We start from the raw sequence: 72,089 nt of genomic DNA on the forward strand, positions 1-72,089 counted from the left end.
TAAAGCTACCTGGGTTATTCTCTTATGATTTTTGGATGATCACGTTTTTGAGACTTACAATAATAGTGTCAACAATGCTAAATTAAAATTACATAAACTAGATGTAGGCGCAACTAAAAATAGTCATTTAGGCATATATATTTTTGAAATGTTTAAGTTCATCACCGCTACAAAGATACACACATACACAAATGCGCTTACACATATACATATGTGTGCACATTTATATATGTGTGTGTACAAATACACAACCACAATCATACATATTAAATTTATTTTACTTGAAATGATATGCAAGTGCAGAAGTATAAGGTACTCTACAAGACAAAGAAGCCTGCGTATCTTGCAGCAGTTCCTGATCCATAGAACAGGTAATCCATCTGTTCATCTCCCCTACCCATGTTGACTTTCAATGAAGTTACATTGACTCTTAAAATATATGCTGGAAATTTAAATCCTCGACTAATTTAAACCACCATCTCACACATATTGTGTAAAAACACATCACACTCTATCAGGCAGTATAATATGGTGGCTTCAAGCAGATTCTAGAAAGAAGCCCCCTGAGTTTGAAATTCCTGGTTGTTGTTTACTGATTGTATGACATTGGACAAGCTACTCCAGTTCATCTATCTCAGGGTCCTCATATGTAGAAGAGAAACACAATATACTCCTCCTTTAAGTAATCTGGATGCTGTGCTCGTTACTTCCATCCACAACCTGTTAGCCAGAGTTCAATCACTTGGGCACAGCTTACCACAAGCCTTATCTAGGAAACATGTTTTTTATCCTGAGTCATGTGTGCCTATCTAAAAATCAGGAGTCACTGATATTAGGTGATCATCATCAGTCTATTCTCTATACTAGACTATGAAATGATTTTTTTAAACTATTAATCACATCTTTCAGAACATTGTAATAGTTCCCTTTCAGCTGAGGTAAAAGCCAGAACCCATCAGAAATCATTCTATTTGATATCAAGATTTAATATTTGAGCTGATAAAATTTTGAAAGTGGGTCTTTGGGGAAAAAGTTATGTGTATACATACATAGGTTATTATAAAGTTTTCTATTATAAGGGACACTTAAAACAATTTACAAATAATAATAAAATATGCAATGTTCTTTATGAAGAATTCTACACATAACTTCAAATCAAATTGTTTCTTTCTAAGTCTACTGTTTAATAATTTTATTACTAACAGTAGTGTCTCAAAATCATAAGTGTTTAATTACTATTTGACACAGCAGAGTAGCCACCAACATCATTGATAGGCAAGTATAATTCTGACATTAATGCTGGTTGATATTTTTGCTATGTTCAAAGTAAGATAAAAGTGAAACAATGAAGACATGTCCTTGTTGGAAATTCTCTCATTAGGCATTCGCAACAGTGACTTCTTTTGTACCTTAGGGGACAGTTTTTAAGTACTAGAAGAAAATGATCTCAGTTTTTCTTGTTATTCACAATGAAACAACTGCAGACAGCATCATTTTAAATTTTATCTTCATTACTATATTTTTCTATCATTTTTTAAAAAACAAAGGACAATAATCAATAAATTAATCACTGATTTATAGCATTTGACAATTTCTGTGTTGGAGACACTACCAACAATGGCCATTTCATGACTCCATATGACATCTCTGAATGTTTGAGAAGAGCTATGCAGTAACCCACCATTATACTGTTTTCACCACACTGATACAATAGATGTGAAAAACTCCAAGGGCATATATATTTAGAATGTAGCTAAATAATTAGGAAATGATGAGTTTTAAATATTTCATGTTCTTTTAATATAATTTATTAAGTATAAGAATATGTAATTGAAATTTTAAACTAGGAATGTAGAGGCAATCACAAATTTCTGAGTCATCCCACTCCCATTTTGCAGTTGAGGTTGGTTGTTCTTTATATAAAGAAAAGGGATGGAAATTCTTATTTTTAGAATCCATTACTGGAAAATATGCAAAATAAACTTTTAATTTCTAAAAAATGCCCCTCAAGAATGATATGGTATCCATGCTTTAGTCATCTCTGTAACATGTCCTTGCCAGGTGAAATTGCTTTTCAATATCCAACATCCATTAAATTTGATAAGTAGTTTAATGATCATTTTACACTTCCCAGCATCAAACAAATATAGTGTAGAGAAAGTAAGCAAACATGAGTGGCTGAAAGTTTAAGATCTATTTCTCAAAACAAGATCATTTTTAAAGATCAAACTCACAGATGAACTTGTATTCATTTTTAAAGGATGATCTTTCTCATGTTAGCTTTAATGGCCTATAAGTCTTTTAAGTTTGAATGAGGCTTTCTTCTTTTGTGTTTTAGCCTTAAGCAGAGTCTCAACGTTTTTCACTCTTCTGCTTCATAAACTCCAGCAGATTGGATTATAAATACTGACCTAGTGGGATCTTCTGGCAAATGCTGAAGTCTCTACCCACTTTTGGATTTCTGACTCTTTCTTTCCAAAAACTTCAAACCTACTCTTGCTCTTTCATGCCATAGGCTGCGGGCAAAGTATCCCAGCAGCCACTAACACTCATACTTTCTTTCTGTCCTTTCCCCAGTGGTGCAGATCAAATACAGGGGTTATGCAAATGTCATGATTAATCATAAAACACAGAGCCTTGATAGAAATGTAGATACTTCCATTGCAAGAATATTCTGAACTTAGAAAAGACCCAGTCACTGCAATTTTGCAGGATATTCTTTTGGTGATATAGAACTTATTTTATTTTAACAGGAGTTGTTGGAATTGATGGGAACTAGAACTTAGTGAATCAGTGAGATCAGAGCTAGTATGCTAGATTGAATGAAGAGTTTTGACATTTATTCTCTCTGACTGAGACAATTTTTGAGATCATAGAAAGTTATGAATACCTTCTACCTCAATTGTTTCATTCATTAAAAAAAATTGGAACTAGATGTTCTAGATAATTTCTTCCACTGTGTAATTTTACTGAAGTATATTTAGGTTAATATAAAAATAGGTAGGGGTACAAGTGGAAATAACTGGAAGTTTCCTGCCTTCCAAAGAGTGCACTACCTCAGTCCGGTCTTAATGTTAAATAAGTGAATCTAATGCAATTGTGCTATGGTGACATTTTTGTAACCAGAGAAATCCCTTAGAAAATTTTGAGCAAGCAAAATTTGTTTTTGTAATGTTCTTCATGTTCTTTTCAATGGTTTCCTTCCCAGATGACACTATACTTTTGTTGCATTTTAAAAGTCTTGCACTCAGCTAATAATTAGTCATTCTAATGTTGTAGCCAGAAACTGACTTCTCTGAATAACTTACATATATGTACCATATAAGTATTAATAAGGTAAGTGTTAGTAAATTTTTAAATATAGAATGATTACCATTTGCAGATAAGAAATCTCAATATCAGAAACATTAGGAGAATACACATGCTTATACAGCTTCTGAAGGTCAAAACTGGAATTGAACTCAAGGTTTTACGACTGCAGTTGGTATTTCTCTTTCTTCTATAGCCTGCTGACTCCAGATTCAAAGTGCCTTTGATGGCTTTGATCCAGAGCAGGATGGATCCACGAACAGTATTATGGATGCATGGTCTATACAATGCTAAGTGGGAAGTAAGCTCCAGTGAGTTTTATGATGATGTTTGAGAAAATACAACTGGTAATTACAACTGCTCTAAGAATTACTGGGGAAAAAAAGATAAAACAGACTGAAAGTATAGCATGTAAGTTGAGAAATACAAGCATCCATCCCCTTTTAATGGGGCTGACAAACTAGTGTCAACCACAAATAAAACATAAAAAAACCGTCTAGTTTACTGATATAACTTATATAGTTATATATAATATATATAATATATATAATTCCCCAGAAATCCTTGTCCCTTGAGTCATATAATAAAGGTTAGAAAGAAATAGAAAAAAATGACTATTGAAAATTCTAAATGTAAAAAAATGAATACATTTAGCCCTGATTTCAATGTACTCTAATAATGGGAAGGGAAACCATCATTATGTTAAACTTACTTTCAACTCTTTCTACACCTGATAATTTAGGGGGAAATTTGTGTGTGTGTGTGTGTGTGTGTGTGTGTGTGTGTGTGTAATGCAGGTATGTATCTTCCCATGCCACCATTTAAAATTAAATTAATCATTACTGGATGGGAAAGAATTCCAGAATAAAACAAATTATATATATTAAATTATTTTCCTATCAATGTATTTGTTTTTGTTCATCAAACATTCATCAGCTCTTTACTATGCCCCTGGGATGAGGCTATTTAGTCTATAGAGTAGAGAAATAGATAAGGTCAATGCTGTCATGAGGTTATTAGTCTTGTGAGTATACAGATATTAGGGAAATAACAAAATTTTATGAAAAACAGAAAGTGGCACGCATTAAAGAAAAATCAATTTAGAAAGCTTGTGCTACTTGCTTTTATGTAACTGCAATTCGTTGTTGAATTTCTTAATCAAGTAGTGATATATTATTACTATTCTTAAAAACACAAAATGTAGAAGAATAATGGAATTTTCTGCTTAATACAGACTATAAAACACAGAAGAAATATGCACCAGGCTGTACAATGATGCTAAGTAAACCATACCTCTACCAGAACTATATTACAATAAATGGAAGAATTCTGAAACTTAGCTTAAAATTTTTCAAAATGTTTTTGATTGTGACTTAGAATTTCTTTTCACTCTGGCCTGAAAATAATGTAGCAAATGAGACCCAAAGACATGTATCAACCCATGATCCAAAACAAAGATGTTACAATTATCTAGGAAAATAAATTGAGACATAGTGGTTAGGCTTTTTAATAACTGTTTTAGTCAGATCTTGAAATATCTTTAATAGCTTCACTTAGGCATGGCCAGAAACGGTCTTTGGATTAATGATGTTCCTGATGTTCCTTGATGTTTCTTACTCCTTGAATTAATGAGATGGAACAAAGTGCTGGAGTCAGCAACAGAAGTAAATATTGTACATCAATTTAAGAGGAAGCTCAACAAGTTTTCCTATAAGAAAGGAATACAAGAAAGTTATTGTAGCTTTTTTTTGTTTTGCTGTGTTATTATTTTTTCCATAGGCTTAGAAAATACAATAACCAAACATTAGCTTGTATATCAGCAATCAACAATATAATTTGTTTTATTCTTCTGTAATATTAGTATATTCTAATAGTTTTTGTTTTATAATTTCATTTTTCTTACAACCACATGCACAATTACTAAATACTAGAAAAATAGTGTTCAGAGAGACATTTATCATCCTAGTTGTATTAAATTAGATGGTAGAGATTCAGTGGCACTTTGTTTAATGAACTCCTTTGCTTTCTGTAGAATAACATTGGCGGAATCATACTTGATGAGGACATACATTTCATAATTTTAAGGATACAATGAATATTTTAAATAGAATAAATTTTCCTTGCTTTTATTATTTCTGTAATAAATTTTAATTAGCAGGGAAAAACATGAGCACTATGAAACAAACTTATTTTTATAACATCTTATTCATGATAGAAGTCTAAAGATGTATTTTCATTTGAGCCACATTTGATAAAAATGCTTTTGTTCTCCTAACTTATCTATATTTAAAAATAAATAAATGACCATAATTTCTTCAATATCAACTATAAAGATACTGTAGAAATAACAGTAATAGTTGTGAAAGGCACATATTATAATTCACAGGTATAAAGTGTACTTTGGTATAAAGGGGGATTAATTTAATTTAATTTCAACATGTTTTTACCTTATAATGTACACTCTGAGAAGAATATGATATTGCAACTCTAGTTCCGCTAGCATTGTTTAAGGGATATGTACTAGAAAACTGTGCACATGGCAAAAATTGACCATCTGGTCAGTAAATTGTTTCTGTTTTTATCCTGGGCATACAGATTACATTTTCTAGCCCCCTTTGTAGGTGGAACCATGTGATTAAGTGGTTGCCAATGAAATGTGATGTGTACCACATTTAAAATTATAGGAAGGGTGCCTGGATGCCTCAGTTGGTTAAGTGTTCCACTCTTGGTTTCGGCTCTCATGACCTCAGGGTTGTGAGACCAAGCATCATGTCTGGCTCTGTCTCTCCCTCTAAGAAAGAAAGAAAGAAAGAAAGAAAGAAAGAAAGAAAGAAAGAAAGAAAGAAAGAAAGAAAGAAAGAAAGAAAGAGAAAGAGAGAGAGAAAGAGAGAGAAAGAAAGGAAGGAAGGAAGGAAGAAAGAAAGAAAGAAAGAAAGAAAGAAAGAAAGAAAGAAAGAAGAAAGAAAGAAAGAAAGAAAGAAAGAAAGAAAGAAAGAAGAAAGAAAAAATAAGAAATGTTCATGTAATCCTCCAAACTTCTCTCTTTTTGTCTACAGTATATATACAGAAGATTCAGCAGAACTCCTGGGTTCTAGGGGAAGAGCCACTTGATAGAAATACATCCTAGGTTTCTGAATGACTGCATGGAGCAGAACTATCAACTATCTCACCTTTTGAATTTACGTTTGACTCTGAAGCAGACATGAAGTAAAGCCTTATTCAGATAAGCCATTGAGATTTTGTGATTACTACAGTTAAAGTTAGTTATGCTAAGAAACAGAGTGGGAAATACAAGTACATTCTGCTCTGGTCACATGTGATGGGAAAATTAAGATTTCAGGTTGTACTACAAAGCTGTGGTCATCAAGACAGTGTGGTACTGGCACAAAAACAGACACATAGTTCAGTGGAACAGAATAGAGAATCCAGAAGTGGACCCTGAACTTTATGGGCAACTAATATTCGATAAAGGAGGAAAGACTATCCATTGGAAGACAGTCTCTTCAATAAATGGTGCTGGGAAAATTGGACATCCACATGCAGAAGAATGAAACTAGACCACTCTCTTTCACCATACACAAAGATAAACTCAAAATGGATGAAAGATCTAAATGTGAGACAAGATTCCATCAAAATCCTAGAGAAGAACACAGGCAACACCCTTTTTGAACTCGGCCATAGTAACTTCTTGCAAGATACATCCACGAAGGCAAAAGAAACAAAAGCAAAAATGAACTATTGGGACTTCATCAAGATAAGAAGCTTTTGCACAGCAAAGGATACAGTCAACAAAACTCAAAGACAACCTACAGAATGGGAGAAGATATTTGCAAATGACATATCAGATAAAGGGCTAGTTTCCAAGATCTATAAAGAACTTATTAAACTCAACACCAAAGAAACAAACAATCCAATCATGAAATGGGCAAAATACATGAACAGAAATCTCACAGAGGAAGACATAGACATGGCCAACATGCACATGAGAAAATGCTCCGCAGCACTTGCCATCAGGGAAATACAAATCAAAACCACAATGAGATACCACCTCACACCAGTGAGGATGGGGAAAATTAACAAGGCAGGAAACAACAAATGTTGGAGAGGATGCGGAGAAAAGGGAACCCTCATACACTGTTGGTGTGAATGTGAACTGGTGCAGCCACTCTGGAAAACTGTGTGGAGGTTCCTCAAACAGTTAAAAATAGACCTGCCCTACGACCCAGCAATTGCACTGTTGGGGATTTACCCCAAAGATACAGATGCAATGAAACGCCAGGACACCTGCACCCCGATGTTTCTAGCAGCAATGTCCACAATAGCCAAACTGTGGAAGGAGCCTCGGTGTCCAACGAAAGATGAATGGATAAAGAAGATGTGGTTTATGTATACAATGGAATATTACTCAGTCATTAGAAATGACAAATACCCACCATTTGCTTCGATGTGGATGGAACTGGAGGGTATTATGCTGAGTGAAGTAAGTCAATCGGAGAAGGACAAACAGTGTATGTTCTCATTCATTTGGGGAATATAAATAATAGTGAAAGGGAATATAAGGGAAGGGGGAAGAAATGTGTGGGAAATATCAGAAAGGGAGACAGAACGTAAAGACTGCTAACTCTGGGAAACGAACTATGGGTGGTAGAAGTGGAGGAGGGCGGGGGGTGGGAGTGAATGGGTGACGGGCACTGGGGGTTATTCTGTATGTTAGTAAATTGAACACCAATAAAAAATAAATTAAAAAAAAACAAAAAAAAAAAAAAAGAAAATTAAGTCTATAGGGGTCAAGCTCACATTCTTCTTACCAACTGGTACTGTGTGTCAGTTGCAGCCAACTGAATTCCATATAAATTTTCCTTATTTTCCCTTAGTAATATACATTTCATATTAAATGTTGCCTAGCAAATGGTGCATAGTAAAATACTACAGTCCCAGCATTCCTTTTAGTTGGCTATGGTAATGAATCTAAGTGTTTGCCAATTGATTTTGAACAGAAAATACAAGTTTAAGTTTTAGCACTGCTTAAAAACCTTTCCTACAATATCCAGTGAAAGGTATACATTTTTCTCTAAGGATAGCTTTAGTTGTGTCTCAGTGATTTGATTTCATTATCATTCAGCTCAAAACATTTTCTAATTGCCACTGTGACTTTATTTTTGAGCTACATGTTATTTTAAATTAAATTTCTTCATTTGTAAATGTACAGGAGATTTGTTTCTAGGCAATGGCAATGAATTTAGAGGATATAGTCTATAAATTCAGTCTTTTAAATTTTGCTAAAATATACTAGCATATGGTCATTTCTGTACAAATCCCATATGTGCTTTAAAAGAATGTTCATCTTCCTGTTAGGATCAAAATTCTATATATGTAAATTAATGTATATTATAAAACAAACAAATTAATATACATGGACATAAAATAATGTATATAAATTGAGTAATTTATTAATTCTGCTCTTCAAAATTTATACATTACTTCAAATACATATATTTTTGTTCTATTAGTAGCCGAAATCTTCCATTGCATTTTGAAGTCTGTTTTTCCTTTCACATCTGCCAATTTTGCTTTATATATGTTGATACTACATTTTAAAAATGTATATAAATTTTGAATTGTGTTTATCTTTATGGATTTAATTATTAAGAGAAAGGGTTATGCTTTCATATGTGATGTACTTTTGTTCACTTTTTAAATTCCATTTTGATAATCATACAACTTCATCTGCTTTCTTTTGGTATACTATTTTCCACCCTTATTACATTTTTTTTAATCTTGTGGGTTTTTTTTACAAATAGGACATTGTTTGATTTTCAGTCTTTTATATAGTCTAACAATCTTTATCTTTTCACTGGAGCCTTCACCCATTTGTATTTAGCTTAACTATCATCATATTTTTTAATTAAAACTACCATCTGATTGATTGCTTATGCATAGCTCTTGGCTTTGTTATTTGAAGTGTACGTGTTGTGTGTGTGTGTGTGTGTGTTAAGCAAATTTGCAAAATTCTAGTTATAGACTGTATTTGTTCCACCAAAGTCCTTGAGTAAGACTAGAGTTTTTGTAAGAGGAGACCCCAGAGATACATGAGCAAAGCGAAAAAGCCATGTGAGTATATGGCATGAAAATGACAATCTGCAAGTCATGAAGACCTCAGGAGAACCAAACATACTGGAACTTTGATCTTAGACTTCTAGTCTCCAGAAGTGTGAAAAGTTTTTGGTTGTTTAATACCACCTAATCTGTGGTATTTCATTTTGGCAGTCAAAGCAGACTGTTCCATCCCTTATCTCTTCAGTTAATATGATTGCCACATTATCTTTCCCTCTCTTTCTCCTTTTTTTAGGTCTTCCAATTATAGATACAGTAGATTTTCTGATACTATTGCTTATGTCTATCTTATCATATGTTCTATATTTTCTATTTTTTCTATTCTCTTCAATCTTCATTCAGTATAGTTTCTATTGACATATTCTAGTTTACTCTTTTTATATTCAGCTGTTATATGCATTTATTTAGTTCCTGTTTTTCTTTACCTCTATAATCTTCACTTGATAATTTTTACTTCAGTATTTTGAAGAGTTTGATTAAATTATATCTTTTATCATTCAGTATAGTTTCTATTGACATATTCTAGTTTACTCTTTTTATATTCAGCTGTTATATGCATTTATTTAGTTCCTGTTTTTCTTTACCTCTATAATTTTCACTTGATAATTTTTACTTCAGTATTTTGAAGAGTTTGATTAAATTATATCTTTTATCTCCTTGAATATAGTAAGTTCTAATGTTAACATCTATGTCTGGCAAAGCTGAGATCTGTATTATCTTTGCACCCTTTCAATTATTATTTCTATTGTTTTTATATATTTTACCTTTTAGAGATGGCATTATTGTCTATATAGAAAATCCCAAAGAATCCACAACAACAAAAACTCCTGGAAGTAATAAGTACAGCAAAATTGCAGAATAGATGAATATACAAAAGTCAATAGATTTTCTATTTATTAGAAATAATGAATTAGAACATAAAATTTAAAATTAACACCATTTATAATAGCACTAAAGATGAAATACTTAGTTATAAATCTAACAAAATATGTACAGAATCTATTTGTGTAAGCTATAAAACTTTGTTGAAAAAAATCCGAGAAGATCCAAATAAATGAAGAGATATCCTCTGTTAATGGAGAGAGGACTTAATATTGTTAAGATGTCAATTCTTCCTGAATTGATCTATTAATTATTACAATTCCAATCAAAATCCCAGTATAATATTTTCTAGATATTGACAATACTATAATTTCTTATGATGTAATAAAAAGCTACAACAGTCTTGACAGCATGGTATGGGGAAGCTGATAAGACACATAGATCAAGGAAACAGGAAAGAGAGTATAGAAAAAGAAAAACAACATTTATTAAACTAATTTTTCATAAAGGAGAAAATTAATTGGAAAAGTGTAATTTTTTTTCAACAAATAGCACTGAAGAAAACAAGATGCCCATATATAAACAAAACAAAGCAAAACTAGACATTTAGATTTAATACAATTTTTAGATACAACAACAAAACTATAACCAGTGAAAGAAAAAATTATTAAGTTGGACTTTATTAAAATAAAAACTTCTCCATGAAAGACACTGTTAAGATAATTAGTATATTGGTCAGAGACTGACGAAAATAGTTACAAAACACATATATAGTAGAGGACTTATATCCAGTATTACAAAGAATTCTTCCAACTCAACATTAAGAAAAGTATCTCAATTTAAAAATGACTGAAAGATCTGAACAAACATCAAAAAAGATATGTAGATGGCAAGGGAGTGTATTAAAAGTGATGCCCTCATTATTTATAATTAGAGAACTTCAAACTAAAACAAAAATGATATATTACTGTATACTTATTAGAATGGTTAAAATTCAAAACCCTGACAATACCTGTTGCTGGTGAAGATGTAGAAAGATTAGAACACTCATTCATTGCTAGTGGGAATAAAAATGGTACAGACAATTCATAAGACAAACTAGCAGTTTCCTACAAAGCTAAATAGTTTACCATATGCTCCAACAATCACACTCTTAGGTATTTATCCAACTGATTTGAAAACATGTTCACATAGAAACCTGTTCATGAATATTTTAGCAACTTTCTTTATAATCACCAAAAACTAGAAGCAATGAAGATGTCCTTCAATAAGCAAATAGATTTTTTAGAAGTATGATACATCCATATAATTACACTGTATTCTATGATAAAAAGGAATGAGCTATGAGCCATGAAAATGATAGAAGCATTTTAAGTGCATATTCCAAAGTGAAAGAAGCTGGTCTTAAAATGTTATGGAAATGCATTCTGGAATATACAAAGCTATAGTGACTATAAAAAAGTAAGTTGTTGCCCTTTAGGAAAAGAGGATTGAGTAGATGAGGAACAGACAAATTTTTAGCATGGCGAAACCTTCATATGATATTGTAATATTAGTTACAAGACCTTACACATAGAACTTTTCATCACAGAAATGAATCTTACTGTCTGCCAATTAAAAAATTATTTAATAACTAAAGTTTCCCAAGGATGGAATGCAGAAGGTGCCAAAATAATCTAACTGTATTACAAATGTATGCAACAATCTCACTGAATGGGCAGGGGAAGAAGATGCTAACTTCCATAACTTTAGAAATGTAAAACTAAAGGGAAATAGAATCTGTGCCTAAGCACAGTTGTAGTTGATAAAGATATTTCCTATGAGGGTACAAGCTTAGAATTCTGCTACCTTTATCTATATATGTATACAGGAAGTAAGTGAAGAATAATGGGAATCAGATTTCTCACTCTCAGAGTAGGGGGTCACAAATAAGCAAGAGATGAGTCAAGAATGATCCATATGGCCACAGAGTAGGTAACAAATTAGATTTGAGGACATCAGTATGAGCTCATGTTTAGCTTAACAGAAGTATATATAGCTATATAGAGAGAAATATATTTTGAGGTATATATATTTAGACAAACATGTATATTAGCCTATATACACATATTCCCTTGCTCTACCAGCTGAAAGGACCTAGAAGTAATATCACTCCAACAGCAACTAACATACATAGTACCCTGACCTAGATTTCTAATACCATTCTCCAATAAAAGAAACCTGAGCTTCATGGGAGAAATGGCCAATTTTAAGACTAAGGCAAAAAATATTAAGGATGAGCTTTGAGCATTTTGTAAGTATCATAAAGAAAGGAAGCAATTAAAAAACAAAACAAAACTACATTGCTGGAGATATGTCAAAGGGACACAGAGACAACTGACAGAGCTCCCAATTGCCGAAGCTGGAATAATTTGGACAAAATTAACAAATTAATATTGAATTATAGCTTAATATAAAAAATAAAGATCTATAAGGACATACCAATATACACTGGTGATTTAATAAATAAATAATGAAAGAGAAGAGAAATATCTTCTATATAGAAGAATTTCAAATAATATGCTTCAAGAAAGAGGGCATAGCTCACGACTCCTTAATAAAGCCTGGATGTAATAACTTTCTTCCCAAGAACATAGTATGGAAACAGGGGGAAATGATCAATATAACAATGAATAAATATACCAAGTCCTACCTCATCCCAGTGATCAAGTTCAATGTAATAGTAATGTCAGGTTTATAATATGCATCCTTGATATGCTATGATGAGAATGAATGGTGCTTTATATCTGTCATCTTTCTCCTAAAAAAAACATATTCTCAGCCTAATCATGACAAAAACACCAGAAAAATCCTAACAGAACATTCTACACAATAGTTGAGTAGTACTTCTCAAAACTGTCAAGGTCACTAAAAACAAAGTATGAGAAACTGTCATAGCCAAGAGTAGCCTAAAGAAGCATGAAAACATAACATAATGGGTATCTTAGATGGGATCCTATACAGAAAAGGGGCAATATATAAAAATTAAGAAAATCTGAATAAATTATGAACTTTAGATAATAATAGTATATTAGTTATGAATAATTAATTGTAGCTAATATAGTAACATAAGATATTAACACTAAGGTCAACTGGGTACAGAGTCCTTAAGAACCCTTTATCCTATATTTTCCATTTTTCTGTATATTTAAAACGTTCTAAAAAATTTTTAAATGCTTACAATCTAGAAAGTAAAAATATTATTATTATATGAGTTGAATTTTTGACAGTGAAATGACTTGTCCACAATCATACAATTAGAAAGTGACAGAAATTATATTTGAACCGAAACCTTTCTGGCTCTGAAATCTTCTCTATGTAACCACTATACATTAATTCTCTGTCATAACCGTGTATCAGAACTATTTTGGGAATATTTCTTAAGAATACATTAATTTCCTGGGCATAAGCCAATTGAGTAGAAAGTTCCAGGGATTATGCCTTGACTCAGGATAGTTAAAACAAGCCACCTCCTACTCCAGAATAAAACAAAAGCTCCAAAGATTCTAATGTGCATCCATGGTTAAGCATTTGAGACCTCAAGTTAGAGGCAGGTAGCTGGAGCATGTATGAGTAGATAAGGGTTCAAATAAAGTGGATAGGATGTCTAAAAATGATAGCATGTCATTGAAAGAAGGAGCATAATATTTCAGGAAGCCAAAGGTAAGTTGGGGTACTTGAACACGGGTTACATTTGAAACCATGATGAAAAATTTACTTTTCAGCAAAAGTGAAATAGTATGTATGCTCTGGTGGATACGTTAGTATAGGCAAAAAGAATATTTGTGAAAGATTTCTAACAAAGTAGTCATATAACCCAAAACACTTTTCAGAAATAGCCTTGATAAGAGCTGTGAAGAAAAAACAGGGGAATGTCTCCTTGACAATTACTCCTTGGCAGTAATTTTTGGGACTGGACATCAAAATAACAAGCAACTAAAAGCAAAAGCCAACAATTGGGACTACATTAAACTGAAAATTTCTGTATGGCAAATGAACCATTCAATAAAATGAAACAAATATTCCCATCGGAATATTTGCAAACCATCTATTTGATAAGATATTAATATCCAAAATATATAAAGAAGTCCTACAACTTAATAGCAAAAAAGAAATAATCTTATTTAAAACTGAGCAAATAACCTAAATAGACATTTTTTCTGAACACGTACAAATGGCCAACGGACATATGAAATGGTGCCCAACTTCACTAAACATCAGGTGAATGCAAATCAAAACTGCAATGAGATATTACCTCACACCTGTTAGAGTGGCCTTTATCAAAATGTCAAGAGAGAAGTGTTGGAAAAGATGTGGTGAAAAAGGAACCCTTGTGCACTGTTGGTGAAAATGTAAATTGGTGCAGTCACTATGGAAAATGGTATGGAGTATTCTTGAGAAATTAAAAATAGAACTACCATATTATTATCCAGTATTCCTATGTCTTGGATATATCTGAAGGAAACAAAATCACCGTCTCAAAAAAGATATCTTCACCCCCATATTCATTGCAGCATTGTTTATAATATCTAAATCATGGGAAAAAAACTACGTGTCCATCAACAGATGAGTGGATAAAGAAAATATGGTGTGTTTGTGTGTGTATATATATATATGTATATATATGCATATATATGAATATTACTCAGCCATGTAAAAATAATCCTTCCATCTGTGGCAATGTGGATGGATCTTGAGGGTAGTATGCTAAGTGAAATAAGTCAGGGAGAGAAAGATAAATACTGTATGATCTCACACGTGGAATCTAAAAATCTGAACTCATAGAAACAGTAAATTGGTAGTTTGGAGGGTGGGTAAAGGAGTGAAGGAAGTCAGTAAAGTTGGTCAAAGAGAACAAACTTCCAATTTAAGATAAATAAGTTCTGGAGATACCGTGTACAGCATGGTAACTATAGTTAGCAGTACTGTATTATAAACTTGGAAGTTGCTAAGTATTCTCTTAACAGTATTTTTAACAGTATTCTATTAAAAGTCCTTACCAAACATACGCACACCCACACACAAATAACTATGAGGTGATGGATTGATGGATGTGTTAACTACCCTTATTGTGGTAATCATTCTGCAATATATATGTATATCAAATCATCACGCTGTACATCTTAAACTTACACAATGTTGTCAATTATATCTCAATCAAGCTGAAAAAAAGAGCTTTTAGTGATTGAGAGTGGTTAACAGGTGTTCATAGTAATCTTGTTAAGAATTGATGAAGCATGAACAATAGGAATAAATCGGCAGGTGTGAATCTGAGGAATGCGGAGAAGATTTAATATTACTTTATTCTTAAATGAGGGATTAATAAAAGGTAGTTTATTCTTGGATGATTCCCAAGGTTTAGACTGAGAATTCAGGCTTTAACTGAAGGAAGAGGTCCAAATGTGAGGGTAAAATTTGACTTTAAGATTCATACGCTGCTTTTCGAAATCCTTATGATTTTCCAAAAGTAGATACTTATCAGTTAAGTGGGCATTCAAGTTCATCAGGAAGTTCCCTGCTTAGTAATATAGATGTGGGAGTTAAACTACCCAGAGTTCAGTTTCAGACTATACAATCCAATCTTGCTGATTTTTGTAGAAAGAGATTTATTACACAGTATTTTAGATTGCATATATAACCAATAAATAGCCTAAGGGAGCAGACTTTGGGCTGAACTTCTGGGGACAAGTGGCTCATCTATAATCAGGAAACTACTGAATCAGGAAACCACTTTTATCAAAGATAATAAAAAAATGGCACTTTATATGTCAAGGTTAAAGAGCTGCTGTTATGATCACTGACTACAAAACCATGTTAGTATAATCATTACTTGTGGCAGCAAAACAAATGCTTATTATCCAGCTTGTCTCCTACTTACTCTGGCAAAAGGTTGACCTCCCGTACATGGCCACACCCTGATCCTTGACACCTGTGAATACGTCACTTATCCTGACGAAAGGGTCTTGTAGATCATGTTTAAGATCCATGCCTGGGGATCCCTGGGTGGCGCAGCGGTTTGGCGCCTGCCTTTGGCCCAGGGCGTGATCCCGGAGACCCGGGATCGAATCCCACGTCGGGCTCCCGGTGCATGGAGCCTGCTTCTCCCTCTGCCTGTGTCTCTGCCTCCCTCTCTCCCTCTCTCTCTCTCTGTAACTATCATAAATAAATTAAAAAAAAAATTAAAGAAAAAAAAAAAAAGATCCATGCCTGGGTGGCTCAGTGGTTGAGCATCTGCCTTTGGCTTTGGGTATGATTCTGCGGTCCTGGGATCCAGTCCCGCATCAGGCTCTCTGCATGGAGCCTACATCTATGTGTGTCTCTCATGAATAAATAAATAAGAATTAAAAAAAAATTGAGATGGGTAGATTCTCTTGGTTATCGAGGTTGGCTCAATTGTCGGAGAAGGTCGTTATGGGGACATGACCTGGGGGCTGAGTTTGGGCAATCAGAGGCTCCTTGTCCCTGCCCCCTGTCCTTGGAATTTACATTCTGCCCACTATTCCCACACTAGGCACTCTTTGAAGAATCTAGCCTTGAAAGAATAAAGTGTTATTGTAACCATGTGGACATTATACATGCTGAGACCAGCTAAAGCCTCTATATAAACTTCTAAGATTGTGGCAGATGGGTACAAAGATTTATTTGTCTTCTGGCTGCCTAAGACAAACCTCAGAGGTCAGTTCCCTTAAAACTGCAACTAGCAGCCTGGAGTAGCCTGCTTCTTTCTTCCATTTGTTTTTGCTCTTTGTTATGGGAACCAATTTGAGATTTTCGCACTGGGAACTCCCAAGGTTGTGAACCCAGACCAACATAAGCCCTTACAAGTGAAGGCATTTTTTTTTTTTCAGCTGCAGTCAAGGATTCAAATCACCTGTTGCTGGCTCTTAAGGATGGAGGAAAGCAGCCATAAACCAAGAAATGGGACAGTTTCAGGAAGCTGTTTCTAGAGGGAACAGTTTCTCTGGTGGAACCTTCAGAAGCCATAGTCCTGCTGACACCTTGATTTTGCCCAATGAGACCCGTGTTGGATTTCCTACCTACAGAATTCTAAGGTAAAAAAAAAAAAAAAAATGGGGATTTGTGTATTTGTGTGTATTTGAAAACAGTTTTGATTTTTTAAAAATTTAATTGTGGTGAAGTAAACATAACATAAACTTACCATCTTGATTAATTTAAAGGTCCTGATCATTAGTATTAAGTGTATTCACAGTATAGTGTTTTGCAACCAATCTGCAGACTTCATCTTGCAAACTGAAACTCTATACCCATTAAACAACACCCTCCCATTTTCTCTCTCCCACCAATCCTGACAATTATTCTACCTCTGTTTATGAATTTGGCTCCTTAGATTTCTCATGTAAGTGGAATCCTATAGTGTTTTTGTGACTAGCTTATTTCATTTAGCATATCGTGCTCAAGGTTTATTCCTGTTATAGCATATGTCAGAATTTTTCTTATTTAAGGCTAAATAATCATTGTATGCATATACTATATTTTGTTATATCCATCAATGAATATTTGCGTTGCTTCTATTTGTGTTTTTTTGTGAATAAGGGTGCTATGAAATGTGTGTGCAAATCAGCATTGGTTTACACTACTAAGTTTATTGAGTTTGGTTAGCAAATATTTTGTGGAAGATTTTTGCCTCTATGTTCTTTAAAGATATTGGCCTATAAATTTTTTACGGTGTCTTTGTCTGGTTTTTGGTATCAGGGTAATGCTGGTTGTGTAAAAGATATTTGGAAGTATTTCCCTCCTATTGGCGGGGGTGGTGGTGGAGGGGAAGAGTTTAAAAAGATTGGTGTTAATTTGTCTTTGACTAGGAGGATTCACCAGTGAAGCTATCTGGTCCTGGACTTATGTTTGTTGGGAGATTTATGATTACTGATCCAAAATTGGTCTGTTCACATTTTCAGCTTTTTCATGATTCAATTATAGTAGCTTGTAGCCTGTGTGTTTCTAAAGATGTATCCATTCTTTCTAGGTTTAAGCCATATTCATATATTTAACTACAAAGAAATCTGATAAATGTAGCTTTTAGTTTTTTAAATATCTATAGTCAAGAGGGCTTATTAAAATAGTTTAGATGCTAATGTGCCATTCCACAATAGGAAGACAAAAGTTGTTGCTGTAAATGTGATAGGTAACACTATGAGGGTGGCTTATGAATAAACAGGAATTTCATTTGTGGCTCTTCGTGAATCCAAGAGTGAAAGCAATATTGCAAGGTGAGTAGAGGACGGAGACTCAATTCATGTGACAAAAGACCATTGTCAGAATAATAAAAAAAAAAAGATAGGGTATAATATAATGTGCAAGTCAAAAGCATGAGTTTGAGAAAGGTTCAAATAGCCAAAAGTGTCAACTGGCAAAGAAGAACAAAGAAAGATAAGAGTTAGGAAGGTACAAGGATGCTGGTAATGTTGGTGAGAGCAGTTTCTGCAATTTGTATAAACAAATCACAGCGAGGTGAGAAGTAAATGAGGGATAGAGTTATTTCCTGTTTTTTTTTTTCATAAATAGTAACATAGATGGATAATTGGATAGTTTTTTCCTCGCCAACATTTCCCTGTACCTTGGGGAACTTCAAAACAAGTTCCTTTTAGGCAATCATAATAAGACCAGTAAAACCCAAGCAACACAGGAGAGATGTTAGTCTTAAAGTTTTCACAAGGGTGGTGTCTGGTGAAAGAAGATAAGCAATCAGCCCTACACACTGGTGGGAGAATCTTCAGGTAATCATCAACTTGAAAAAGTATGTTTTGTTTCCCTCTAAATTAAGGAAAGTCTTCAAAGCCACTCTGACCCCAGGTGTAGAAGGGATTTTTTCCGTTTGATTCTTTTCTAGGCAGTTTGCTGCAGGCATTCTGCAGAGCACAGAAGGACTTGAATTCATCTCTGCAGTATTGCAGCAGAGAATAGAATAAAATATCTAAAGTGAAATAAATATAATTGATAGCACTGTGTAGTCAAAGTCTACATATTTTAAGAATGATTTTTAAGCAGTATCAGACAATAAGCTGATGAATGTTTCAGTAATTGGTATTTCAGACTGCAAAGTACTCTTTGGGTAGTACAAGCAGGACTTTAATTTGTTAATCTTCGTGGATCCAAGAAAGAAAGCACTATAGTAAGGTGAGCAGAGGAAGAGGACCCAATTCATGTGACTAAAGAGAATTGTTGGAATTTAAAAACAATGAATCTTTTGTGTGTATACATCTGATAAATCCTATGTCCTCTTCATATGCACATGTAAGTTCAAGGGAATAACAATACATGGCAAGTACTCCCACGGCCCAAATGGAAGAGATGGACCATCTATCTATTCAGGATATCAAAAGAAGAGGTCTAAAATCTTTTTTGTGCCACTTGATCCGAAATGCCTGGGGTTAAAAGAGTTGTATCAGAGAATCGAATTTCAAACTCTTGTAATCATGGAGGAGAGGGGGAGATCTCTCATCTGTTACCTCTGGCCTAAGGAGAATGGCTCCAGTGCTAATACAATGGTTACCCTTCCTTACCCTTATAAGAATGGAAACAGGAAAAGCTGAGCGTGTCTTCCCCTTCACTTTCCCATTTAAATCTGGAACCAGACTTACATGAGAAGAGATGATCTTTGAATGATTACAAAAATTTTGTTGACTATACAGGACAGGGAATATTAACTACAGAACTGCAACTTGTTTTTAGTTAAAATAACTTGTGAGTGAGCAAATAAGCTTTGGGGCTAGGTAGAGATTTTATTCTGGGAGCAAGACAAAACCTCACAGTAGATTTCGATTGCAAGTATAGGGAAAATTAGATGAGTTTTATGATGACAACATTTAAGTTCTGGTCTTTCAACATATTTTATGTACACTAAGCTTTTCATTCCTTACACAGAACATGTGCATGTACAGAGTAAAAGCTCTTGACCTGTCCTATTCCCTCGGACTTTTCGCTTACTAACCTGTTAGTGTTATATTCTCCAGCTGCCTACTTTCTTGATAGACTTCTTACTGTGAACACCTTCTTTTTCTATGGCTCTGATCTTTGCTAATAGAGGTAGGTTCCTGTTTAACACAGTTTTTCAGCCTCAAATGTACATAATTGTAGGCCACATTCTTACTGAATCATTGTCTGACCTAACCATCTCTGCGAAGAGGCACCCCGTAGATCATTACCCCATATATCTAATCCCAAACACCAGTTTAGGTAAACTAAACTGATTAGCAAGAAAAACAACATATTGGGCCAATAAATGACTTAAACTTTCTCACTTAACATAGTTGTTTGCCTTCTGTACTGTAGAACGAAAAGGAAGGGCTGCCCTTGACAGTAGCTTAGTTTTGTTTGTTTTACTGGATTTTATTTTATTTTTTGACTTAGAAGAAAAAATAAAAGGACTGCTGATTGTGACATTAGAAGTCCTATGAAGAAGATATTTGCTCCAATAGAAGAAATTTGTTCTTTAAGCATTTTGTAATATAAAGTATTAAACTGTCAAGATTCCCTCACTTCATAGTATATTTTGTTCGGTTCGCCATTTACATCTGTATTGGGAATGTACTTTCAGCAGTATTGCCAAGTAGGGCTTACACACAAAAATGATGATGTCATTTTGGAAACCGAAGTGTCTATTAAATTTGCTGTGGAATTTTTTATATTATGTTCAGGAAGCCTTAATTACTGTCTTAGTCTTACATTTAAAATATTGAATCGGTATTTAGGCAGCTTCAGTGCACATTAATACAGTTTAAAGTGTTAAGGAAGGCACTATTTACTGTAAAATGCAAAGGTGGAAATTTGATTTCAGTTTGTGCTGGGCAATATTCACACATTCTCAAATCTGTGCAATGGAACTGGAACCCTTCTGACAGGAGTCTTTTATTCTCCGACCACATACATGGCAAGCCATCTCTAGAGAGTGCTCTGATAACTGCTGCGGAATAAAAGTTCAGAATGAGTTAAACCATCTATTACCTCCTCTCAAGAGTTTCTTCTCCTGGATTGTTATCTGCATTATTCTCTTCATTTTCACCAGTGCAGGGAGTCCACATTAAAACGGAAAAAGTGAAGGGACCACCTAGGGAGAAATGAAAGACTTGTTGACTGTCACTCCCATTTAAAGCCCAATGTTGTTAGGAAAAGTGAATCATACTGTTGTTGACTACGCTACTTCATTTTCTTAAATGTACATTTTACTCAGACACACTCCAAAGAATTTCCCTTTTAACATCTATCAGGCAAGTTACCTCACTAGCACTAATCAGGCAGTTTCTAATTGACTGGTTTAAAATTCCATGCCTGGGAGAGCCAAAACCGCATAAGTGAACCTTGATTTGGTGACATGGAACTTAGTGTAACCAACCCTGTTTCGGGGCTGTTGTCCTGTTTTTAACAGTAGGTAATTTGTATGTGAATGTGTTTTGTTAATTTTTGGAACAATGGGAGGTTTTAAAATACCTTAATTTTAGCAGCCAGAACTTTGAAAGTCAAGATTAATTTTAAAAAGTACAATCAAGCTTCAAAAGTACAAAAAGTACAAATCTGACTTAAATTTCCAGGGAATATATGAAATGTGTTAAAATATGCTTATACTCTCATATATATATATATGATATATATATATGATACATATAGGATATATAGGCTATATATATATATATATATATATATATATGGATAATCAGGTATATACATATATAAATGTCTCATGATATCCAGTGATTTGTACCAGGTATGCAGGTGATTCATTTTAATAATCTACTAGAAAACATGTGAAAATGTTGTGAAGCACACCCAAAAATAGAAATAGGACTAATATTTGCACTAAGATACAGCCATCCATACTTGTGTTCACTTACTTCTACCCTTTGCCTTCGTGCGACTCGATAGGAACTATGCATTATCCACATTGTCTGTTTCTCTTTCCCAGAATATCCAGCCTGTGATCAATGGTCAGCTTCCCTCCTCTCCCATGGCTTTCTTCTCAGAATGATCTTTCTTTTGCATGTTTCAAATTAACTTCTTCAGGCAGTTAGGAGGAAATAAAAGTGCTTTCTCATGAGCTTATCTTTGCTTTTCAAAACAGAATTGTATTGTGCTACTGTGTAGGCTCCATTGTTTCCAATTAGTCTCTTCCTAACTGCCCTGAAATGATGGCATATGATTCAGCAGCACTTCTTTTATTGTGTATATTTGAACATTTCCATAATAAAATGAGAATGTTCAATTTTAAAAAATAAAGTGAATAGTGTAATAAACTGCTAATATACTAAACACCATTTTTAGCATATTGTTGTTCACTTATCTTTCCCACATTTCTTTGCTTCAGTATTTTGAAGCAAATCTGGATATACAATTTCTCCCATAAATACTTCATAATGTGGTATGTCTTAAATACGTATTTCTTTAACCACAATACACAATCACATACCTAGTCTTTGTCCTGCTTGTCTCAAAATTATTCGGGTTTGATCAAATTAGGATCCACATCAAGTCCACATACTGCATTTGGTTGATAAATCCTTTACGTTTCTTTTAATCTATAATGTTCTAATCTCTTGTTATTTTTCATAGCATTTATTTGTTGAAGACTTTTTGTTTACCCTGCACCCTTGGCCACATTATTGATTTAGCCTATTGCTTCTACAAAACAGGTTTCTTTTGTCCCTGCAATACCTATAAATGGGTCTGTTGATCTGGAGTGATAAGATTTGGGGTTGAATTTTTCTTGGCAAAAATATATCCTAAGTAATGGTATATACTTGTTACTGTATCAAACAAGAGGTACATGATACTTGATTGTCTTAGACTTAGAAATGTTAAAATGAAAAAAATGTTAAAATGAGATAGTGGGTTCAGGCATTGTCTACGTTATCCACCACTATAATTCCCATGAATTGGATATGTATTTTTTCTCTGATTTTCTCTATATTTATTAACTTGATTTTTTTTTTTCTGACGAAGAATAACTTTCCCATACCAGCTGTGTTTGGTAACTCTAAAATACAGTGAATGAAAGAAAAAATAAGTACATATTTTTTTTTCCTTTCATGTATCTTTGTTATCCTTCATTTAATCTTGTACTTATTTGTTTTAATCCCTAATGGTGATACCAAGACTAATGTCACCAATATCATTGGATGCAGCAATGTTTCTTTGCTCATATTTTTTCCTAAGGAGTGTTTCCCATTCAATCATCAGAGCTCTGTATTTTTGAAAGCTGCAATGATTTTCTGCACAATTATGCTACAAGCAACAATATAGAATTTAGATTTTTTTTCATTTGTTTAGAATTTTTAGAGAACTTAAAAAATTCTATTAGAGCTTTGTATAACATTTAAATAATTTATCATGTCAAAATTATTAAAAAAACTAAATTCAAAGGAGTCTTATTTCCTGCCCCCATTTTTTTTTCTTCCCTCACCTATTCTTACTAGCTTTGGTTTATTCTTTATTTTTTAGAAATATAAACATATAAGTGTGTGTGTATTCATATTTCTCTACCTCTTTTTACACAGTGGTACTCAAGAGAGGCCTCCCTTCCATATTCCTTTAAAGGGTGAATATTACTCTATTGTGTGGCTATACCATAGGTGTCTGTTTTTTGTTCTTATGAATAATAGGAAAATGAATAGCTATGTGCATAAGACATTTCTTTCTTTCTTTCTTTCTTTCTTTCTTTCTTTCTTTCTTTCTCTCTCTTTCTTCTTTCTTTCTTTCTTTCTTTCTTTCTTTCTTTTAGATTTTATTTATTTATTCATGAGAGACACAGAGAGAGAGAGAGGCAGAGACACAGGCAGAGGAAGAAGCAAGCACCTTGCAGGGAGCCCGATACAGGACTCGGCCCTGGGTCTCCAGGATCACGCCCTGGGCTGAAGGTGGTGCTAAACCGCAGAGCCACACAGGCTGCCCACAACATTTCATTTTTATGCCATTTTATGTTTGAATAGATCTCTAGAAGTTGGATTCCTACATAATTTAGCCAGATGTTACAACTAGAATAGTTAATCGTATCATTTTGCATTTCTACGCACAGTGTGAGAGTTTCCATTTCTCTTTGTAATAGCCTTATAAACATAGTATTGCTATCAAACTTTGGAATGATCTGGGTTTGATAGATGAGAAATGGCATATCACTGCAGTGATTTGCATTTAAGTATGAGCTGGATTGAACATCTTTTCTACTCTGGGGGATACTTGGATTTCTTCTGTGAACTGTTTGTTTATACATTATGCCCATTTTTTTTTTATTGGATTGTTGGTCTTCCCAATATTAGAACATTTTGTGTCTTAGGACTATAAAATAGTTATAATGTAAGTTGCAAATACATCTTTTTATTTTTGTACAATTTCATTATTTTTAATGAATGCATTTATTTTTTATGTAGCTAAATCTATCAAGGCTTTTCTTTGTTGTTTCAGAACCTTAGGTCCTAGAAAAGTTTTCTGTATCCCTTGGCAAGAGACTAATATGTAGTGCATGTATAGTTTGGTTTTTTAATCTTAGATTTCATTTTTTTACGTTTATACTATTCACAGTACATATTTATTGGATAATTATACAATTTGTGCTTTTGGATGTATACACTATTGGGTGATAGGAATTAATATAGTTTTATATTTTTCCATCTAGGTATATAGTTGTTTCAGTATAGGTTATTAAAATTAACTTCTCCACCTTTATCATAAATCCCCTTATGCATTTCAGTCTATTTTTGAATTTTAACATACCATTTGTGTATGTACCAATTTTTAATTTACAAACACACTTTTTAATTTATAGGTTTATGGTATATTATACACTCTCCATCCTTCTTCCACTGACACTCTTCAGTGCTTCCAAAGCTATTCCTACATATTTATTCTTTCAAATGAATTTTGCAATCAACTTGTCTAGTTTTCAGAAAAAAGCAATTTTCATTGTGATTGAATTATTTAATATAATAATGGAACCATTGATATTCTGTGAAGTTTCAGTCCTCTACTCAAGAACTTTTATTTCTTGGAAATACCTTCCTTTTTTTCAATGACACTCTTGTTGCTTTCTGAAGCCTTGCATTGATTTTGTTATTGTTATTTGCTCTCCCTTCCCATATCTCCTGTTAGGTTTATGGTTAGTTGGTTTTTTCCCCCCTGTTTGCAGAATCTTCTGTTATATCCTCTAACAGCCTTCTCTACATATATAAATATCCTACATTTTAAAGAAGCCAAATTATCTCTAATCATAAACAATTCTTCTTTGATCATAAATTTTTGCAGTTACAGATAATCATAGCCCTTACATATAATTGCATTTCTTATTCCTTAACATGCATAATCTTTTTAAAATACCATATGACAGTTGTTTGGTTCTTCTTTTAATATGCTGGTATACCTATTATTGGATATGTTAGGGTAGGTTTTAAAGTTTATGAAAAGAGGCTGAACAAATTCTTTATTGACATCTTTAATAAAGTTCTAAAGTTGATGTAATATATTAAACTGGATTAGTAGATTGAATTTAATTTTTTGAAAACCTTTCCCTTTCTTTTTTAACAAAGTTGATAAAATATTCCATACTTTGACAATTTTCACCAACTAGGTAACAGCAGTATTTTCTAATAATAGAGATACTATCTAAACAACTTGGACCACAAATCAGGAAACAAGAACTAAAGAATTTAACAACAGATGTTTTATTGTGCTAATTGGTTCTCTAGGCCTGACAATCATTATAAAAAAGGGAGTAAATTTCTGGGTAAGGGCAAACACTGTTTTCATTTCATCTTGTTATATTATTTTTCTTATCTTCCAACACATGTAGAAATTACTTTGATACAGATAAGATCTATATAGACACCATATTTTTAAAATTACTCCTCAGTTTTACCTTGTGTTCTTTTTTGGCCCCATTCATTTAAAAATGCTGTCTAAATTTATATAGGTAGCTTCAAAGAGTCACATTTGTCCCAAAAGGGATATTAACCTGATGAAGTCAGCCTGATATCACATGACCTCTGTAAAGCAGTCACTATGCACTTTTGTTTATAATGCTAGCAGCCACAAGTTCTTTGTAGCTTGATTAGTGTACCAGTCTCTGGTCGTGGTCACCACTAAATTCCATGGCAAAAATAGAATTCTGTGCTGTATTAGGGACCTAAAATAAGTGTGAGAAGTAGGTACCTGTGTTGTAATTACAAGTGAATTAAGTGCCTGAATTCCTCCAGAAAGTCATTAATCTGTTCAACGAGGAAAAATTATACACAGACAACCTGTATTTTTTTGCATGTATTTTATGTTTAAAAAGATTATAAAAATATATTATTAAGCATATATATTTCTATAAATGAGGCTATATTAACATGAAATAAATCTTTACCTTTTGAGTATTCAAAAATTGTCTTATAGATTTAACAGATTTCAAATTGTGATTCTGACTATGAATGATGCCCAAATGTAGTACCTGATTTATCAATAAGATATGCTTTAATTGTAAATGAAAACTGGACATGAGCAGTTTATTCTTTTTAAGATTTTATTTTAGGGGTACCACTTAACTGATGGCTCTATCAGTTAAGTGTCAGACACTTGGTTTTAGCTCAGATCAGGATCTCAGTGTCCTGGGATTGAGCCCTGCATCAGGCTCGTGCTCAGTTCAGAGTCTGCTTGTCCCTATCCCTCCCTCTGCTCATGCTCTCATGCTCTCATACTCTCTCTGTAATAAATAAATAAAATCTTCTTTCAAAAAAAGACTTTTTTTAGAGAGTATGTGTGTGTGACCTGGGGGAGGGGCAGAAGGAGAGGAAGAGAATCTCAAGGAGACTCTGGGCTGAGCATGGAGCCCAATGTGAGGCTCTATCCCATGACCCTGAGACTATGACCTGAGCCAAAGACAAGAGTCAGGTTCCCCAACCAACTGAGTTACCTAGACACCTCAGACATATACAATTTAGAAAAGAAAGATAGAGATTTGTATGGAGATATAGTAGGAAATATTACTGTCTGCCCAGAGGCTCCTAGTCTCCCCTGGTGGTCCCCACTTTGCGGGCTGTACCTAACTCTAAGGCATGGAGTTCATTGGACTGTAGTAAATCATCCCATCCATATGCTATAAGTAGAAGAGAGTCAACAGTTGAGCTGAAGGGTGCCTCTGCTCATTTATTTCACAAGAGCCAGTGCTTGATAAATTAAGCTAATCCTCTACAGAAATCTTCCAATCACCTCTGTAATTACTTACTGTATGGAAACACAATTGATGTGGCCTTAATTACTCTGCTATAAGATATGGAGCCTGCAACACATTGTTATCTACATAAAATGGAAAGGCACAGTGTATTCATGAAATCTAAGATTATATTTAGTGTGAAATAGTTTTGAAGGTCATAAGCAAACTTGCAAATTAAAAGTCGTTGATAAAACATACTTTCATATTTGCCTTCCCATATAATGGCATAAACAGGTTAGATGGAAAAGTCATATTTTCATGGTTAGAATTTCAAATCTGTTGAATTTGACTGTGCTGAAATTCCTAGTCACATGAAAAATTTTAAATTAGTATATTATCATTAGCATTTCTCCCTTAAACAGTCTATGTGATTCAGTCTATCATAGAAAATGGAGAAGCTCTGAATTAAGGCCGGTAGATTAATAATTCTGACTTAGAGCAGAGGCAATTTTAGCCTGGCTAATTTTTCATATCTGCTCAATTAACCTCATAGTGCTTTAGAACAAAAGGCAGCATGACGAGTGTCATTTAAATTAAACAAATGCCATTTATCTGCCAAGGTACTGGCTTCTATCAGCTACTCCGAGCAAGAACCACAATATCAAATGTGGTGGACAAGCAGTGGGCCGCTGGGATTTAATTCTTCAGCATTTCAGAAATCCTGCATAGCGTAATATGTGAAGCTTGACATTTAATGATATCTTGGAGATCTAGAAAAGCAGAAGTAGATAATCTACCCGGTAGCATTTGTAAAAATACCTCGTTTATATGCTATTGTGACCCCTGTCACTGGGGAGAAGCACTTTCTCCTGGGAGTGATGTCAAAGACTTCCAATTAAGCATAATACTCCTCATTTTACATTCAAATCATTATTTTCAGAGATTGGAAAACTGATATCATTATACTGGCCTTCCAAATAACTTTCTACTTAGCAGATATAGTCTCCAATGATGCTTTTCCAATAAAGCATTCTGGTTCCAAACAGATAAAAATTTTGAAAAGAAATGAACTGAATATAATTACAATTTTGTAGAAAAGGGAATTACTATTGCTTGCATTTATACTCCTTAAATGCATAAACAGGAATGGACATTCTCAAATTGTTACCTGTGCTTCTTTAAATCTGGTCTGTGTTTCAATAATTTAAAGTCTACCAAATAAAATTCCAGATAAGCATTAGCTCAATAATCACTTCATAAAAGCCCAACTGTATTTTGAATTTTAGCATGAAATATCAAAAGATACTTTTGAGACTGAACCATTTTTGTCTGTATTCAGAAATACAAAATTTTCTTCAAACTCTATTAAATCTCTGAGATCATGTAGCCAGCCTGTATGATACCAGATTGAGAGATATGCTCAGGGAACATGTCTAATGAGCCAATGGAGACAGTAGTGCAGGGGTCTACATGAAGCAGGACTCAGCAGCTTCTTGAGTTTGATTTAAGCTAATGATGCAAGTGTTAGAAGAGGTTGATTATATGTGTCTCAACATTGCTCCCAAATAGGTCCAATAGAATCTCATCTCACCAAGTGATGGGATCCTATAAACTACAAGATCTCGCTTTCAAATTTCTTTCTGTGAATATTGTACACCAAGACACATTATAAGTTGAAGGTATCAGTTATTCTTCTACTGAGGAACACACTGTTAATGATGGAATTTCTGCTTGTTCTGACTTCAGTGTTTGGAGCCCTGGGTACTTGTAGCATCAGGACCACCAGCCATGATCTCCTAAGGTGAAAAAAGAAAATTAGAAACTTCAGAAGACTTAGAACAGAACTTCCACTTACAACAGAAGACAAAGTATCAAAATAAGAGGTCCTCATTTATCTAGTTGAGAGCATCACTTACAAATGACAATGATAAGAGAGAGCGGAGATTTATACAGGCAGCATATGTGATCTCCTTGGTATAGGTATTCTTCTACATAAAAATTTAAAACCGAAAAAAACAATTAAAACCTATCATGACTTCAATAGTTCTGTGTATCAATATTAGTATTACTTTGTATTATACAAGCCTAGTCTTTTTTTTTGTCTTAGACTTTTATTTTGACACTCCTGTTCCCAGAAATATAGAATTAAAGATTGTCTTGGGGGGAGTGGTGGCAGAGCCAGGTTTATGAAAAATCCTCTCCTTTGTGAATCAGAAATAGAATATGAATGCAAAGTGGTGAGGTATTAGAAACTAGACCTGTCAGCCTCTAGGTTGACTGGAAGCAGGTAGAGAGAGCAAGCCTGAATTGCTTCAGTGTATAAAAACTATTCTATGCAAAGCTTGGGTTTGATGTCAAGCTGATGCTTGAAACAAAGAGTAAGATAGGACTCTAGGATTCAGGAAAGAAGACTGAAGAAATCTACTGTAAACCTTTGCTCAAGGCTAGACTTCTATGAAGCGAGTGGCCATGAAGGTAAGAAAAAAGCAAAGTTTCCTGACAAGAAACCGCTCACTTAGATCAATGACCGAGTGAGGAAAATTTCCAATATCCTCATACTGGAAGAGCACTAATCTATCAATGGAAGATTGGGTTAGGAAATGGGACACAAAGAGAATGGGTGAGAAATGGATGGAGGTGGTCAAAATATACAAACTTCAAATTACAAAGTAAGTCCTGGGAATATAATGTATTGTATGATGACTATAGTTAATACAGCATTGCATACTAACATTAACTCAATTCAGATAAAGAAATAAAGAATTTTATAAAAGGTACCTACAAAGATAAATGTAAAGATCAAATTTAATGAATTTTTCATTTGCTATTCTTTTTTCCCTGTGTGATATAAAGGATAAAGGCATCAAACAAGACGTATAAAATTGGGCTGATGGGCATATCATGTATAAAGATGTAATTTATGGCAATAACAATATAAAAAGTAGTGAAAGAATATAGGAGCACAGTTTTTGTATCCTTTTAAAATTAAATTCGTGTTGATACTATTCTAAACTAGTTTGTTATAAATTAAGATGTTAATTGTGATGCCCAGGTCAACCTCTGAGGAGAAAACTAGGAAAACAAATACAAAAGGAATCAAAAGAGATACACTAGAAAATTTGTATCTAACACAAATGAAGTTAGTAAGGAGGAATTGAGCAAGAAAAACTAGAGCAAATGTCAGAAGTAGCTCCTTCCTTACCAGTAACTACTTAAAAACCAATGGATTAAACTCTACAATTTAAAGGCATTTCTCTTGTTAGTGGTATATATATATGATGCAAAAACTGACAGAATTGAAGGAAGAAATAGTTCACCAACTATTGGGGATTTGTACCCCACCTTCAAAGATGGAGGTAACAACACAGACAAAAGGTAAATAAGAGAATAAAGACTTGAGAACCTATAAAGCCAGTAGACCTAATAGACATGGATAGAATGTTCCAAACAACAGTAGCATAACAGACCTTTTTTTTTTTCCAAGTGCTTATGGAATATTCTCCAGAATAAAACATATTTTAGGACACAGAAGTCTTAATAATTAAATTTGTTTTCAGTGAAATCCTACAAAATATTTTTCATAATTACAAAAGAATGAAACTATAAAAGAAGAAAGTCTGGAAAATTTGCAAAAATGTGAAGCTTACACAACATTTCCTTAACCAATAGGATGTTGTAAAAGCAATACTCAAAGGGAAATTTCTTGCTATAAACACCTGCATTAAAGAAATCTCAAATCAACAAACTAATGTATACCTTAAGGAGCAAGAGAAAAGAAAAACTAAACCAAAAACTAACAGAAGAGAATAATAAAGTGGATATAAATCAATTAGCAAATAGAAAAATAAAATCAGTGTAACCAAAAGTTGGTTATTTCAATGAAATGACAAATCTTTACTTACCTGAAACTTGGAGGGAAGAGGGAAAAGTTACTAAAACCAAAAAAGAATGTGAGGACATTATAAGTGACAGAAATAAAAAGATTATAAGAGAATACTAATAGAAATTGTGCAACAATAAGTTAAATAACATAGATAAAATGGGCAAATTCCTAGAAACATTGAAACTATAAAACTTGACTCAAGAAATAGAAAATCTGAAGGCAGGGCTTCTGGGTGGCTCAGTTAAGTGACTTTCCATCTCAGCTCAGGTCCTAATCTCAGAGTTGTGAGTTCAAGCCCCATATTGGGCTTCACGCTGGGTATGGAGTCTATTAAAAAAAAAAAGAAAAGAAAAATAAAATCTGAATGCATCCATGACAGGTAAAGAGATTAAATTAATTATCAAAAACTTCCAACAGGGGAACCTGGATGGTTCAGTGGTTGAGAGCCTGCTCGCCAGCTCAGGTCATGATGCTGGGGTCTTGGGATCAAGTCCGGTATGGGGCTCCCTTCTGGGGAGTATGCTTCTTCCTCTGCCAATGTCTTTGCCTTTCTCTGTCTCTCATGAATAAGTAAATAAAATATTAAAAAAAAAAAAACTTCCAACAAAGGAAACTATTGCTTCTTCTTTTGCAAATTCTATCAAATGTTTAAAGATAATGATCATAATCCTTCTCAAATTCTGCCAAAAAAATAGGAAACCCTTCTAAACTCATTCTGTAAAACCAATATTAATCTGATATTAAAACCAAGACAGGGCAGCCCGGGTGGCTCAGTGGTTTAGCAACGCCTTCAGCCAAGGGCGTGATCCTAGGGACCCATGATCGAGTCCCACATCAGCATGGAGCCTGCTTCTCCCTCTGCTTGTGTCTCTGCCTCTCTGTCTCTCTGTGTCTCTCATGAGTAAATAAATAAAGCCTTTAAATAAATAAATAAATAAATAAATAAATAAAACCAAGACAAAGACCTCACAAGAAAACTGCAGACCATCATTTCTTGGGACTCCTTGAAAAAATACTAAACAAAATAATAGCAACCTGAATCCAATAGCATATTAAAAAGATTATACACCAAGTGGGATTTACCCCAAGAATGCAAGAGTGGTTCAATTTGTGAAAATATGGTTTCTAAAATAAAGAGGAAATTAACTATTTCAATGGATAGAGAAAGCATCTGGTTTTTTAAAAATAAACAATTCAGAGTAACCAACATTAGAATTCTGCTTGTCATGGATTCTCAGGGAAAGCAGAGGTGAGCACTAATTCTCATTTAGGATAAGGCTAAGACTACAGCAAATGGGCCATTATGATTCTAAAGAACATGAACGCTCTAAATTCAGACTATCAACCTTGTAAGTAGAAAACTAAGATATTTGGGAGGAAAAATAGAAGTTAATTTAACATATAAAAGTTTAAAGAGTTGATACTATTTATATATTTTAACTCCGTAAGATCCAATAGTTCATGTCTTTAGTATATTTAAAGCTATAAAGGTAAACTCTGAAAACTACAACCAAAATAGAGGGAAAGGGGGTTAGGAAGTGAAGTTGGGGAAAATGCATTATATTCAGTATTTATAGAAGCAGTCAGATACACTCCAAAAATATATCAAGTGGTATGGTTATAAAAGTACCTTCAAGATTTCCATGTCCCTGTTCTGTTGTGGGCTATTGCAAACTTGTTAAAAAGTATTAGGTATCTCTCTCTGTATGGGTGATGAAAGACCTTCTAGCAAGTGTACAAACTTTTCTTCTGTAAAGGATCAGATAATATTTTAGTCTTTTGGGGCTATCAAGTCTCTCTAGTAACAAAATTCAACTCCTCTGTTGAAGCATGAAGACAAAAATAGTTCAGCGATGAAGAAGTGACTTTATTTCAACAAGAGATGAAATAGATTTCACGTGTGGGATGCAGTTTGCCAACCCCTGGTATAGACAAAATGATAAGAGGCAGAAAATGTAGATACAGATTAGTGTATATAAATATCGATGGCATTGCTTTAAAAATATGTTTTTGCAGGCATATGTATTAAATAACTGTGTAAAGATAAACATGAAAGTAATAGGGACTGTTTCTAGAGAGGAGAATCCAGTAGCTCGGGGACAGAGTGAAAAGAGCCATACAAAAAAAAAAAAAAAAAAAAAAAAAAGAAAAGAGCCATACATTTCACTGATACCAATGTGTACCCTCTGGATTTTATTTAATTTGCATGTCTTATCTATTCTAAACACCAAATAAAATATTCTTAAAATAAGTAATAATACAGAGTATTAAGAAAAAAACAAAAGTAGATTTTAGGGAAACAGATAAATTTCTATCAGAAAGATTTGGTCTGGAAGAGGTAACAAAAAGGCCTCAATAGAATTTATAATGTTTTCATCTGTTAAAATTATCTTTAAAGATTGTATTTATTTGAGAGAGAGAAAGAGAGAGATAGAGTGAGCAGGGGGAGGAGCAGAGGCAGACTCCACATGGGACACGGAGCCGACGTGGGACTCAATCCCATGACCCTGAGATCTGAAATCAAGAGTTGGATGCTTAACCCACTGAGCCACCTAAAAATGCACCTAAAATGCACCTAAAAATGTCTTAAGTACATACACATTTCCATGTAATTAGCAGGGCTGCACTGATGAAGATTATAAGGTATATTAGCCATAAAAGCTCACAAGATCCTCACTAGGGAATCATTTTTCATATTCCATTATTTATCTATAGAATCAGTCTCACACTATGTATTTTAGGCAACTATGTCAAATGACATAATGAAGAATCTCAAATTCAATGTTAGGTTATCCTATCTTAAAGTTTTTTTTTTTAACATAATAGTGTATATCACCAAGAAGCATTAGCATGGTTAATGAGCAACCAATGTCAAAAATTGGAGAATATTTACCATATTATTTCCAACCCAAATGAATGTCAGTGAGGTTTTCAGTGCTGTTATTCGCCATGTATGGCATTATATTTGCTTATGAGGAGTGGTAACATATAGGCAGATTTATCATTTTTATTTATTTATTTTTTTCATTTTTATTTATTACTTAAGAATGTGCATTATACTTACATTTTACCTCATCCTGAAAAGTACCTGAAGGTGGTCACACATTTTAAAGCTACACATTTTCAAGATGAACAAACTGAGAGGAGGTTACTCACGTCATGCAAGAAGTTATTGCTATAATTTGTTGGAATTCTTTATTCTGTTGAGGGCAGCTGTAATTACAAGCCTGTAGGCCTGGAACTTGTAGATAGACCATGAATGTACCAATGATCAAGATAAATTCCTCTGCCTCCTCACTGGATCTCCCTCTCATTGTTTTAGGAGCTCCTGCTTAGGAAAAAAGAACTGTGTACACTGAAGTTGTAAAAGCCTGCAGTTCCTCTGTGAGATCAAAGGCCAGGCAGCTCTAAGTCTAAATTCTTCACCCATTTGTTCCTAGGCATGCTGAACCTTGACTCAGCCTTAGCAACTATGGCCATCCTTCAGTGCTTCCCACCCCGCTTTATGATATGATCTGCATTTAAAGAATAAGAATCGTAAAAGTAATTCCATCAATAGTGATAGCTTTGGAAGTCCTCCAATTGCTCATTAATCCAAAATCTTGTATCGCAGGCCACTTCTTTTAAAATCAGTAACTCTGGTTAGAAATTAGATAATCTTACTACAATATTAGGTGGGCCATATGCTAATCTCAGTTTATCAATCTACTTTATTTCCTTTCTGGGCACTAGGGAAGTGTTTTGGACAAAATGGCCCCACATAGATACTGATTGAATACTATTGCTTTTTGTTTTCAAATCGCAAAACACACAAAACAAGAAGTTTATCATTTTGTAAAGTCAAAGTCACCTTCAGCAGGAAGTTATTTTAAGTAAAAAGCAGAGAACATCTATGGGTCTATTAATTAACATGAAACAGCATTTAAACACTTTATTGTATGTTTCACACAACACGCTTTGTTGTTTCACTACACATTTAGCAGTAGTGTTTATTTCCTTTGAAATATGCCCGAACTAAATTGAATAGTATCTTTTTCAAGATTTATTGCATCATTTTATTTTCCAGAACTGAAGTTATATTGCAAACTGTTCAATTAATTCAACACTTTTTCTTGTAGAAATTATATTCTTTAAGTACCACGTTCTAGTCAGTATTTTTAGAAGTATGCTCTCAAGTTTTACACCAGAACTTGCAAGGAATCGTCTTTAAAATCTTAAGCAGTTAATTAGCATTGCCTTAAAGGCATTAGTTCAAAAAGAAAAAAAAAAAAGTTCAGATTTGACACACAGGAGATTTCCATTGACAAGCTACCGTACCCTTACAGAGACAACATTTCTGATCTCTCTCTTACTACCCTTGACTTGGATGGCATCTATCTATGCATCTCTCTTTTTTCCATAGATTACCAATTTGAGTGCAGGAACTAACATTTTATTAATTGTGGTAGTGGCTAGCACAAAGAATAATGTTTTTTTTACTGATACTATTGAATTTAGTTTTTATTTTAGGAAAATAGGGATGGTTCTAGGGTTTTCTTGATTTTACGACAGTTGAAAAAATAAGTGTATACTAAGGAGACAGTTGATACATTTTAAAGTGTATTTCTATGTGACCAAGACAATCTACCCTTCACATATATGTGTGTGTATGCGTGTATGTGTTTGTGACCATATATCTCTTTAGTATTTGTAAAAAATACCTATATTCAAAGGCTACCATAATGCATGTACAATCTCCATAATTAACCAGAGAGTGGCACAAATCTCTTTATCCCTTAAGTAGACACTTCACTTTGGCGTATGTCTCTATGGTATAGACACACGTGTATAGTGATCGTCATTATTCAAGAGCCAACTACTTGTGATGCAAAAATCTGAACCTTTTAAATGGATATGTATGTGTATACTTTTCCCAAATGGTTTGGAAGTTCTTTATCGCAACTTATGTAAACCAATGTATGATATTTTGGATGCTACCACTTAAACAATTGTCTTTGCATATTTTCTTTGAATATTGTACACTGTAACCATGTTTTAACCATTTCATGAATTTAAAGCCTGCTTAGTGACAGAAAAATTAGAGATGGACCTCTGTTAGGTTATTCAGTCTCTTAACGAGCAGACTAAGAATGAAACTGCCCCCCCCAAAAAAATTCAATTCCATAGACAATTGACTCCCTCTCTGTGCTAATGGAAGACATAATCTTTGTACTTTATCTGTGCTAATGAAACAGTCTTACAAATGACATAAAATATTAGCTATAGTAATGCCGACATCCTTTGTGTTTGGAATTGTAAGGTATTTATGTTTACATTTGAATGTGGGCTCATTTAATATTCTGGGAATTCCTGCTACTTCAAACAAAAATAATGAGATTATTCAGTCCATCTCCAATTACTTCTCCTTATTAGCTGTGTGCTCTAACCAATCTCCATTATTTGATATTCTTCCAACTTGCATTAAACTCTCACCTTCTAATTCTGACCTTGCATTTCCTATTCATTGTGTTCTCTTCTTCACTACTTATCTTGGAAAAGTTTGCAAGGGGTATTCCCTGCTGGAATCTTGTTCTAACTAAATGTCAGTCTAACCCCTCTCTGAACTCATAAAGTGCTTGAGGCAGGGCTGTCTATTAAAAATACAATTACATATGGATATGCTAAAAAAGCTAAAGTTACATATGTAACATATGTAATTTTAATTTTTGTAGAAGCCACATTACAAAAAAGCAAATAATAAGTAAAGGCTTTCATATGTTTTAATCCTACATATGCAAAATATCTCAACATGTAATAATATTGGTGAAATTTTTGTACTACAATTTTGAAATCTCATGTATGTATATCACATAGCAGTTTTGAGTAGCTTCAACTGAAGTGCCCAGTAGGCACATATGGCTAGTTCCTACTATATTGGACAGCAGAGCCTTGGAAAACATGCAAAACATATTTTCTATGCAGTGTTTCAATGTATTTGAAAATTAACTATTGAGGTACAATTTACATATGATTAAATGCATAGGTTTTGATTACAAACGTTAATGAGTTTTGACAAATTCATACATCCATGTAACAACCACCTCGTATTAGTTTCTTCTTGCTGCTTCAACAAATTGCCACACTTGGTAGCTTAACAGAAGATAAATTTATTAACTCCCAGTTCTGGAGTTCAGAAACTCAAAACATGTTTTATGGTTTCAAATCAAGATGTGAGCAGGGCTAGTTTTTTCCGAAGATTCCAGGGAATAATCCATTTTCTGAACTTTTCCAACTTCTAGAGACCATCGGCATTCCTTGCTATTTGGCCCCTTTGTCTGTCTTCAAAGCACATCTCTCCACCCTCTCTTTCTATCATCACCTCTACTTTTCTTATTCTGACCCTGTTGCCTCCCTCTTCTAAGCACCCATGATTATAGGAGGTTCACTTGGATAATCCAGCATATCTCCTCATTTCAAGGTTCTTAGTCTAATCACATCTGCGATGTAATTTCTGCCATATAAGGTAACATAAACACATATTCTGGGCAATAGGATGTGGACATCTTTGGATGACTACTATTGTACCATATACCACACACAGGGTCGAGACCTTCTTTGTCACCACAAAAAGTTCCTTCTTGTGTCTTTGCAGTAAATTCTCACCAACTCCTACCCCTACCCCCATATCATTATTAAGATTTCTATCAACTTAGTTTTCCCTATCCTATAACTTCATAAATGGAATCCTATATACTCTTTTGTGTCTAGCTTCTTCTACTAAGAATAACATTTTTGAAGTTTATTTGTAATTTTGTGTGTATTAGAAATTTCTCAAACAATTATTTAGTAAGAATCAGAATCAATTGTATGAATATATCATTGTTTTGTCTATTCATGTGATAAACATACAGATTGTGGTTGTTTCCCTTGGGTTAATATTAAGTATTAGAATTTTTGGGTAATAGATATGTGTTTAACTTTACAAAAGACAATGAAGTGTTTTCTAATGTGGGTTTTATCATTTTATACTCCTAAAAGAGTAACATGTGAGGATTGCCACATCCCTATCAAAAATTGATACTTTCAATCTTTAGTTGAGCTATATAGATGACTTTGAATTGTAATATCATTGTAGTCTTAATTGGCATTTCCTATTAATTAATAACTGATCATTTTTTCAAGTACTCAATGGCCTATTGTAGAACTATTTTTGTTAAGTTATCAATCAAAGCTTTTGTTATTTTTTAGTTTTATTGTTTGTTTCCTTATTAGAACATATTTGAAAGATTTCTCAGATATCTGTGTTGGGAATATTTGCTCCCAATGTGCTCTCATTTGTTTTAACAATGTCTTTTGAAGACCAGATGTTTTTAAATTTGAAGGACAATTTATTATTTTTAAGATTTTGGTGCTTTATCTACCCTAAGGTTATAAATATTTTTTATGATTAAGTCTGTGATCATTTTTAAATCAACATTTTTGATAGGAGGAAGTAGGAATAAAGATTTTTTTTTTTTCCCATGCTGACCTAAGTCAGCACCATTTAATGAAAAGTTTTACAATTTCCCATTGAGTGGTCGGGTAACTTGGCAACTTTGTCAGTTAACTTGTATATGGGGGCCTTTTTCTAAGTCCACAATTCTCTTTCATTCATAATTTGTCTACTCATCCACCACTTCATTTCTTGTGACTTTTTAACTGTAACCTTTTTTGACTTTTAGTGATTGCTCTATGTTTACAGTATGCATCTTTAACTTAATATAGTCTGCTTAGAACTAATATCATAATACTTCATTCTTCATCCTTCATCCTTCAGAGATGTGAAAACCTTACAATACATATGATCCTCTGACTTTTGGACAACTATTGATGTCATATGTTTTGCTCCTACATATGTTACAAACCGTACACAATCATGTTATTTTAAATAGTATTCTGTCTTTTAAGAAATTAAGAAAAAATAGTCATTTATATTTAACTACATGTTTACTATTTCTCATACTCCTTATTTCTTGTTACACATCTGTTTCTATTTGGTACCCCTTTTAATTAATAACCTTCTTTTAGGATTTCTTGTAGTGTACTTCTGATGGCAATGTATTCATTTTTAAAACTTTTGATTATATGAAATATCATGCATTCTCATTTTTTTTTTAATTTATTTATGATAGGCACACAGTGAGAGAGAGAGAGGCAGAGACACAGGGAGAGGGAGAAGCAGGCTCCATGCACCGGGAGCCCGATGTGGGATTCGATCCCAGGTCTCCAGGATCGCGCCCTGGGCCAAAGGCAGGCGCCAAACTGCTGCGCCGCCCAGGGATCCCGCATTCTCATTTTTAAAGACATTTATATTGACTGCAGAATGCTAAATTGACATTTTTATTTTCCCTTCAGTATTTTATATAGATTATTAAATTTTCTTCTGGCCAATAGTGTATCTACTGAAAAAATCATCATTATATACAACATACAGTAATAAGGAAGAATGTATTGTTTTCTGACTGCTTCCAGTATTTTCTTTGTCTCTGCTGTTCCTCATTTTGACTGTAATGGCCTAGGTGTAATCCTCTTTGTATTTATTCCACTTTGATTTCATTGAGCTTCTGAGATTTACAGCTTGAAGTTTTCACAAATTTGAGAAATTACCATGATCTCCCCCCCACACACACACACACCCACACACAGTTCTTTTCTGCACAGATTTACTTTCATCCATGGCTCCAGTTACCTGTGTGTTAGACTGAGGTTTTCCATAATCATTAAAGCTTGATCATTTTTCATTCCAATCTTTTTTGTCTCTTATTATAACTGGATTTTTGAGAACATGTCTTTAAGTTTATAGACTGTTTTTTATCATCTCCAATCTGTTATTAGTCTAGTACAAGGAGGTGTTTTTTTCCCCCCACTTTAGGTATTTTATTTTTCATTCTAGAATTGCTCTTTTTTTTGTCTCCATTTCTCTGTTGCGATTTCCCATCTGTTCATTCCTTAATACTATATCTTCCTTTAAATCAATGAGTATATAAATCAAATCTTCTATTTCCAGTGAGTTTTGGGGGATCTCTTCCTACTGATTGTTTTTTTTTTTCTTTATAGAACACATTTTATTCTTTGCATGTTTTATGTGCTGCCTTTTGCTGATGTTAAAAGAGTTATCTTTTAAAAAGGCTTAAGTATTTTTCTGGAAATCTTTACTTCAGTAAATATGTATTTATCCCTCCACTGGAGACTACCTTTGCTCTAATCAAAGACTGGCTCTCAACTTTGCAAAGGTTCATCTTAGAGTAGACCTTACCCTAGGGCATAGTCATTATTTCTGTGCTGTGGCCTTTTGGGTGTTTTAGCTAAATGACAGAATATTAACAAGTTTTCTCTACTTTGGTTGGAAGAGAACTATGAAGTTTCCCAGCACTGTGCAAGCTTGAGTGTTTCTATTCCATTCTTAAACTTAAAGCATCTGCTTTTTTCTTGGGCTCTGAGCCATCTTGAGCACATGTAGGCCAGCCCTCAATCAAGAATCTAAGAGAAATCACCACCACGAATTCCTGGGCTCCTCCTCTGCTTAGTCCCCTTCTCTGTCATACTTTGTCCACAAGTTCCAGCTGCTTTGACAGCCACAAACCTTAGTCTCTGCCTCGACAGCTCAGTGAAATTCTTCTTTGGTTCTACTTCCTTGTGCCATAGTCAGGAAGCTATCACCAGAGAGAAATCTAGAATGAACATAGAAGTCATCTCAGATGTTTCCCTTCACCCATACATTTCAGTTCTGTACTTCTTATCCAGTGCCTTAAAATGGTTACCTAATAATATTTCATCCAGTTTTATAATTGTAAGAAAACGGCAGAACCCTGTCTAATTACTTTATCATGGTGAGAAGTGGAAATCTCTCCATTAAGAAATGTGCAAATAAGTATAATCTTTCCTTCTAAGTTTCCTTCTAAGAGTAGGAATAGATTTTGGCAGGACTGTTAGAGTGTAAAACTATACTATAAATTGTTCTTGGAATGATACAATGAATATTTAATAAGTGAATAAATGAATGACTTAAGATTAATATGTAGGCTATTTAATTTTCTGTTCTGCTCTTTGGCTAATTTCTGATCTTTGCTCTGTCCCATGATGACATTTATCACATCTCAAGCTAATAAAAAGTAGCTGTCAGCATATTGACAATTAAATTGTCTTGTTTCAAATTTTCCTTCAGTGGAAAGTATAAAGTTAATTTTTTGGAGCTCTTCTCATCTGATTCTGGTGTGTAAAGAAAAATATTTTATGCTGATCAATAGTTTCTAAAACTTTTTGTTTTAAATAACCAAAGATTTGCCCCATACTTTCTTTTTCTTTTTTCAACAGTACTATTTAAATTTATTCTCTTAAAGTTGTAGCCTTATTTGAAAATTCCATGTTAGAAAACTGAGACTCACTTTGAGAGCTATATTTATAAAATATCATTTACATATTCATAGTGTTTCTAGAAAGTAGATTTTCTATTTTCTACATTCTCTTCAAATGTACCATATAAAACTAAGTTTGATTTATGCATCCTATATTTGAAAATATAACCACATGGAGTACCTAGGCTCTCAAAAGCATTCATATCGCTGCCTTTTTAGGAAGCAGCTGTACTATGAATGATATATATCAAAATACATAACAGATTTTACAGATATTGTCCCTATTTGTTGTTTGTGATTTTCTTTCTAAAAATTGTCCATCAGTCCCATTTGTTTCATTTCTTAAAAGAGGTTTATTGTTGCAGCCTACAATCTAATGTGAAATTGCAAAATTCTGGCTCATTGCCCCTCAGAATAAATCACCACATTGTATCTTTTATTCAGTACACAATGTGGCATCTGCACTGTTAAGGTCTATGGTTTTCCACAAACCAAATAAACTGAATAAGTCCCAGGGTTCTTTAAAAACTGGTATCAAATCTGTCAATATTTCACAGAAAATTCCAAGGAATCATTTTAATTTAAGGACATCTCTTGAAAAAATATAAATGAGAGAACCAAATTGAAGCTGAAAATTTAACTCCTTTGGGCAATTCAGTAGAAGAGCCATTTTATATTACAGTGGTTACGTTAGAAATAACACTAAGCATGAACTCTGAAACTTGCTTTTACAAGTCAAGCAAGGTCTTTTTTCAGAGCTCTTTGGTATTTGCAGGCCATTTCTTTAAAAAAAAAAAAAACAGCACTCAAATAAGTAGCTGGCTGTGTTATCTCTGTCAAAAGAAAAAAAGGCTCTCTTGAGATCTAAAAGGAATCTGAAATGACAACATTTGAGATTAATTCTCTTGGGTCTTAAAAGATTCTATCAATCTTTGCCTTATATCTTTTAGAATTTTTAAAAATCAATTAAGTAAATGTTTATTAAGTATCAGTCTTGTACCAGAGCATACTAAGTGACATGCTAAAAAGTAAGGCAGGGCACTCGGAGAGAGGCATGGAGATGTTATTTTATGTGAAATGATGACAGAGGTCTCAGTTAAGGTGACCTATAACCAGAGGCCTGCATGATATTGTGGAATAAGCCACGTGAATAATTCAGGAAAGCAAATTCCAAGCCACAGGAAATATAGAGACTTTGAGATGGGAGTGCGTTTGAGAAATAACAGGCCAACGTAGCCAGAATGGAATAAGTGAGAAGATTAAGAAATGAGACCAGATTGCCTGCCAAAAGCACACAAGGACTTGCACGTTTTGGAAGAATTCCCAACTCCTATCCCCATTTTCCTCATTACTTAAATCTAATCAATTCCATCAAATCAGATGTCAGTTCTGAGATAGTATTTCAGAATGAGCATTTGACAGGAGTCCCCTTTTGCATACACCCACTTTCACTGTTTTAATTTGCTCACTCTCTGACCCATTAAAAATACCTCCCAACTCTGTGTTTCTCAAAAGTATGTGCCCATTTGAAAAACTTAAACTCTAGATCCTGTGGCCCTATCCCCAAACCACTGAGTCATAGACCTAAAGACGGCACTGAGCAGCCATTTCTTAAACACTTGATTTAGCTGAATCTTATGATCAGAGGTAATTGGAAATTATTCTTATAAATGTTTACCTGCTTGTTTCCTAGAACTTGTCTTTTTTTTCTACATTCCTGCCAGACTTAGCATCCCCTATCCACCAAAACAAACAAAAACCCCCGCAAATCTTAAAAATGTGTGGTATGAACTTCTTGAAAGCAAGAATATATCTCCTTAATCTTTGATTTGCAATTATAGCAAAATTTGTGAATGAGCTATGCTCTCATGAAATGTTTGCTAATGAATAAATGAGTTCAATAGGTTAAAAAGGCAAAAATTAGGGTGCCAAAATTCACGCACAATTTTCAGTTCATAAGCATTTTAAATTAATAATGATTTAGACTCATATTAATTTTAATTTTTAAAATTTAACTTTTTTTGCAAAAACATATTGCATCTCTATACAAGTATAGTTACATCCTGGATCAGTTTATTATACTGTTTTGAATTCAGTATTATTCACTAACTTTTAAAAAAAAATCTTTATTCTATTTTAATGGGTTCTACCTACTATTTTAAATCCAGGCATAGTTTTACAAATATTTTACCATCTATTTGGTAATAATTTTTTATATTTGGTTTATTTTCAAAGTACTTAGCTTAATGACAAATTACGTAACAAAGGAGGGGAAGCTAAGGAAAAATAAGACCTACAAGGAAACCTAGAAGAAAGGGGTTTCTTCTACTCAAAGGAGAGAAAGCTATCTAGATGAACATTGTACTGTGTTTGAAAATAATTAAAAAAAAAAAAAAAAGAAAATAATTATGTAGACTGTATGAATGAACATGAATTGATACTGCAAGAAACATTGTGGAGAGGAAGGAGATAAGCAGTAAGTTAAGGACATATTTATTAATTTTAAAAGAGGTTAGTGTTTTGTTTTACTTTGGTTTTCTTTCTAGGCATGCATGAGTTAAACATGTTTCCATACAAAGAACAAGGAAGAGATGCTGAAGTGAGAATTTAAAGATAGACTTGTGAGAAGGGAAACCTAAAACTACATCAGGCTTTGGGAGAATGAGGTTGTGTATGTGAATGTGTGTATGTATATATGTGTACGTATGGAAGTAGGCACCAGGGAGGGACGCATATGTGGCTCAGTCAGTTGAGTGCCCAACCCTTGATTTTGGCTCAGGTCATGATCTCAGCATCGTGGGTTTGAGCCCTATATTGTGCTCCATATTCAGCAATGGGTCTGCTTGCAATTCTCTCTCTCTCTCTCTTGTTTTTCCTCCCCCTGCTCTTGCATGTCTTCTTTCTCTCTCTCTCTCTCTCTCTCACTCTCTCTCTCTCTCAAATAAGTCTTAAAAAGATTTAGAAGAAGAGGAGGAAGATGAGGAAGAGGAGGAAGAAGTGGAGGAGGAAGTAGGGGCCAGGGAAGGGAACCATTTTAGAACACAGAATGAGGCAATCACCATGGATAGGTGAGCTGAAAAAGAAGACTAAGAAACCTTTATATTCATCTTACAACAATGACTTTTGCTATGACTAACTGATGAAATAGAGTCTTCTTGGTTCCATTCCATTTTGACTACTCAAATATTTGCCTATAATTCAACCAAACATGAATCTAATCAATGTGCTTACCAATGGGTCAATCCATATCTTTTATTGGAGCTATTTTATTCTCCTTAAAATTTAAAATCCTTTTGTATAGTCAGTTTTTCAAGAACAACCACCAAAGATGATGATCTGAGAAACACTGAGGTCTATGATGTAGTGAGAATGGATTTATAATCAATAAACTTGGGACATGTACATTCATTAGTACCAAGATATATATCTAATTTTAGAACCTATTATAAAACTACAAAACTCAAGAAAGTGTGAAATTACTTTAAGAAGAGATAATAAGAGCAAGGTAACAACAGAAGGTGCAGCAATAGACTTACACATAATCAGTAAATTGATTTTCAACAAAGATGCTAACATAAGTTAAAGATTAAGGTATGTTATTTTTCACTTTCACACCTGGATATCCCTAAAGAAACAAATAAGCCTTAACCCCTACCTCACACCATATACTTGAATTTGAGATGAATCATAGAGAGAAATGTGAGCAATACAACCGTGAAATCTCTATAAGCAGAAAGCCTGTCTTTACAACCTTCAAGTTAGGAAAGATTTCTTAGAAGAAGCATAAAAGAAAAAGTCATTAGTTCTCACAAATTTCTGTTCATTAAAAATACCATTGAGGAAAATACAAATGTAAACTACAAATGGAAGAAAATAATCATCGTACATATATCTGACATTGTAAGAGTTGTATCAAGATATATAAACAATTCTTACAAGTCCTTAATAAAAAGTTCAACAATCCCTCAGGAAGTACAAAAGATGTAAAAAGACATTTCAAAAAAGACATATAAATGATCAATAAGCACATGAAAAAGTTCTCAGCATTATTAGTCATCAAGAAAATGGAAGTTAAAACCAAAAAATACAACTTTGTGAATTGTGAATTTATTTTGTGATTTAAAAAAAATAAATGTAAACCTATGATTCAGCAGTTATACCTATTATTTATCTGGGGAATGGGGATAAATTTACACAAGGAAGTTCACAGCATCTTTATTAGTAATATCCAAATACAGGAAACATCTCAGATGTCTAGTAACATAATGATCAAGCGATTTGTACTTTTTAAATGTAATTTAATACTTCACAATAAAAAGGAATAAATTCATACAACAACATGGAAGGATATTAAAAATGTTGTATTGACAAAAGAAGCTACAAACAAAAAGTATATAATGTATGGTTTTATATTTATGAAGTTCAAGAAGAAGCAAACCTAATGTATGCTGTAAGAAAAGAAAAACAATGATGGTTTATGGAGTGGAGGTTGTGGATTTGACTGAAAAAAAAGAGCTGGAGAGCACTTTCTAGGGTTGTGGAAATAGGCTAGATCTTGAATACGACACTGAGGCATAAAACTTTGAGTTCCACGGGGCTTTGCCAGAATGAGGAGATTTAACCTCTTTTCTCTTGGTATGATGTGTTATTATATCCTTTGATTTTAAAGCCATATCTAATCTTGATATCATAAGAATTTGTGATAAATATTGCAGAAAAAAGTTTTTTATAAAGGTAGGTACTTTTTGAGAACAAAAATAGGCATTTGAGAAACATTATAATTGCATATGATCTTCTATATAATTCATGTATGAAACTCTTCATATGCATTTACACATACAGTATATATATGTATATATATATATATTTATACACACATACACACAAATAAAGATATACATACACATGAAACTGTGTTGAATGAAAGAAACTCTTCGAGTCTGAGGTGTGATGATAATGTGGATGTATAGCCAAAAATGCATCAGGGATATCAATTAATACAATAAGCTAAGATTAATGACATTGAATTAAAGATATACATATAATTTATTCATTGATGAAAACATATACTGAAGAGCTTCACAGAGGGTGAACCACTGATCTAAATAAGAACTTAGTAGGTAAATTAAGGATTTCTAGATGTGTTGGGAAGTGGGGTACTCCTTTTATCTGAATGGAAGTCTTCCTTGCTTTTTTTAATTTAACCATATTGTTTCTTAAAATGAATTTTGTCTTATATAAAATCCTTTATTAAGCCCATTCTTTAGGTCTTTTTTTCCTAAATCGAAATTTGTTCTCTATCATTCAAACTCCTCTATCTGCTTTAAATAATCATCTGAAGTATTATCTAGTTGAACTATTTTGCAATAATAAACTATTGTGAAAGGATAGTTTAAAAAACAAACCTCTCTTTAAAGCCATCCATTGAGGTTTATCTTCACACTTCCTCTCAGCTTTCCATTAGCAAGCAATATATAGTGCCTTGTAGCGATTACCTTTTCACATGAAAGAAAAAGCTCCCTTTAGTGAATAAAGTAAATATAGCAGTAATCTTTTGGATTAATTTTTGTCTTCATCTTAAATAGTATCTTGACAGCAGTACAAGGTTTATCAACAAAAAGAATAAAATTTTGTTCCCAATATGCAGCAAAACCTATACTTTGTTTAAATCATAAGAGTTAATAGCATTAAATGTATAAAACTCTATAAAAAGAAAGATGGAGGGGATCCCTGGGTGGCTCGGTGGTTTAGTGCCTACCTTTGGCTGAGGAGTCCCGGGATCGAGTCCCACATCAGGCTCCCTGCATGGAGCCTGCTTCTCCCTCTGCCTGTGTCTCTGCCTTTCTCTCTCTTTCTCTCTCTCTGTCATAAATAAATAATAAATAAATAATAAATAAATAATAAATAAATAAATAAAATCTTAAAAAAAAGATAGACTGAAATATTTCCTAATACTTTAAATCCAAAATTAAGCATGGTCAGTCCTCTAGGAAAGTCTCCTTCTTCTAAACTAAAATTTGAGCACAATCCAAAAACTTGACATGCCAGTCAAGGTTTTTCAGCAAAACTGATTCCAATAATATTTAAATGGTTTAAATTATTTTAATTCCCTAGATGTAAATAATTTTACCTTCTTATAAAGTTTCTTACTGCTTATTTTGTTTCTGTTTTTAGAGATTTTATTTATTTATTAGAGAGAGAGACAAAAATAGCAACGGAAATATTGAGAGAGAGCTTAAGCAGTGAGGAGAGGGAGAAGCAGACTCCCCAATGAGCACGGAGCCCAATGTGGGGCCTGATTCCAGGAACCTGGGATGGCAACCTGAGCCAAAGGCAGATGCTTAACTGACTGAGCCACCCAGGCACCTCCATACTACTTATTTTGGATGTTTCTCTGCATTTTTTAAAGTTCTACATTGCCTTGTTGCTATTATGCTACTGGTTTCAGACCTGCTTCTTCTTTACAGCTCATTAATATGAGTGCCCATTTCTGTTTCAGTTATCTTTGTTTTTCAGTCCTCACATAGAAATCACTTAATAAATGTTTAATAAACCTTGAAAGCAAGGTAGGCAACAAAAATCCTACTCACTACATTCTCAGGACCACAAGCATATATACTATTGGGAGCTAATAGGAATGCCTGCCTAAAAATCATGAATAGAACTTGGAGGTAAGAGAGAAATTACCTAATGGTTTATGTTCTGTGGAGATTAGCTAGTTTTAGTTTTATGGAGATTAGCTAGTGGACTTTTGGCATCTGATAGATATGCAGACACATGAACATACATAGTACTTGGTGTAGTCTGTGTAAATGAATATTTATAAGGAAAGTCTTGAAGATTTATTCCACTTCTTCATAGATCTGACTGGGTTTCACTACTTTATGCATTGCTTGGGCTTGTCTGAATATTACTCAATTACTCAAATGTTTTGTTTTTATCTGCCTCACGTCCTCCAAACCTTAACTTAGATTAAAACCATAAAAAAGTCTATTTTTAAAGCTGTGCAAAGAAAACACTACATCAAAACTGTTAGTATATACCTCAAACAGAAAACATGCATATCTTCATTTGTCTTTCACCTCATTTATGTCAGCCTATATCTTACCAGCAAAAATTGCTTTCCAGCCCTAGACAGTCTAATTTGACTGTGATGCTGTCTGGCACTTGAGTATTACAGTGTTGCTTTGGTTAAAGTAAAAGATTTGCAAAACCAGTCCAAAAACTTTATTATCAGGGCAGAGCATCAATGAATTTCTTGAACATTCATCACAAACAGAATGTGTGAGAGCAGGAGGAGAATGAATCATCCTAGATTACCTATCTAGTACTTGAGAGGCCTACCACAAAACAGCAACAGCAGAGATTAACTTGCTGGAGTTCCCAGGAAATTTACAGAGGCTGTTCTGTGGAGAAATAGAAACCCCATTTGCAAGATCCTTACCTGTGAAAGGTATCTTAAATCACGGGAAGCCCAGACATAAAAGTTCTGTGAAGGTGCCCCATAGGTCAAGGCAATCTTGATAATCTTTCCAGCCATCTCCCTTTTCATTGTATGTTTTTAATCTTGGAAAATGTATGTGCATTCAAATGCAGAATAGTTTGAGGTAGGAAAAAAAATTTTAAACTGATGTTACCCATGGGAGTTTTTCATTGACCTGGAAGGGTCCCCAGATAGGGGCCCTAAATCGCATGTTTTTGCCCAGAGAAGTGAGCCATGATCAGAGATATATGTGCATCCTCTTTCTAGTCACCAATTTTCTGCAGTCACTACTTGGCAAATTGGTCTTTCTAGACACTTGAATCTATCAGTCATGGCCTATAGGTTTAGATAGTCGAACTCTCAACTGGTTAAAATATCAGCCTTTCCCTATGCTGGCCATCTTTCCACTTTCTACTCAGTGACTTCCCTTGTGACCCTACTGTATTGACCTTGGATAAATCCAAAGCAGCTAGCTGATTTTCAGAAGACTTTGGAGTTTCCATCTCTATAAAAGCAGAATAGGCAACAAAACCATAGCCTTCCTCCTCTACCACCCACAAAGATAGACCTTTGCATGTAACATTCTCATTTGAAACTTTCAATTATACTGAGGCACTGAGGACCCTAACAAAATATTGGATTAATCCTAAAATCCACATTTAATAAAATGGAAAGGCAATATGGGTCTGGTATATTGTAGTTAGGAAACCAACAGTTGAAATACTCATCACCTGCACTATCTGTTAAGACCTAGAACAGTGTGTCCAACTCAACAATGTAAAATTTAATACAAAGCGTAGACTTCTACATGATGTATTACATATATATTTATATTATATATATTATATAATTATATCTTAGCATCAAAGGCATCCTGGGAGAGTACTATCTACAAATAAAATGTATAAAGGAAATAATTCCATTTGTTGGTCTAGATCCCCAAACACAGATGCTTGAACAGCCCCAAATCAAACACTCTACTGGTCATGATGGAGGAGGATACCAGTGTCTTGGCTTATTCTGGGGTTCACATCATTCACTTTATTTTGTCATCAAATTAAGAACAAGTTTTCTATTTGAATTGGAGAATGAAATACATCTATCTGAGTTCTCAGACTTCATATTTTGTTAATAATTTCTTTAAAGTGTGTCCATACTTCTGTATGATTATAATTACATTTTTTGTTAGAAGCTTATACACTATTGAAATTCTTTTCTCCACTTGGGTGACTACATTTTTGCCATATGATATTTGTATTTTAAATATTTAGAATATTAAGCTGGACATTAATTGGTCTTGATAATTTAAGTAATCCTCTTTTTTTTTTTTTCTTTTACTGAAGAATGTTTTTTCCTGGGTATTTTCAAAAGGACAAAATTCTGACTGCTCAAGAGCCAGACTTAAACCGAATTAAAAAGACATCGCTGAGCTGTGGCTGGCAGTCTTGGGCTTGTCAAGCACCTCTACCTCTCTCATGGGTATAAATTTGAGAAAGTACCTGCAAAAGGAATTAGAGACTAAGTCCTACTGTAAAACTGAGAAGACTTCCAAAGTAATGTAAAATTACCCCACCTTGAATGAGGGTTGAGTTTCTCTATAATAGCTTCAATATTATGGCTATTTCTATATCTTTAAGTTGTAAAAATATTTTCATATTTCTGTAAAAATGAAGAGCTCATGATGAAACAAATGGTCATAATATAGCTATCTTTGTTCAACAACTAATGAGAGATACTAGAAGTTAACTTATGCCAGGAACCAAAGTCTAGACATTGTTATACAATAAACATAATTAGCAGTAGTAATCAGATCATGAGTTAACTTGATGATCCCCAGTGTGTGCTTATTTATAATCCAAGTTCCTCAATCCTAACTTCAAGTACATTTTAATAATTTAAGACACAAGAGTCCTGCCACAACAAAGGACAATATCAAATAGCCCAGTGAAGGAGATATTCTCCTTTTAAATGAATAGATACATTCCTATTCAGACTTCTATGCAAATCCAATATAATTTCTGAGGTCTGCTTATAAAAAGAAAAAGTATGTGAGGCCAGTAGTGGCTTCTATATCTATCCTGATGTTAATATGAACAATTTCTCTAAGTTTTCCATGGCTATTAGTATCTGTCTTGTTCTCCAAACTATGATTAATCTTGAACTGAATAAAACTCACATGATGTGGTTTGGTGTATTTAATTAGTAACATGTAAGTTGAATTCCAGTTGTATGAGAGATGGGCTAGATATATTGGAGGTAAAGATAAATAATGTAATCATGATAGTTAACTATGATTTATATTAAAAAAAGAACTGAAGTACTTTATAAAAGAATGTATCTATAAAATTATAATCTAAAATTATTTTTGTATGCAAGAATATATATCATAGAATATGTGGTAACCACATAAAATTTGAAAGAAAATCGAACAAACTTTTCACATTATAAGATGTGGGACAAAGTTACCACTTTGTTTCAAGTCCCAAATCTATATCTATGTTAAAATGTCACCATCATTCCTGACTAGAGAGCAAAGAGTAATAATGTGGTTTTATCTAGATCATACAGAACAAGATCACAGCTCACTTCGTTTTAGAGGTCTAACATGTAGTGTCACACTTTCTATTGTGGTTATAAAATTTAAGAAATGGGGGACACTGGGTGGAGCATCTGCCTTCAGCTCAGGGCGTGGTCCTGGGTCTAGGGGGTCGAGTCCCATGTCGGGCTCCCTGCGAGGAGCCTGCTTCTCCCTCTGCCTGTGTCCCTGCCTCTCTCTCTGTGTCTCTCATGAATAGATAAATATAATCTTTTTAAAAAAAAAAAAAAAGTTCTCTGCTAAATGGCTTACATGTGGTCCTCTGTTGCACTATTGCATTCACATTACTTTTATTTCTGAAATTAAAATACAGTCTTCCATTAGGTTTTTTTTTTCTTTCTTTAAAGAGTTGAGAGTGATCTGAAACCTATTCCACTCCCTCTCCTCAGAAAGTAGTTAATACTTTGTTGTTGTAATACCTACTACTTTGATTTGTTTTTAAATAGACTTTCTTTTTTTTTATTTCTTTTTTTTTAGAACAGTTTTAGGTTCACAGCAAAATTAAGCAGAAGGTACAAAGATTTCCCATTTACTCCCTGCTTCCCCACATGCACAGTTTCCCCCATTATCAGTATCCTCCACCAGAGAAGTACATTTATTACACTGATGAACCCGCACTGACACATCAGGTTCACCCTAAGTCCAAAGTTGTTGTCAGGATTCCCTCTTGGTGGTGGTTATTCTGAATTCAGACAAATACATACATCTGCCTGCCATAAAAATTTTCTTTGCTCCTCAATTTATTTTTCTCTCCAAACCCTACCCAAAACTGGTATTTTTATTGTCCTCATAGTTTTGCATTTGCCAACTATATAATATAGTTAGAATCATACAGCATGGAGTTTAGTTTAGTTTAGAATGGCTTCTTTCACTTATATGCATGTTATTTCATGACTTGATAGCTCATTCCTTTCTAGCACTGAGTCACATTCCATTCTTTGACGTACTACAGCCTATTTATCCATTCACCTACTAAAGGACACCTTTGTTGCTTTCAAATTTTGGCGATCATGAATAAAGCTGTTATAAGCATCCATGTGCAAATTTTTGGGTTACCTATTACTTTGTTTCATTGACTATGAAGGAGTATGATTTCCATTGATCTATGTGTCTATTTTTGTGCGGGGGGGAGGGGACCATACTGCTTTGATACTATCCTTCTACTTTGAATCAATATGTGTCTTTATATTTAACGTGGATTTCTTATAGAAAACATACAGTTGGGTCTTTTTTTGATCCATTCTGACAACCTGACTTTAATTTGTGTATTTAGATCATTAGAGTAGTCACAGATGTATTGGATTGCTGTCTACCTTACTTGTTTTCTATTTGTTCTCCCTGTTCTTTGTTCCTGTTTTTCTATTCTTCTTTTTTTTTTTTTTCTGTCTCTTATGGATTTAATGGAGCATTTTAGAATTCCATTTTCTCTCCTTTCTTAGTATCAGCTATACTTTGCTGTTGCCATTGTCACTGCTGCTGCTCTGGAATTTGCTACATATATTTACAACTAATTCAAGTACACTTTCAACTAACAGTATATTGCTCTGTGGGTAGTGTAGGTACCTTATAAAAGCAAAACATTCCTAATTCTTCTCCCTGTCCCTTGTGTCATTGCTGCAATTCATTTGACTAATAATAAGGATATGAGAACATGCATACACACATATGCATATCATAACTGAATACATAGTTTCTATTATTTTGAAACTTTATAGGATCACTTAAAAATAAGAAATAAGTTTTTATTTTACCATCATTTATTCCTTTTTCAGTTTTCTTTCTTTGTATACTTTTAAGTTTTTAACCCATATTATTTTTCTCTAAAGAACTTCTTTTAACATTTCTTGCAAGGCAGGCCTATTGGTAACAAATTCCTTCAATATTTGTGCCTGAGAAAGTCTTCATATCTTCTTCACTTCTAAATAATAATTTCATAGGGTATAGAAATTCTAGGTTGGTGGGCTTTTTCTCTTAGCACTAGGTATTTCACTCCACTTGTCTTTTGCTTGCATATTTTCTTGGAAGTTGGTTGTAATTATCTTTGTTCCTATACAGGAAGGAATTTCGATATTTGATTCTATGTAGTTTTAAAATAACATGCATAGGTATTTTTTTGGACATTTATACTTGATGATTTTTGAGCTGTGGTTTGGTGTCTGACATTAACTTGGGAAAATTATCAGTCATTATTATTTCAAACACTTCCTTTTTCTTTTTCTTCTCCTTCTGGTATTCCTGTTAGACCTTTGTCAAACGTTTTGCAGTTGTCTCACAGTTTTTTGATATTTGGATTTTTTTCTTTCCTTTTCAGTTTTTAAGGATTCTACTGATAAATCCTCCCTCCCTCCGATTCTTAGCTCTGTCCAGTGTACTAATTAGTCCTTCAAACAGATTCATTTCTATTGCAGTGTTTTTGATCTCTAGAATTTCTTTTTTTATTTTCTTAGGATTTCAGCTCTCTACTTACATTGCCAATCTGTTCTTGTATTCTGCAGCTTTATCCTTTAGAGCCCTTAACATATTAGTCATAGTTGTTTTAAATTCCCAGGGTGATAAATCAATATTCCTGCCATATCTGGTTCTAATCCTTGTTCTGTTTGATTTCTTTCTTTCCTTTCCTTTCCTTTCCTTTCCTTTCCTTTCCTTTCCTTTCCTTTCCTTTCCTTTCCTTTCTTTCCTTTCCTTTTTTTTTCTCTTCTTTTCTTTTCTTTCTTTCTTTCTTTTCCCTTTTCTTTTTGGTATGCCTCATAATTGTTTCTTATTAACCAGACAGGATTTCCTGGGTAAAAGAAACTGCTATAAACCAGGCCTTGGTGATGAGGTGCAGGGCAAAGGCAGAAGCATTTAGTCCTAGGATTAGGTTTCAGTGTTTTAATGAGTCTATGCCTCTAGACTGTGAACTTCACAAGTGTTTCTCAGTCAAGTCACCACTTAAGCAGGACAGGATGCCTAAAGTGGGTTTCACTGGGTGTCTCCTTTCCTCTAGTTTAGGCTCTGATAAAACCCCAGCAGGTTAGGCAAGGTTAGACCTTATTTAGAAGAACAGCATGCTCTAGTATTTTTCAAAATAGTTGCTTTTCTTCTCTGCTGCTAGAAGCATAAGCAGATTTCTCTAATTCACTGAGAAATAGGTCATGTTCCTACGCAAAAGTGGAGATGCTTCCCTATGACTAGATCCCCTGGAGTCTTTACTCTTGGACTTGGCTATACTGAATCTCCAGGCACTGGTCAGTTATAGTTTAGATTTTTCTTACTCTGTGCTGGTTCCTAGAGAGGCTCCTGCTCACGTATTTCTATTCCGATAATTCGTGACTATATTTGTCTGTCTTGTCTCTTTGACTGGGGGTGGTAATGCTCCCTGTGACCTCACTTTATTTAAAGATATGAAGGGTGGTTGAATTTTTTTTTCAGTTTAATTTTTTTTACTTGTTTGAATGGAATAGTAACTTTGAAGCTGCTTACATGACAGAAAGGAAACCAAGTCTTTTTAATATCTTTTTAATGTGAAGAAAATTGCACTATAAACTATGCTTTAAAAGGAATTACTTGATGGGACACTTGGGTGGCTCAGTGGTTTAGTGTCTGCCGTCAGCTCAGGTTGTGATCCCCCAGGTCCTGGGATCGAGTCCCACATCAGGCTCCCTGCATGGGGACTGATTTTCTCTTTGCCTATGTCTCTGCCTCTCTCTGTGTCTCTCATGAAAAAATAAATAAAATCTTAAAAAAAGGAAAAGAAAAAATTTGCTTTTTTACTAATTGCTTTTCAAACAGCATCTAATAATTTTGATCCAAAGTTAGTTTAATATCAATGAACAGTCAAATATTTATAATTGGGGTCAGAGTATGAATTTTATTTTTAAGGAGTCCAGTTTGATAGGACTTTTGATAGTAAAACAAGAAATCAATAGAATAACAGCAACTTCTTTCAGTCTTTCTCTGTATACTTTACAAAAGGAAAATGTTCTATATAGTATCTATACTAATGTTTTTCTGTTAAACTAAATTATGTGCCTGTTTTATAAAGTCCTTTCTAATGTTTTTATATTATATTTCTACCTTATTTAATTTTCTAAGTGACTTTAGGTTTTATCTAGCTTTTAATAGCACTAGGATTTGGATAAATGTCCTAATCAGTATTTCCTAAAGGGAGTGTTGGTGTATTCCTAGAATTTTTAATTCTTACATTTCTTCGAAGTTATCTCTATTTTAATCATTTGCTATTTTTAGCTCCTCAGTGCATAAAAAAGCATTCTTACTTGTTCCTTCTCTGTGATGCTAATATATCGTGTAGAATGCACAGAAAGAAATCAGCCTTGTTACAGCATTCTATTCACACACTCTGAACAAACATAGTCAAGTAGATTCCACTCAATTCATATTTTTATGAATAACCGTATCAACAATGTTCTTTTTGCACTTGTAGGTTTATTAAACATGCTCCCTAATTAACATCAAATTACTAAAAACACAGAGTAAAATGAGTTTCCTGAAAATTTGGCACCATAACACACCACGATTTGTAGTATCAGTAGGTAGTTTCTTTTTTCCATTGAATTCATGACTAACATAGGTGAGATTAAGGAGGGATAGTTAGATTATTCTTCCAAGTACTGGGGATCAATAAATCTGTCCTCCTTAGAACCCACATACTCTGGGTATTTGCTTCTTTTATTTAAATATTTAGCACTTAGCTCTTGAGTTTAATGCAGTTTCTCAAAGTTTGTTCTTGAAAACAGAGTCATTAGTTACTTTGAAAATATTGTTTTCTTGAAAAAAAAAATGTTGCAAATATTGGCTGCTTTCTTTACCGGTTATTCCTAAAATGGTTGAAGAGTGCTGATCCTCTTTGTATTCTTAAATCCAAGCTTTCTGGGCCCCTTAGCCTCCTTTCCTAAAGCATTCACTTGGCCACATTTTGGGTTTTGGTGCCAAGTGGGACAATGTAAACCTCTTTTGAATTACTTACAGGACCAGCTATTGTAGTTAATAGAAGGGCACTTAGTACCTCAAATGATTAACCATTTTCTTAGAAGAAATAGGTGAGAAGTATTAATATTTAATTGTCCCTTTTCCCATATTGTGAAAGCTACATTTAAACAGCTTTATTTAAATAAATTTACAGCTTCTATCTTTTAATATCTGCCAGATGTTTCTGTCTTTAGTTTACTTCAAATTTTATTACTTGCTCTTTAAATCTTTCTAAATCTGAATGTATCTAGAACAGTAGTATTCTAGTGGTTCTGGAGCAGTGTTTCTCAAACCTGAGAACTCACTTTTTTAACAAGCTCTCAGATAATGCAAATGATGCTCTTTCTGAGGGCCTATTTATAAAACTACACCTTTGGAGGAAGAGGCAAGCCATTTCTCTTTTTGCAAAGAAAAGTCTCCACCAACATGTATTTAATGGTTCTTTTTTATACTTATTTATTAAGCTTATTATCTATAAACTACAATATTCATAAGCTCATACATTAAAAAAGTCTTAGGCAAAACAAATAAGAAAATACATAAATAAAAAATGAAGTATAAGAGAGTCTAGAACATTTAAGTAGCCAGTTAGAAAGCTGAGATTAAAATTAAGTTTCCAAACCTTCAGTTCATTGGCCTTTTCTCCCATAATTTTTTTGCATTGTATCTATTTAATAGTATATAATATCAGTAATATACGAAAGGCCAATTTTAATTTGATACCTTGATTTTCTAGAGTCGCAGAATGCAGTTCACTATTGGGTGTTTTTAGTCTACGAAGTTTATTATAAGTCCATGCTTTTCATGAATGGTAAAATTAGAGAGATTTACTAAAATATCCTTATGTAGGTTTACACTGGAGATGACATGGTATAGAAAAAAAAAGTCAGGAAAGTATTGCTAATTGGCTATATTTCTTGAGCAATTAAATCCCTTATCCTAGGCAGTTTTGCTTTTAGACCCTGCCCTGAGCCCTAGCATCATTAAATGCTTCAAAGAAGCCCAGAAAAGACTTAACATCTCTTGCCCTGTGTCTTTAACACAAGACAATAGTATTCAAATGACGTGAAGATGTTCAGGTGAGGCCACAGCCAAAGTGGGAGATAGACACTGCTGCAGAGTATGGGGGAGGATGTAAATGGGAGAGGTGTACAGATAAAAGACAAATTAATTTGTCAAATTTTTCCTTTCCGAGATATGAATACAGTAGCCTTCTCCATAAAAAAGTATCATTTTCTGTCAGCAGTAAGTGTCCATTTTTCTTGCTGCTTTTATGGTACTAGGGATAAAACAAATTAATGCATATTCTCAATGGTGGCACATGATGGTTAAGGAATGGTTGGTATTATTAAATAATCTACATCCTCTACAATTTAGGTCTAGATGTATATGCATGAAGAAACTTAAAAACTCAGTATTTAAAAGAACTTAAAATATTAAACACAACATGACAGTGGAATTGACTTTGGCCCCAAATCTGGAAGCATATTTTGTGTGTATACATGTGCCATTTATAGCATTTAGTTTAAATTTGCTTTTAGAGGTCATGGCCTCAGTTGTGCTTACATTGATGTCATTTTCTGGTAACAGTTTGTAATTTCAATATAGTATATTCTGAATCTACCCTAAAATAAAATATCTTTGAATGAAACATATGTCAAACTTGACCTTACAGCCACTCTCAGACACAAAATATGATTGTCAGCTAAATATATTAAAGCAATTTGATTGTTTATCAAGATGCGTAAGAGAAGCTACTGAAATAACAATTTTTAAGAGCAAATTGTGGTTTCTGTAGACTAAATTAGGCTCATCTTATTCCATACATGGTTGTATCAACAGCAGGTCCTTTCCCCTGGCCTCTGTTGAAAGGGGGACTATAAAGAATTCAGAGCCATGCTTTTAAGCAAGAGTTCAATAGTAGCTTAAGTGAGAGTATACTGTTGAGATGGGTGAGTGGATAGGCCTAGAGGTTGGCACTGGTGGTAGGGAAGCAGCGTTGTCTCTCTGTGTTTGAATCGGTTATGGGACATAGTTGGGCGACTCTTGATGAGGGTTGTGGCCAATCATCTAAGGGACTCATCCTATCAGTTGGAAGGGGGAGTTTGGAGCCCAATATGGTATTTGTGGAAACTGTCATGGCAGTCTTCCTCCCTCAGGGGAGTTGAAACCACTTTAAAAATGTATTGTAATGAAGCTATAGATTATTCAAGGGCAGTGGTTATAGGGGAGAATGCACATGTATTGCCTGGGGTCTGTCCCTGCTGTTTGAACTTGGTTTTCACCCTTGTATCACTCAGAAAGCACTTGTTCCCCTCTCATATCTAACTGCCTTCTCCATTAATTGGGGAGTAACTTCTACTTGCTACTAATATTGGTAAAAACTTAGAAAACTCTTTGACAATTGTACTTAAAATAATTGTTTAAATAATTATGAAATGTTTACAGAAAATTGAGATTTTTCAAGATGAATACAGGGCAATATTGATCTAATATAATGAAAATAGAGCAAGGGAAAAAAACATTTCTGTGACTATGGAAGTTTATACAAGGAATGCTGAAATTAATTGCATTATATACCATTATTTTTGCCATGATATGTTAGAAAGAAAAAAAGAGCTTCTTCTCCCAGACATGTGCAGTAATCATTAAATTCAATTGTTTAGAATATTTTACCAAGTTTAAACATATTAAAAACATAGTTTTTTAAAATATTATTTTGGTACTTGTAGATTGTAAAGAAAGGAGGAGAAAATATGTTTCGCTTAAAATCTGTGGCTTAATTTATAACTCTTAAGATTTAGATATATACACTGATCTCTAGATTCTTGCACAAGGCCCTACAAATGGTAAAGATAAACCTGCCCTTACATCTCAATTCTTCAATAAGCATTGGGAGTTAGATCTCTAACTACATTATATATAAGTTGTTGCTTGTTTTGTTTTTTAAGTAATCTCTACACCCAATGTGGGGCTTGACTCATGGCCCTAAGATCAGAAGTCACATGCTCCACTGGCTGTACCAGCCAGGTGCCCCCATATATGTTACTGTATTTACAAAGAGAAAAGAATTAACACTGGCCTTTCCAGGAGAGGCCAGCTGACTGGGCTTCTAACCTCCCATGGGCTTAACAGAGTCTTGATGAACACCAACTATATAATAATATAATGGTGATTAAGCCCCTTAATCATGTATGTCTCTGGCTCTGCAAAACAGCATTTATGCAACCGTTGTCCTCCCTGACAACTATGGAGTTAATTTTTTAAAAATACATATATATGATTGCAGCTCACAGTTTGTCTTTCTAGAAAGAGCATGGTAAATACTCTGCTTTTCTGTCTTGGTATTGAATCTTTATCTGCATTGGAATGATCTCAGATTATTTCTTTAAATCCGTTAAGTATTCTCAAATCATTTGTATTAGAGTTATTTCAGGTTCAATAAATAAACACAGCTTCCGATTTCTGCCTCATACTATGCCTGCTGATAATGACTATACAGAGCAGAGTATGATTTCTCTTTAAATATTTTACTTCAAATGATAATGACAAACACAAACTTGTAGCTCAGAGTTGAAGAAGGCTTCAAATTGGGTGTTTTCTACCAAAGACTCAGTCTCTTTCTCCAGCTTCCAAATCTGGAAACATGCAAATAATTAATGAAATTTCCTTCTTTGTTCAAAGTTACCAATTTCTCCTGGGTTATATTTGCATAGTTTTACTATCAAGTGAATTTCAAGAATAAGCCACTTTCTTTGAGAATGTCAATGGAGAGATAAGTAACTTTTCATGGTGACACAAATGAAAGTTTATGATTTGCTGCCAAGTACAATAACCCGAATTAATAACAACCACTGAACTGGACCCAGTAGTTGCAGATGTTTCTGTTTTTATTATTTCTATTTTTAAAAGTATTAAAAGACTACAAGCAATTTCTTTTTTGAGATTATTGCACTGTTCCGATGATTGAAATCACTTGCACTTCAGCCTTAACTCATAAAGATTCTATGGAGATAGAGGAAGGCACTTGTCCTTATCTTATTGCTCAATTACAAAGAAAAAAAAGTTTCCTTCATGGGTATCACAATAACAAAATGGGTGCATACATAATAAATCAGGAAATGGGCCCTAATAGTGTTGGTAAAATTGATGCATAAAAGAGAAATCATAGACTCATTTTTTCTTAGAGATTCTGAACTTTTCATTAATCAATTTGGAAAATGAAAAAAATCTCTATTGGTACTAAAATACTGATAGATGTATCACTTAGTAAAATAAACCTTAAATTAAGAATTATGTTCACTGAAGAATCCTATTAAGAAAAAAATCTTAAAAAGATGAATTCACATCTCATTTTATTTAATTACAATAAATGATATCACAAGTACAGCCAGATTCTCCACATAAGAGCAATAATCTTCTACAATCTGAAATTCAGCTTTGCAAACTACCTAGGAGAAAAATTCTGGAGTAGAATATAGTCATCTTTCAATGAGTTCTTTCCATGATCTCATATAAAGTCTTATTTATTACCTTATTATTATCTATTTGGCCTGAAGAAACCACTAAGAGAACAATTTCAGCTGATTTTTATTCTATCACATACGCCAAGAGATAAAGTCTCTTTTTTAGGTGTGCAAATTGCCAGAGACCTGCTCTGGTAGGTAATTAGGTTTAGCCTAAAATGAATTATAATCGAGAAAAGCTACTGTTAACAACTGACATGATGACTCAGGAACCTTTATTCAAGTTACCAGTTTCTTTGCTGACATATCTATCAATATTGTAATGTTAAGTTCAGCTTGCTGTCCTGATAATCAGCATTTTTCCCTGTAGCCATTGTCAGGATCATGTTTATTTTTTGTTTGTTTTTGACTGTCCCCTCCATTGAAATGTAAACTTAATGTGTCATTCATACCAAAATCATGGCACTTGGCATGATGCCTGGTAGTGATATATAGAATAAAGGAGTAAATGATGATATTTGTTAAATATTAAGCCACAGTATTTTCCTTAATTTTCAACACTTCCATTATACTAAAATTTACACCAATATTTTGCTTTGAGAGACTGAGTCCATACTTTTATTTTTGACACTCTTCTTAGATCTTATATGTTTGTCAGAGTATTTATAGTTGGGTTGTTTGGGCATTTTATGGGGAGAAGTTTGTCAGGCACTGCATGATAATGAGGCTGTGTGCGGAGCCTAGGTTTTTCCTACTTCCTGAGACAGTATCTCCCTTTAAATTGGTGAAAGCAGGTGAACTATTAGAAATGTTCATATTTCTAAGAGTTTGGAAGAACAGGAACTTGGGAGTTTTTCATTTACAGAATGAAGCTTTTATGTTCTACACAGATGAAGCATAAATGACATGAATCAATGATGACAGTACATCCCCAACCACTAGGAGAATCTTTCACATGAGAAGAAATTTGCTCTGACTCTTGTGATATACCTATCAACTTGGTTAGGTCCTCCCTTCCATTTGATGATTTCAACTTTATCCTTGGATCAGGCTAAACTGTAAGAGAGCTTTGGATTTGGATTGTACCATTTGGGTCTTTCATCTGACTGCTTTTATCAAACTGAGTTCTGGTTTAATGCTACCAGCCAACCCTGAAAGGCATGGACAATAATAAATACTATAAACTTTCAATTATTTCTGTGGTGGAGATCTGTTGAGAACATGCTGCAATGTATCATACGGTACTTTGTTTAAGAAGACTCTGAGGAGAAACTTTTCTCACCTATTTTAGAGAATGCTCAGTCTTATTGGTTATTTGGTATTTTTTCTCTTTGGGTTAAGAATCTGGCACTTGGCTTCCTTTTCCTCTTGTCAATCAGCATATGGGGAATCATTCAGTTGTCTTGCCTTTAGCTCATGGATATTGGGAAGCATTCAGTTGCCTGCATTTCTTTCTATCCTTGGCATTCAGGAAGCTTAGAATTAAATTTGGCCCTTCATGCTAATTGTATAAGGGAAATATGATTTGTATTCCTGGTGTGCTAGCTTGGCCCCAGGTTCTATCATCTTCCTACTTTCTCCTTGACTCCTTCAACTTTCTTTTTTGAAGATTTTATTCATTCACTCATGAGAGGCATAGAGAGGCAGAGACATAAGCAGAGGGAGAAGCAGGCTCCCTGTGGGAAGCCTGAAGCAGGACTCGATCTTAAGACCCCAGGACCATGACCCAAGCCAAAATCAGATGCTTAACAATTGAGCTATCCAGGAGCCTGACTCCTTCAACTATTCATCTCATTCTTTTTCACCATCTTTATTTTCCTATGCCATCTCAAATCCTTTGCTGCCAGGGAGATTTGTATAAATCTACACATGACATTCTTTCTTGACAATGTTCAATGTTTTTGTTTTGAGACAAAGTCAAAATAACTTTACAGCTCATTAAGACACTCCACAGAGGGTCATCTGAGTTTATTTCATCCTCATCTTTCATCCCAAGACCCTCTGTTCCAAGATAATCCATTTAGAGTTTCTCCAGCAAGCCATGCTGTTCTATACCTCTATCCTCTATCTTCTAATTCATATCTCTGTGCTATCTTGGATACTATTACCATTTATTTTCATCTTCTTACCTCCCATCCCTTCATCAAATACCACTGACACATTCTTTTTTGTTCTAATTCATGCTTTATAAATCTCTATCTTAAAATTAATATAGATAATTTGATATTTTTCTTTCACCAAATCTATCTCTGTCACTAGACAATATAAACTCTTGGAGGCAGAAGTTTGTTTTAAAATGAAGAAACTTTGCATATTTCCTGGCATATTATACATGTTTAATATGTTTGTTATATGAATAGTAAGTGGATGAAGTATTATGTGAATGTATTACTGAATGCTACAGAGTCCATTGTAAGCATTACAGTTCTAAAATGGAGCCAGGTAGTGGGTACATGAATGTCCATGCTGTGCTCATTCTTTTAATCTCTGGCCCTATACTATGTGAAAAAAAATAATGATAAAAACAATGGAATACTGGGGTCATATACTGAGAGTATGAATTTTAATACAAAGTTTTTAAATTTAAAACATACAGAAATGAAGTACAGACATTATATTTTTGAATATATACATGTAGGAGTATTCAATTTTTATAAATATGCTAAAATTCAGTTAAATGTAGACACATATCACTTGTTGCTAAGGTTGTTTTGATTTCGTGGGAACTCGCCATCATACTTATTTTTTACTTTAATTTGCAATAATAATTAGGAATGATGATTTAACTCATCAAATGTTACTGAACATAAATTTAGGGTCATGAAACCTAAATTAAATACTTAGGGTTAAGTCAGTAGACTTGAAATGAAAGAAATGATACATGTAAAATGGACCTGAAGCTTTCATTTTGTAGGCAATTTCTATTCAATAATTCTGATTTCCCAAAGCTTTCTAGTACTTCTGTTGTCAGATACAAGTAGATGAGACCATGAATAGGAATTTTTTAGTAAGTTTTTATTTTAAAAGTATTTCAGAAAGGCTTTGGAATGAAACTTAGTACTACTATATGCTGAAAAACAATAAACTTTTGTTTGACTTTATATTGGTGTTCTATTAAGTGTGATTTTTTTTTTTGTAGATTTATTTTAAAGAGAGTGCAAGTGCACTGACACAAAGGAAGGGGCAGAAGCAGAAGCAGAGGGAGAGGAAGAGCGAGAAGGAAAGAGACAGACTTCCCGCCGAATATGTAGCCTGATGCAGGACTCAGTCCCAAGATCCTAAGATCATGATCTGAGCAGAAATCAGGAGTCAGACACCTAAGCCACCTGAGCCACCCAGATGCCCCAAATGTCATTTTTAAAAAACTTTCAATGTATGTAGCCTTTCAGACTCATTCAGTATAAATAACACTTAGTAGATGACCCATAAACTCTTTAATCCTGGGTTATGAAGTTATATGATCTTACATATTGCTTCATATTGAAAGGATCTTATGACTCACTTTAGTTTAACCCCTTTCATTAATACTGATTTAACGAAGGCCCAGATAATTCAAATAACTGGCCAAATCTTTCACAGAATTTATGGTTTTGGGGGAAGGAAGAAAAAGTAAATTCCTAGCCATGGATAAATATTTTACTTTTGTTCATATGGTCTCATATTAATAAAACTGTATTACAACTATAAATCACAGATCTATTGAAATGTATAATTAGGACCATGGACATAAGAGTGCTTTTCTCACTGATAACAGAATTTTGATTTTACAGACTTGGCAATTCACATTAATTGATGGAAGGTATATATGTAGTGACTGGCTTAATTTTGTCAGGTTTAAAGTTGTTTAGTCTTTCTTCTTAGTTATCCTTTGAAATTTGTGAATTCCAGGAAATGTGATTGTCAGTAACTATTAAGAATACACACACTGAAACATTACTTTGGGTAATAGATTAAGTAATCACAAGAGGCATAATTAAGGAAATTAATAAATTAAAGAAGACTAGGGGATTAAGTCCTATATAAGGTACTTCAAACTAGAAAGCAATTGTATTAGCTAGCTCACCAGTATTGGTGATGATCGTATATTTCCAAGTATATTTTTCTCTTATTCCTTAGACCTGCTAGGGCTATTGCAATTATGTTACAGAATGTAACAAATATGAAATTCATCTAGTTTTAAATTTTGTGTTAAAGAATACCATTTTTAGAAGGAAACAAGTTTGTATGTAGATGACATTACCTTATATGTAGAAAATCCTAAAGATTTGACAAAATACTGTTAACAAATTCAATAACGTTGCAGAATATAAAATCACAGAAAAATCACTTGCATTGCTATACACTAAAATATGAACAACCTCAACAGAAAATCAGGAAAACCCCCATATGTAATATTATGAAAAAGAACAAGGTACTGAGGAATAAATGTAACCAGGGATATAAAAGATTTGTATGCTGAAAACTAAAACATTGCTGAAAAAAACTAAAGAAGACACCAGCGAATAGAAAGACAACCCAGGCACATAGATTGGGATATTTAGGATTGTCAAGAAGTCAGTATTACCCAAAGTGATCTACAGATTTAACTTTATTTCTATTAAACTTCCAATGGCATTTTTTGTAGAAAGATAAAAATTTATCTTAAAATACATATAGAATCTCAAGAGACCAGAAGAGCCAAAACAGTTATGAAAAAGAACAAGGTTGAAAGACTTATACTTCTTATTTAAAAATATACTTTAGGGACGCCTGGGTGGCTCAATGGTTGAGCATCTGCCTTTGATTCAGAATGTGATCCCAGGTCCCGGGAGCAAGTCCCACACCAGGCTCCCTGGGGGAAGCCTCCATCTCCCTCCGCCTCTCCCTGTGTCTCTCATGAATAAATAATATAAAAATCTTTTACAAAATTAAATTAAATTTTAAAAACCCTACAAAACAATAGTAATCAAAACAGTATGGTATTGGTATAAAGACAGACAAATAGACTATTGGAATATAGTAGCAAGCCCAGAAAAAAACCCACACATATATGGTCAAATGATCTTCAACATAGATGCCATATCAGTCAATAGCAAAAGGACAATCTTTTCCAAAAATGGTGGGAAAACTGGATCTTCACATGCAAAAGACTGAAGATGGACCTGTACCATATATAAAGATTATCTCAAATTAAGACCTAAATGTATCACCTAAAGCTATAAAACTCCTTGATGAAATTACAGAGGAAAAGCTTTATGACATTGGAATTGGCAACAATTTCTTGGAAATGACACCAAAAGCACAGGCAACAATAGACAAATGGGACTATATCAAACTTGAAATTGTGCTTCAAAAAACACAATAGAGTAAAAAGACAACTTATGGAATCAGACAAAATATTTGCAAATCATATATCCAAAAAGGAATTAATATCCAAAATATATAAAGAACTTCTGCAACTCAACAAGAAGATTAAATAGTTTGATCAAAAACTGGCCAAAGAATTTGTTTGTTTGTTTGTTTGTTTGTTTGTTTTTTGCAAGTGCAGGAGGGTTTATTTGCAAGCTCGAGTGTGGGTCCAAGTATACCCAACACAGAGGAGCAGGGACTTGGACCCCGAGGTGGGTTTCAGCTTAGTTTTTTATAGGCTGGTCTAGGGGATTTTTCAGAAGGGGTGGAGGAGTTTCTCAAGTTCTGTTTACATTTTGATATTGGCCAAGGAATTTGAATAGACATTTCTCCCAAGATGATACACAAATGACCCACAAGCATATGAAAGAGATGTTTGACATCATTAATGATCAGAGAAATGCACATCAAAATCACAGTGCAATCCTTCATACCTGTTATGATGGCTATTATCAACAAAACACACAAAAAAAGACATGTGGAAATTGGAAGGCTTGTGTATTATTAGTGAGGTTATAGAATGGTATAAAAGTCATGGAAAATACTATGGAGTTTCTTTTAAAAATTTAGATGAGAACTACCATATGATCCAGCAATCCTACTCCCAGGTATATATACAAAAGCATTTCTGAAATCTGGGTTTTGATGAGATATCTGAATTCCCATGTTTACAAAAGCACTGTTCACAGTTGCTGAGAGGAGGAAACAACCCAAATGTCCACTGATGAATGAGTGACCAAATAGTACATATGCACAATAGAAAGCCTCAAAAAGAGTTAAATTTTGTCACGTGACACAAAATGGATAAATCGTGAGATGGCATGCTAAGTGAACTAAACAAGTCACAAGAAGATATATACTATATGATTCCACTTCTGTGAACTTTCATTCTAAAGTAATGAAATTCATAGAAATAGAAAGCACTTCCACAGTGGTTACTAGAGGTTAAAGAGAAGGGAGGAAAGAGTAATTGTTTACTGGCTATAGAGTTGGTTTATAAGATAAAGAAATTCTAGAGCTTTGTTACACAGCAATGTAAATATATTTAACATTTGTGAATTTTACATCTAAAAACAGTTAAGATGGTAAGTTTTATGTTATGTGTTTTTGCCATAATTTTTGTAATTAGATTCTCTACACCTTTTCCCCTTTATTCAAAATCTTTAAATCATCTTGAAATGCCCAACAATTGAAAATAAAACTTTATTCTCTGTATAGAGACATAATAATGTAAAAATATATGGTACAAAGCTCAACATCTGAAGGAAGCTCAGATAGGAAAGAGCAGCATAGTACATTTTACATTTTACATATTGGGGTTCTAAAATTCTTACACTATATGTAGTTACTTAGAAAAATCCCTGAACCAATTTTTAGCCTTATCACTTCCCATATAAAATAAGGATGACTAATAACCTGGAAATAAGACAAAACTACATATAGTACTATATGAAAGCATAGAGAAGTAATAAAATTTTACACACATGTACACAATTTCAGAAAACATATCAACATCAAGTACAGAAAATAAAAGTTTAAATAAAAAAGGGAACAAATGTGTTGAAAACTAGACAGTATAAAATTTCCAAAGGATAAAATCTTTTGTTTTTAACTTAATTAGAGTTAATGCACAGTGTTATTTTAGTTTTAGGTGTACGATATAATGTACATCTATATGTAGCTCAGTGCTCATCATTATAAGTGTATGCTCTGATCCCTATCATTCCCCCCACTCACCTCCCCTCTGGTAGCCATCAGTTTGTGTAGCTGAGAATCTGTCTCTTGGTTCATTTCTTTCTTTTTTTCTTTTGTTTTTTAAATTCCACATTTGAATGAAATCATATGGTATTTGTTTTTCTCTGACAGACTTACCTCACTTGGCTTAATACTTTCTAGCTCCATCCAAGTCTTTGGAACTGGCAAGGTTTCATTCTTCTCTGTGCCTGACTAATATTCCACTGTATGCACATACCACATCCTCTTCATCGATTCCTCTGGCGGTGGACACTCGGGGCGCCTCCATAATTTGGCTATTGTAAACAATGCTGCAGTAAACATAGGGGTGCATATACACTTCCTATTGGGTGTCTGTTGTATTCCTTGGGGAAATACCCAGTAATGTGATAACTGGATGGCAGAGCAGTTCTATTTTTAATTTCTTGAGGAAACTCCAAACTGTTTTTCACGGTGGCTGCAACAGTTTGCATTCCCACCACCAGTACACAAAGGTTCCTTTTTCTCCACATCCTCGCCAACAACTTGTCGCTGCTTGTGTTTTTTATTTTTTATTTTAGCCATTCCGACAGTTGGACAGGTGTGAGGTGATACTGTGTGTGTGTGTGTGTGTGTGTGTATATATATATATATATATATATATATATATATATATATATGATGCACTTGTACTGTTTTTGTGCTTCCTACTTTCCTTATTCTTTCTCATGGTCTTTACTTCCACTCGGACTCCCCTTAAACTATTTTGTGTAGGGCTAGTTTAGTAGCCATGAACTCTTGTAGTTTTTGTTTGTCTGGGAAACTCTTGACTTCTCCTTCCATTCCCAATGATAGCTTTCTGGATAGAGTATCCTTGGCTGCAGATTTTTTTTTTTCCTTTCAGCTTTGAGTATACCACGCCACTCATTCTGATCTATATACAATTTTTGCTGAAAAATCGGTTTATAGCCTTATGGAGTTTTCCTTGCATGTAACTGCTTTCTTTTCTCTTGCTTTAAAAATTCTCTGTCACTACTTTTTACCAACTTAATTACTGTTTGCCTTGGTGTGGACCTCTTTGGTTTGATTTTTTGGGGGGGCATCTTTGTGACTTCTGGACATGGATTTCTATTTCCTTCCTTAGATTTGGAAGTTTTCAGCTATTACCTCTTTAAATAAATTTTCTCTCATTCCCACTTTTTTTCTCCTTCTGGGTTCCCTATAATTCAAGTGTTATTATGCTTAATGGTGTTCCCAAAAGTCTCTGAAGAATAAAATCTTTATAAAATTCTATTTCAAACTTGAAATTTTATGTGTTTTCAGCTTCCCTAAAGATGTATAGAATTTTGTTATTAAAATCAGTTTGTCAATTTTTAAATAATTCTTTACATTAATTTTCTTCCTAAGAAGGATTTTATTTTAGAACAAGGAACTCTGAAAACAATATAGATCATGAAAGACTTTCCTACCTTTCTAATGCTCTTGGCAAGAATCAAAGCTCATTTAACAGCACTTAGAACCTCCTCCTCACATATTCTTCCAGCCATTAAAAAAATAATTCCATTTGCAAATAGATTTAATGCAAAATATGTGCTGTAAAACATGTGCTAATAAAAGTGAAATTCCTGATGGTCCATAATGGAGATCATTGCTCTTGAGAAAAAATCTTTCGTATTTTAGTCTTCCAATGTGAATCCTCTGCTAGATGACTTGATTAATGCTAATACTTACCAATAAATTGAATCATGTCACATTAATCCAGTTTTCATGTGTTGTTCATTTATTTTCTGTAGAAAAAAAAAAGTAACTTTAAAACTAAAAGGAAGTCCACACCACATCTTTGCTAATCTTTAATTTCTTTTAAAGTGTATTCTAAGGACTCAGGTACATAGAAAGCAGTGTAGAGAAAGGTAGTGGTAATGTAAGAAGGTAAACATGGATACCTGAATAAAGGTTGCAGAAGAGCTCCCACTTCCCAGAGCTTTTTCTTTCCCATATTCTCTGAATGCAGATTTGAGGAATGCAAACTTTGTTTCTTGGTTAATCAGTCATTCCCTCAAGAAATTTAAAGCAATCCTTTACCTCCATTATCAAGTCCTTAGAGAGGACTTAAAATTCCCAAGCCTTTAGATAATAAGCCACAGGCCACTTAAAGGTACTACAGAGAGTAGGAGTTTGGCATTAGAATATTTAGACACAGATGGTAAATGGAATTTCCACTGTCTGTTGCATCCCAGATACAGAGATTAAATCTCTCTCACACATTTGTCTCCACATCTTTTAAACTACTTTTTGTTCTACAAAGTTTATTTTGTTCTGCAGCATTTTAAGTTGGAGCTTCTGAAGAGATTGATACTTTCTCATTTTCTGAGGAGGAAAAGTGATAGATTGCCTTTGTAAATGAAGACTCATGCTGTTATTGTCTACAGTTCGTAGTAGTCATGTTAGATTAAACAGCATTCTATTGTGGGCTCCTTATTAATTATGATGCTTCCTGCTGCCATGCTGATTCTTTTTTTTCTGATGGCTTCACTGTGGAGAAGCACAGCTTCTTTCAAAGAAGCCCATCACAATGCAAGCAGCTCATTAACTTCAGCCTTCCTCCCAGTTTCCTGTGACAAGCTGAAGAACCTTCCCTAACTAACTTTAGAGAGAGATAATAAAGTTTTATTTCCTTTTCACAGCATTTCAAGGGCAGTTTATCATGTTCTTTTCTTCCAGACAGAATTTTGAACAGAAGCAGAGGGACTCAGAACTTTATTTTTTAATGTCTGGTTGTCACTAAATTGGAAGTTCCTCTAAATGATACCTCCTTACATTTTTGGTAGTTACCTTATTAAAAAAAAGTGGACATATCTTTGTGTGTATTTGCTTTAGAGAATAATGAACTGAAATGGAAATCCTATGACTGTCTTCTCAGATTCAAGATCTATGGCTATTTTTCTGAAGTTTTTTTGACGTTTTTTATTGTGTTTTTTTTTGGGGGGGGGTGTCTGTTTGCTAGCAAGCAGGAGAATACTTGCCTACTATGGAACCCTTCAATATGAACACTCCTTAGTTCTCTTAAAGTCTACAATTCCACCATTATGCATTCTTTCCTTTGTTGTGTTTCTTCACACATTTTCTAACACTGTAAATTCTTCGGAAAAGGTACATACCTATATAGCTGGATGATTGAATCCTTGATTCAGTCTGAGTAGGCTGTGTCATGCTATAATAACATATAATGCCCCCAAATCTGAGGAGCCAGATACCATAAAAATTTTTATTCCTCTCGTGCTACCAGTCCAATGTGTGTTGGCATTATATTCACTCTCAAGAATGAAAGCTCATGGAAATTCCATTTCCTTACATGTCTCCATGATTACTGGAACAGGAAAAGGGAAGACACTGGGTTGAAAACTAGCTTTGAAAATTCTTCAGAAAGGTGGCACATACAGTTAGCCAAAGTGAGTCCCAAAACCAAGCCTAACTTCAAGATGGTAAGAAAGTACAGTCCTACTCAGAAAGAGAAGGAACGGGGGATCCCTGGGTGGCTCAGTGGTTTAACGCCTGCCTTCGGCCCAGAGCGTGATCCTGGAGACCTGGGATTGAGTCCGACATCAGGCTCCCTGCATGGAGCCTGCTTCTCCCTCTGCCTGTGTCTCTGCCTCTCTCTCTCTCTCTCTCTCTCTCTCTGTGTGTGTCTCTCATGAATAAATAAATAAATAAATATATTTTTTAAAAAAGAAAGAGAAGGAACAGAATATTCATGAACAGCTCCAATGATCAACAGCACTCTGTTGTAAATTAGTTTCTTAGAGC

The 72,089-nt window shown here is 33.9% G+C and overlaps 1 long non-coding RNA gene across 1 annotated transcript; it reads right to left on the minus strand.

The window, feature by feature from the left end:
• Positions 1 to 4,800: 4,800 nt before the first annotated feature.
• Positions 4,801 to 22,302, minus strand: LOC144290239 (uncharacterized). The gene is made up of 3 exons (XR_013358017.1): positions 22,131 to 22,302; positions 21,247 to 21,349; positions 4,801 to 5,017 (listed from the first exon to the last, which is right to left on the minus strand). It is a non-coding gene; the product is annotated as an uncharacterized LOC144290239 (long non-coding RNA).
• Between the last annotated feature and the right edge of the window lie 49,787 nt (positions 22,303 to 72,089).

This window comes from Canis aureus, chromosome 2 (assembly GCF_053574225.1).
Source record: "Canis aureus isolate CA01 chromosome 2, VMU_Caureus_v.1.0, whole genome shotgun sequence".
Taxonomy (NCBI): domain Eukaryota; kingdom Metazoa; phylum Chordata; class Mammalia; order Carnivora; family Canidae; genus Canis; species Canis aureus.